This window comes from Ochotona curzoniae, unplaced genomic scaffold, assembly GCF_017591425.1.
Source record: "Ochotona curzoniae isolate NIBS_2020 unplaced genomic scaffold, NIBS_Ocur_1.0 scaffold_3208, whole genome shotgun sequence".
NCBI classification, from domain to species: Eukaryota; Metazoa; Chordata; class Mammalia; order Lagomorpha; family Ochotonidae; genus Ochotona; species Ochotona curzoniae.
Genome location: NW_024467106.1, coordinates 39,476,574 through 39,548,662, shown reverse-complemented (window position 1 = coordinate 39,548,662; position 72,089 = coordinate 39,476,574). Strand labels below are relative to the sequence as shown.

Below are 72,089 nucleotides of genomic sequence, written 5' to 3'. Positions count from 1 at the left end.
AAAGAGAATGACTTCTGAGCCTGGTGACATTCCTCCAGGTAGAAACCCCAAGATCCAATGGCTCCAGTAATTTTAACACAGGGTACCAAAGGTGGCCCAAGGTGATATTTGTCTCCACGTTTAGTCAAAATGGAGAAGAGCATAGAAAACCATACATTGGAAACTTTGAGGGACATGACTGGAAGAGGTACATATCACTTTTCATGTTTTATTAGCTAGTACTCATGACCTAAGTGAACTGTGAGAAATATTGGGGAATTCAGTCTATCTTTATGTCCAGTGAAAAAGTAAATGGGATTGGTAATCACCCATGTTCTCTGCCTTCTCATTCAGTTGTATTAATCTTCATAACAAGATCTTCCTCACTGGACTTCAAAACATTTATTTGTATAACGTATTGTGGAAGTCACACGAGAGAGTCTTTGGTCTATCATGGGAGCCTGGTATTGTGTGGAACACAGAAGGTATCACTAATTATTTTTCGAAATGCTAAACACATTTTCATAGAGTTCAAGTTGTTCCTGAAACCCAATAGACAATAACAATTCCTCTGACCAGCAAAGCTGGGTTGCCCTCTCACCTACTATATCTCAGTCATGTCAGTAATGCTATCTTACCATTTTAACTGTCACTTTCTAGACTGCCACAATGACCTTCTTTATAAGGAGGAAAAGAGGCCCTAACTTAATTTCCATTCAGACTAATAACCCACGGCTTATGGCATATTCTAAGTAGAGAATAGTTGCTTAAACCAACAGATATTCTGTGAGATTTGGACTAGAGGTGTCTAGAAATCCATCAGGAGAAAACGAAAGTAAACAGGGGGAGATAAGAAAATACTCCATGATATTAAAGGCATGAAATGAGAAATAGGGAGAGGGGAGACAGAGAGAGGGAGAGAGAGAGAGAGAGAGAAACTGTTTTGCTTCCTCGCAGCTGTCATGTTTCAATTGCAATGAATTGCAGCATGTCCTTAGAACAAACCTCTGTTATGAGGGCTCTAAATGAGCCACTGTTCCTCCTTTTGCTATGAGCTGATTAACTCAAGCTAGTACCTGTTAGCAAGATAAGCAACAGGTCAGAAAGGGGGCTTCATGAGGGTATGCTCATCCATATGCTGCTTAAATAACTCAACAAAATAAACAAGCTTAACCATGGACAGCAGCTGGGATTCTACACCCCAACAAAAACATTAATGAGGGCTTGTTACCTCACCCGAAGGATACCAAAGTACCAGCTTCGCCCATTTTCATCTCTCCTGTGCCATGCTACCACACACTTCTTTCAAACATCGTAACTCATACCCCTGCCCTATTCCAAAGCCTCCAATGATGTGCTTAGACTAGGAAAGTAACATTTACTTTATATCCATGCAAAAGGAATTCTTCTAAGAGCTGCATGTATATTGTCTCAATCTTCTGAACAATCCAACAATAAACTATCATCTTCATTTTGCAGCTGTAGTGACTGAGTCATGAAAGGACTGAGTAAATTATCCACAGACAGGGAGCTAGAAACCAGCAGAGCCAAAGTATAAACCCAAGTGTGTCTGTTCCTAAGGATTCTGCTTACATTGTACATGCATTCATTTATTCATTCTAACAGGGTTTTTTTTTAATTTTATTTTAGAAACTAATATCAACATCTTTTATTTTTGCTTTAGAGACTGTAAAAAGTTGCTTAATGTCACTCAATAGTTGCTCCTACCCACTTATAGCCTGAGCAGCATTAATTGCAAATTAGTCTTCACTGGCAGGTGGAGAACTCCAATCTTCTATTATTACTGTTGTTGTTGTTGTTGTTATTGTTGTTGTTATTGTTGCTGCTGTTGAAAATCATATTTATGGAAAGATAGGAAGATACACAGAGAGAGAGAGAGAGATCTTCCATCCATTGGTTCCCTATCCCAAATAGCTGCAATAATCAGAGCTGGCCTCAGCAAAAGCCAGGAGCCAGAAACTTCATCCAGGTATGCCACATAGAATTTGGTCCATTTTCAACTGTTTTTTTTTTTCAGGTTGTTAGCAAAGAACTGGATGATAAATGGATCAGCCAGAACAAAAACAAGTACCTATGTGGATTGTCAGCATTATAGGTGGCAGCTTTACATTCTATACCACAACACTGGCCCCAGCACTCCAGTCCTTAGTAGGGAATAGTTGAATAGGAACAGAGGATACTTGTAGGCCTGCAAACCAGCGTACAAGCTCAGTATACTGCGGAACTGAGGCAATTCATTCTTTCCTGAAATTCCTTCTTGGTCACAGCCTTTTTAGCAATGGGCTGCTGCAGAATTGCCCGTGGACGTTAATGGGAGATAGTACCACACATATGCAGGAACTATCTTTGCCAGCATCCACCACATCAGACCCAGTAAGTGAACTCCCTTATTGCATGGGATGGAAATGTCAATACAGCGCAGACTGGAGCCCATTACACAGGAGCAATGATAGGCTAATTCACATAACAGGCTTAAGTGAGAGGCTGGTGGTCATCCTTGGATTCAGTAACTACCAGAAAATTTGAAAATAGCCAACATTAGGAGTGGCTCCAGTGGCAGCAGCAAAGTTCATCACAGCCATCTGGCTGGTGTTCCTGGAGGCTATCACACTGACATCAGCAGAGTTTTCAAGGTCATGAGCCAGCAACAGAAGCTTCTCCCAAGTCTCTTCAGAGAGATGGTATAGATGTCCTATACATGGCATTTATAGATGTCCTGCTCCATCTGGAAGTCAAGGTTGATGCCACTGTAGTGGGTTCCTGCTGTGAGAAATTTGAGGGCATCATTCCCCATCATTTTCAGGACATCAAGAGTTCACTGTAATAGTTTCACCTTCAGTTATGTTGGGAATCAAAAACATTGATGTGGGAACCTTGGCTGCATAGTGTGGAAAAGCCAGAGTTGTCAAGGGTCAACTATGTGACAAGAGTTGGGCAGGGTTCCAGGATCACAACAAATATTTTACTGATAAACTGTCTAAAGTACTCTTAAGAGTACTGTGATATAACGAAGCTGGTCAGTGTTAGGGGACACAAACACTACAGAAGCAGACTGCAACATATCTTTCAAACATTTCCTCATTGATGAAGGAAATCTTTTTTTTTTTTTACATAAAACACCTATCTATTTGAAATGCAGCATGATAAAAATAGAGATAAAAATAGAAATATTCTATCTGCTGCCCCCAAATGACCCAAACAACAGGTCAGAACCGTGAGTTAAGAACACTGCATCTGCCACACAGGTGGCAAGGGACGCCAGAACCTGGTTCATCTTCCACTGACTTCCTAAGCACAGGAGCAGGAAAGTGGATTAAAAGCAGCGTATCCCCAGCACTCTGATGTGGAATGCTGGCATCACAAGCAGTGGCTTAAAACGTTGTGTCATAGCTCAGGCCCAAGGAAGTCATTCTTACAACACTTTCATTTGAAATGATCTAAAGGTTGAATAGCAGTGAAAAACATGCTATTCTACAAGGAACTTTTACCCTGGTGGCAAAGAGACTGTGTAACATCTCTTATTCTGATAGGACAAGATAAGGAAATGAATGAAAGGATAAACTCTCAAATATCTATCAATTGTCAAATGATATTACGAAAATATTCCTTATATTCCAATGATTCTTATCATTGCACAGCTTATAAGAGACTCTGTGCAATTTGAAAGTAAAATCTATCTGCCTACCAAGCAGCATCTCTCCTTCACACAGAGATCCAATTTCATTGCTGGTCTGTTGGCAGTGCTAATTATGTTCTCCATAACACATTCTTGATTGCATAGAATTAAATAAGGCAGGTGTGGAGATGATGGAACCAAACAAAATATGTGACTTACATGACAGACTGATTGGTTTGGTGGGGAATAAGATAAAAACAGAAAATGTTACTAGGAAGATTAAAGCAAAAGGCATAGTATATAAAGGCACTTTGATGCAGATAAAACAAATCAAACAAAATATTTTTTCTGCTCGTTCTTCTATTATTAACATAGTCTGAACATATTATCCTGCTGTTTTTCAGCCCTTCACAGGGCTTCTATTTAAGATGTCACTAAATTAATAGGAAATTGTTTTGATAGAATCTTCAATTTTGCATTTACAGTTTGAAGGTTGGTTCATTCATAATCATCACTTCAACAATGTAAAAGTAGAAAATAAACATTTTTCTCCTTTATGGATATTTCCAAATGGGAAACACGAATGGAAATCAAATTCTGGATAAGATGCAGAAACAGAAAATTTGATAAAATAAGGCAGACTATGAACTTACCTTGGATTAAGTAAATCTTTAAGTGGTAGAAACTGTGGAAACAGAACATCCCCAAAGCAGGAAGCCTGACTGGTACTTTTGTGGCACTTCCTTTGAATGTGAAGCCACAACGTAGTCATGTTCATGCACCCTACAGATGGGTGTTCACAAAATCACATTCCCTCTTCTTCCAGGCTCAGCACACCGCCAGGCTCTGAGAGGAAATGTGACCCGGAGACTGAGTTCTGGGAAGTCCTAGGGGGGTCTGAGCCAAGAATGACGCCATAAGGCACAGTCATCCTCTGCCTTCGTAGACATCTACCCTGACCTACACTCGACCGCAGCGGAAAGGAGCAAAGGCTTGAAAATTGAGATCCAGGTGTTTTCTGCAGCAACTGATCAACTCCAACTAATAGAAAGACAGGAATAGCTCAGAGCCTCCGGAGTACACTGCAAGATGTTGGGCCCTCTCTGAGTTAACTCCAGATGTCTTAAATGAGACCCCTAGACATTGACCATGGAGAAATTCCATATTCAGATATTTTAAGAGATTTGAGTAACTTTTCGGAGGCAAAGACAATTAGATCAAAGCAAATTATAAAGCAAGAATGTGAGCAGAAGGAATAATGAGTAAGGAGATTGATAGCGAGGATGACCATGGTAAGTTTAGGCACTCCCACAACATGTGCTCATGTGCTTCCTTCAAAAAATGCCTCATTCACATAATCAGAACCTGGAGAATAAAGGGCTAAGCTTCTGCATTGGGCACTTCATATTTCCACTAATCTGCCTACCTCTCTACCTTTCACCACTGTCTTCTGCTTGATCCACTGTTTGTTATATGTGCCAGAGCAATGCTCCCTTTGCAAGGTATACACTTGTCAAATTTTCTCTTCCCTGCCTCCATGATTTAAACTCTCCAGCTAGACTACAACTAAACATTTCTTTCATCTATAGCTTTTCTTCATATCTGCTTTTCCTTAAAACCATAAGTTATAAGCTGAACTTCCACACCTTTCAAACTTATATGTCACAGCACTTTTTTATTATTTTCTTTCTCTTGATATTTAATTTTCGAAATAACATGTCCTGTAATTACATTATCGCTAATCACATAATACTCTACTAAATGCAGAGTTCAAAAAGTGATGAATGAGGGGTCTAATGTGGTAGCCTAGTGGCTAAATCCTTCACCGGCATGCTCCGGGATCCCATGTGGGTGCCAGTTCACGTTCTGTCTGCTCCACTTTCCTTCCAGCTTCCTGTCTGTGACCTGGGAAAGCAGTAGAGAACAATACAAGGCCTTGGGACACTGAACCTTTGTGGGAGACCCACAAGAACCTCCTGGCTCCTGATTTCAGATTGGCTCAGCTTTGGTTGTTTGGGCCACTTAGGGGTTGAACCAGCAGATAGAAGATCTTTCTGTCTCTCCTTCTCTCTGTAGATCTGACTTTTCAATGAAAATAAATGAATCTAAAAAAAAAGTGACAAATGAAAATATCATAGTTTTGGACTGGAACCATGGCTCAAGAAGATAATCCTCTAACTTCAAGCACCGGCATCCCATATGGACTCCAGTTTGTATCCCAACTGCTGCAATCCTGACCCAGCTCCCTACTTATGGCCTGGGAAGGCAACGGAAAATGGCACAGGCCCTTGAGCCCCTGAACCTATGAGGAAGACCTGGAGCAGCGACCTGGCTCCTAGCTTTGTATTGGTTTGGCTCCAGCTGTAGTGGCCATTTCGTCAATAAACTGGCGGATAAAAGATCTTTCCATCTCTATTTTTCTATAAATTTGCCTTTGAAATAAAAATAATTTTTTTAAAAGATCTAGTTCAACAGAAATATAGCCAATGACTGTCAATAGTAACCAAATGAAAAAGATGTTAATTTAACTTCTTTAAATTTTAAAATAATCACATATCATTAAGATTAGTAATATCTAGCCATATATACTAATTTTATATACAATTTGTATATTTTCCTTAACAATTTGTTTGACAAAACTACATTTGAAGTCATACTGATTTAGATGTGGATTTTTTTCTCTTATTGATTTTTTCTATTTTTAGCTCCAACATAAAAGTGAGAACACGTGGTATTGGTCTCTTTGTGCTTGGTTTATTTCACTCACCATTATGTCCTAAACTTGCAATCATTTTGATGAAAATAATAGCATTTCATTTTTTTTTTGTAGTCAAATAATATTCTGAGGCTGGTATCACTGTGATGCCAAAACCAAACATATATGATAATTAAAGAAAACTACAGACACATAAACTTGATGAACATAGATACAGAAATTTTCAACATGGTATTAACAAATCAAATCCACATCACTGTCCGGTGGCATTCATTGCAGAGATACAATGGTCATCTAACATCCAACATACACAAATCAGTAAATGTCATGAATCAAATCAACAGAGTGAAGAACGAAAGTATAAGATAATCTCAATAGTTTCAGAGTAAGTATCTAATGAGATTCAGAATGCCTTCATGATAGAAACACTCCACCAATTGGGCATAGAAGGAATATATCTCAATATAACATAGGCTATATATGCCACATCAACAGCTGACATCATATTGAATGAAGAGAAGCTGAATGCATTTCCCCTCAGATGTGGAACAGGACAAGAATGCCCACTCTCACCACTCTTACACAATATAGTACTGGAAGTATTAGAAGCAGCTATTAGGAAAGAGAAATAACAAAGGGTATTAAAAACAGAGGAAAATTGGGTCTGGCATGGTGGCCTAGCAGCTAAACTCCTCGCTTTGAGCATGTCAGGATACCATATAGGTTCCAGGTCTAATCCCAGCACCCCTTCTTCCCATCCAGCTCCCTGTTTGTGGCCTGGGAAAGCAGTTGAGGACAGCCCAAAGCCTTGGGACACTGAACCCATGTGAGAGACCCAGAAGAGTCTCTTGGTTCCTGGCTTCAGATTGGCTCAGCTCCTGCTGTTATGGTCAAGCTTCTCTGTCATGGTCACTAGGGGCGTGAATTGTTGGACGGAAGGTCTTCCTCTCTGTCTCTCCTTCTTTCTGTATATCTGACTTTGCAAAAAAGGTGGGGGGGGGAGGGGGAATTAAATTATCTATATTTGTGTATGACAAGAGGTTCAGGACATGGAAAAACCTAAACACTCCACCAAAAACTGTTAGAACTGATAAACAAATTCAGCAAAGTTACAGGTTACAAAATAAACATACAAAAGTAATAGTTTTCTATATGCTAATTATGAAGCCTGAAAGTAAAATCAAGGAAGATATCCTATTCACAAAAACCACAAAATTGAAATGCTTGAAAATAAATTTAACCAAAAAATTGAAAGATCTCTACAACGAAAGTTATAAAGCACTGATGAGAGAAATCATCAAAGCCATACAAAAAAATCAAAAGACTTCTTGTTCATGGCTTGGGGAAGAGTGAAAATTATTAAAATTTTTATGCTATCAGACAAAATCTTCATATTCAATAAAATCTCTACCAAAATACTGATGGCATTATTTACAACACTACAAAAAATCTTAAAATTCACATGGAATCACAAAAAGAAAAATGTGATGTTGAGCAAAAATACTCAAGAAGCCTCCATTGCCTGACTTCAAAGCATGCTATAGACCTGCAGTAATTAAAACAGTACTGCCCCTCCAAAAAACCACACAAACCAATGAAATTGCATAAAACCCAGTAGTTAGTTAATCCATGTATATATAGTCAGCTGATTTCTGACAAAACCACACACTGAAGAACAAAATATCTCTTCGATAAGTGATATTGACAAAACTGAGTTTATATATGTAGAAGAGTGAAGTTACATCTCTACTTCTCACTATACACAAAAGTCAATTCAAGAGGTATCAGAAGAATCAAGATTGCAGACTAGGGTAAGGACATGTTTAAACAGATGGAGAATCATTAGCCGAGGTGAAGCACAGAAGGCACACGAGAAAATAGGAGAGGACAGGCCAATGGCAGAGGGGCACCTGGAGACTGATGGACATGGGAAAGCAGTGAAGACAACAGATCAGATAACCCAGTGGCAGTCAATGAACAGCAAGTGGCAAATTGAACTCCACCAGTGGCCAGAGCTCTCCACCAGCAGCCAGATGGGAAGGGGAGTTCAGCAGGTTAACTCAGGCAAAGAACTGCCCATCATGCTGATTTGTTTAATTCAACCAGCAGAGAAAGAGCAGTAGATCCCAAAATGGTGGTGAGGAAACTGGGTGGATCTCACAGCCCAGACCCTCACCAGAGCTGCATCCGGCACCATTTTGTGTGGAAAGGGAAAGGATGTGGCACAGGACTGTGTATGCACTCAGCTTGGAGCAAACTCATATCAGGCTCAGTGAGTTGCAACAATGTGGTAAACTACATCTTCCACCAAAACTAGGTCCAGGTAGCCTCCAGACCTAATGACCAGCCAATCCAGATCTGTATCAGTGGCACATCATGTGCCATTTTGTACAATGTGAAAAAGGCTATGTGCATGTGCTGAGCTACAAGTGAACCCACTTCCAGGTCAGTGCATTGCACTGGTCCCTCAGGGAAAATAATACTGACTTCAGCATCCAATGGGTGAAATAGTTCTGGGCTACTCTCACACCTACTGGTCAGCAGGTTCCAGCAAGATGGGCACTGCCAACAACCTACTTATTTAGGACACCTAGTGTCTCCCTAATCCTGACAACTGCTCAAATGGGAAGTGAGAGAAAGGTCATAAAGACAATGAGGCAACCACAGCACAGGATCACAGGAGGTAAAAAGTGGTGAGCCAGGAGCCGGGCTACACAAACCATGGTGGAAGTCTCAATAACAGCCCGTATCTGAAACTCGTTGGAGGAAGTGGCACAAGTTACTTCAAACAAAGAGCCTTGTACCAACTGCAATAAGTAAAATCAAACTGTAGACCTGTGGGTGTCTTAACTTGGAAACTTGTCCTAAGAGGAAGAGCCTTCAAACCAGAAGTACAATGAACAAGAGCAAAAGAAGAGACAGAGGCACTATGAATATCACTGAAGACTCACATGCAAAAAAGCAAAAGCCTTTACCAAACTTAGACTTGAGAAAGACATTGAGAAAATGGGAGATACAGGACTCAAAAAACTTGTTATAAAGCTTGTTATCAATAACGAGAAACATGTAACAGGAGTTCAATGAATTTAAGGAATATATCACAACAGGAAATAGCAAAATGAAGCAAAATTAAGCAGAATATTGGAAATGAACACACTGTCAAATTAAAACTTCTGTGTAATGTCCTAGTAATAGATGAATGAGACAGAAGAAAGAATCTCAGAATTTGAAGATATTTCTTGGCACAATGGTGAAACAATCAAAAACTGGAAGAGAAACTGAGTCAAGCTAAGAAAAGTATTCAAGAATTAAGAGATATTATTAAAAGGCTAAATATGAGAATTATGGAAGTTCCAGAAGGCACAGAAAGAGAAAGATGTGTTTTAAAATGTGCTCAATAAAATAATAAAGGGAAACTTCCTTAATCTGGAAAAAGATTTGGGAAACAACATTCAGCAGGGGCACAGAACTCCCAACAGGGTTGGCAAAAGTGATCTTCACCAAGACACATGATAATCAAGCTCTCTTCAGACGAACATAAGGAAAAGATCTTTAGATGTGCACGTGAAACAATCATTTGACATATAGAGAAATGGCAATCATAATTACAGAACACCTCTCACAGGAAACTCTACAGGCCAGAAGAGAATGGAGCAACACATTTCCAGGTTCTAAAAGAAAGAATTGCCATCCCATTGGTCCAAAACAACACAGCCAGCAAAGCTTCCCTTTGTCTATAAATGATATGTAAAGATGTTCTCTTGACAGAGAAAGGAGTAGCAGCCACCAAAGGCCAAGGCAAATGCAAAGAACATCCCAGTAAAATAACAACAGAAGACTAAATTAGTGACCAACCCATTGCTAAATGATAGGCACAAATTACCACCTATTTATATTAATCCTGAATGTAACTGGCTTAAACTCATCAGTCAAATCTCTTAGAGTAGTAGACTGGATTAAAAACACAAAATGCATCTACTTGTTGTCTACAGGAGACACATTTCACCAACAAAGATCAGCAGAAATGATCTCTCTTGGGTTTTGACATTTTTATCTTTAGTTTCATTTCTACAAAATAGTTTTTTCATATTAAATTCTTCACTGAGTCATATTTCATACAATTGTATCATTTTCTTCAAGATTTTTTGTTTTCTTTCTTCGGAGACACATTAGTAATGCATGTTATTTAACATCATGGTAGTGTCAATTTCTATTTTTCTTCCTGCTGTTGATTTTGTTTTGTGTCTTTTTATTTAAGGGGGTGTATAGTAACTGTGTAATGGAGACTATCATATCCAGATGTCAGAATACAATGCAGTATGCATCTCTACCTCCAGAGCAAAGATGGACTCCCAATGAAGCTGTTAACTATATGTTCACAATAGGATGCTGGACTCTCTGCCATTGTGCATGCCTGCAATGATGGACATATGACTGTTTATGAAAAATTATCGGTAAGATGATTTGATACTTGATATCTGATAAAAGATTAATGTCCAAGGTATACCAGAAACTCAAAAAAAAAAAAAACTCAACAATAAAAATATTCAGTTAAGAAATGAGCCTGAATTGACACTTTTCAAGAGAAGAATTATTCAGGGAACCAGTGCAATAGCATAGCAGTTAAAGTCCTCACTTTGAGCATGTTGGGATCCCATATGGGCACCGATTCTAATCCCAGCAGCCCCGCTTCCCATCCCGCTCCCTCTTGTGGCCTGGGAAAGCAGTCAAGGATGGCCCAAAGCCTTGGGAACCTGCACCCCCACGGAAGACCTGGAAGAAGTTCCTGCCTCCTGGCTTCAGATTGGCTCAGTTCCAGCTTTTATGGTCACTTGGGAAGTGACCCGTCAGACAAAGATCTTCTACTCTGTCTCTCCTCCTCTCTGTACATCTGACTTTCTAACAAAAATAAATAAATCTTTAAAGGAGAGAATTATAAATGGTCCAAAATATCAAAAATATGCTCAATGTCACTGGATATTAGGGAAATGTAAATCAAAATCACTGAGATAGCACCTCACTCCTCTCAGAATGGCTATGAACCAAAAGTCAGGGAGTAATAAATGCTGACAGGAATATAGAGAAAGGGAAATTATTATGTATTGTTAATAGGAATGCAAAAAGTACAGCCTGTGGAAACAGTATGGAGATTTCTTTATAAAACTAGAAATGAACTGGTCATATGCTCTAGGATTCCAATGTTGGGAACATACACAAATGATGTGAAAGCATTGCATCAGTGAGATTCTTAGACCACAGTATCTATTGCAGCCCTGTTCACAATAGCCAAAATGCAGACCCAATCAAGGTGTCCATAAAGATGAATAGATAAAGAAATTTGACGTACATATACACACTCAAAAATGGGATATTGTCACAGCGTTGCTGCTCTTCCTTCTTGTCCTTGGCTCTACTCTTAGGTCCTCAGAGACACAAACCATGTGCAACGGCCCTCTTGAGTGCCCCCGGGACAGTCGAGGCAGTATCAAACAGTAGGTATGATAGCAAGTTGAAAAGAAGGCACTTCAGAACACAGTACCAATGTAGCTGCAGACATGGAAACAGTTAAAGCACTATAAATATTTTCCAGAAAACCCCAAAAATATGCCATCAAAAGAAGCCTAGGGCAGCTCTTCAATAAGATACACTTTCCAGACTGCCAGTCAGTCAGTCTTAAGGCTGAATTACACTTCTCTGTAAATACAGATGTCAAAGAATGCAGGCTTGAGGAATAGAAGCCTTAGAGAATGTATACAAATAAAAAGTGAAAATGACAATCTGAAAGGGAACTTCTTGACCTTCAAAATGCCATTCTTTCCTGACTTTACATCTTTTTTAAAAATCTTTTACCTCTTAAGCAAAACAAACCTTTACTCCACTGTAAAATGTAAATATCAGAAATACCCCCACATGTCCAACAAAGAGGGATGGTTTAATACATCATATAATAAAAAGGAAAAACATACAGTGAAAAGGGAAAATGTTCACTTAAAGTGCTGGGAATAAATATCTAAAGTATGATCTCAACGATACTTGTTTTCAAAACACATTTTCATAAAACAATGGAGGAAAATTAAACAAAATGCTATAATTAGAACCTGGGCATTTAGCCTAGCGGGTACGCAACAAGGTAAAATGCCCACCTGCCACATCAAAGTACTTATGACTCCAGCTTCCTATCAGTAATTGGATTTCTCCAATCCATGTGGGACATGAATTGTGTCTCTGGATCCCAGCTTCACCCCCAAACCACACCCAACTATTTTAAGTATTTAACAATAAATCAGTAGAAGGATTCCCATCTCTCTTTCCTTCTCTCTCTCTCTCTCTCTCCTTCCCCCTCTCTTTCCTTCCCCCCTCATTGTGTGTGTTTCTTTCATAAATAAGTGATTACATAATGACCTAAAAATTCTAACTTTCTCAGAGTGGTATAATCAATTGTTTTTTTATGTATGCTTTTAAGTATCTTTTGAATTTTCTACAATGAACAGAGAATACTTTTGTAATTAGAAAATAAATCCAGAAATCTCCCAAGTCTGATTAGCTGGGTTTAAAACACATTCCCAGTGCTTTGATGATCACGTGACCTTCACACGAGCCGTTCAGTTCCCTGTTAATGATACGTTCTCATCTATAAATGGAGATGATGGTTTCTTTGTATAGTTTTTATAAGAGAATCGTGGTATAACTTATATGAAACACTTAGAACTGTAACAATATGGCTGCCATATGGTGACCCTTGATAAATGTTATCTAAGACTATCACGCATATGCTCTGGAACTTGAGTATGGAGTGCGATAGACATAGGACAGGTGTAAGTAGCTAACTTTATCCCCTACGTAGTTTACTAAGGACTGCTCAATGTTTAAAACTGGTGAGCTGTTGTTTACCTGACACACAAGGCTCAGTGTCTCCCTTTGCTCAACACAGCTGCCTGGAGAGGAAGGGGAAAGGGAGCGATTTCCAACCTCATTCGCCATTGCCTCTGTCTGCTTTCTCACAAGTCCCTCTCTTTCGTTTGTATTTTGTTTTAACTGCCAATTTGAGGCTTAATTGGTAGGACACAAAGAAGCTGAAGTAAAACAAAGCTCAGCAGACTATAAAGACAAAAGGCACAAAAATTGAAGGCATGAATGGCAGTCACACGCTAGCTGTAATCAGAGCAGCAGGTTTGTGGTGGCAGTGTAACATACATGACCTCCTCCCTCAATGGACTAACGTTTCATTTACTGCTCCAATTTTCTCACGGCAGGGATCATTTACTTGTGTGGTGATTACATTCTGCCTCCAGGGTCTCAGGGATCTCGAGCTTATGGAGGGTTTTGAATTCAGGAAATCTGTTTGCATTCAGAAACATACTGAAGATAACTTGGGATACAAAGCAATCTCATTGTCCCTCCAACATGGTTGCAGATTTGGATTCAATCTATTAAAGTCAACTGCTAAGTTTGCACAAGTAGTCTAATTAGAGATATTGAGATAGCAGGCACAGGTTCGCTTTGCCTTCTGGGTTTAAAAAAAAATCAATGTCTACACACAGGAAGAAAACTGAACACTTATTTTGAAGCCCCAAATTACAGCAGTGCCATACACAGAAACCCAGTAGAGGAGCTGTAAGTCAATGCAAAATACCACCTCATGGGGAAGAAGGATGAGAAGGGATGGGCAGGATTTTCACCTCCAGGTCACAAGCTCAAATGCAACCCATCCCTGCCTGTATGATGTTTATAACCCACCAACAGACTCTGTGTATGGGCTGCCAGGAAATGACACTTCTACCAGAAATTGCTGTTCTTCCAGGTGAAAGACAGAAAAACAGTAGGATCCCCCAAATGAACTCACCTACCCAGCACCTAGGGTATACTCCAGCTGGCACAGCTCTTTGACCCAAGCACCATGGCTGCAGGCCTGGGAAGTTGAAGCTTCTGAGAGGAAACTCGGTCAGCAGTGCTGGCAGCACTTCTTGATTTCCAGCCATAGAGTCAGAAAGAGGGAAGAGAAATCATAAAAGTGTTTTCAAAAGCCCCAGTCCCCTTCCTCCAGGCTGGTGGCCTCATGTTGTTCAGAGGCCCCAAATCAAACAAATGACTGAGAAAGAAGATCCAAAGATGAATAATTCTCTAATAATCTGTGTCAAAACAGTAAAGTAATATGAAACTATAAGCAGGTGGCAGACAATTTTATTAAGAGATTTCCTAGACTTCTTCCATTCCCAAAACCTTCAAGGCAGAAATAAAGCCAAAAACTAAAATAAAAAGCTGGATATAAGAATGAGGGAATACATTCTTTGAGGGAAGGGAGTCTGCAAAAGTCTTTTATCCTTCAGACTGCAAGGTGATTTTCACATCTGTCCCATTCCCAGAAGTATTTGAGGCAACTGAGTTTGTTGTTGTCAACATCATTAACCCTATTTTATAGAGAACCAAGGCTGAAAAAAACTGAAATTCTAGAATCGCACAGCTAGAGTCATAGAACCATATGTTATCATTGACTACCAAATCAGTGACTTTTTGTAGTAAGCTCTAACACCTCTTGCTACAGTTCAAAAAATCTTTCTCTGCAGCCTAGATTTACCCCACAGGCAGGTTAGATCAAAATGCAGAGAACAGAAAACTTAATAATCTTTGCAACACCTTAGGAAATAGATGGTATGTTTCTTGCAACCTGACAATCTGAATAACCCATATAAGTCAGGTCTTTCTCTTGGGGTTCTAAGTTGTTGTGTTTTTGCTTTTGTTTTGTTTTGCCCTAATAAGACTTGGTTTTCTTATTGGACTAAATAAACATGATTAGTCACCTTCTACAAAGCAAAGCAGAATCAGAAGGCTATAGTTCTTGACACACAAGACCAAGAAGACATCGCTTTTCTTTTTTAGTGCAAGTTCCAGAAAAGGGACCCCATGAAAGAACAGAGAGGGCACAGCCTCTGCATGAAGGGGACCTGAGTTCCAATCACCCACACCTGTGTGTCTGCATGACACGGACATATTAACATCAGTGACCACATCTGTAGAAAGCTAAACATCCTACTTGGCAGAATTGCTGACAAATACTTAGAGATCTCTAAGAAGTGTCCTACGATGTGGTGGGAATTTAACAACTGAGTTTTTTGTTAGTGGTGCTCCCAAGCCTCTGGGAATTGATAGGCAGCAAAAGAGAGGTTTCACAGCATATTCCGTGGAATTCCTATTTTAACTGCCTGGGAGCAATCTGCCCTTCTCCTCTTGAGACATACACACAGCCTCTTACAACTGGGCAGTCACTCACTATACATTTCCAGGCCATCTATGAAAGATTTTTTTAAAAAAATCCTCAGAAGTGACAGAGAGCTGTTCTTTACAGAGTGCGATTCTCTGACCCAAATCAGTCTTTGCCTTTGAATCAGTTTACGTTACTAGTTACTTAGCAGATTGATTGCTGCTATGGCAACTGCACATCCCTCTGCGCAGATGCAAGCATAAGTCCTTGATACAATCCTGCCTTCGTCTCTCAGGCTGCATTCACTACCTGCCAAAAATTAGATAATACTGGGAAAATTAATTGCTTTCTGCACTACAGGCACTGAGGCTGCTTTGTGGTGCAAAGAACAAATGAAGCCTGATGTGCAAAGTGAGGCCTGTGCTTATCACTCAGCAGCCAGGGAGGCGAGCACTGAAGAGTTCCCAGCTGTGTTCTGACCACACTTCACACCTTTGCTTTGCACCGCCTCTGCCAAATATCAATGAAGGATGTATCCGAGACTACAAACACCATTTGGCAGTGATTGGAGGTCCTTAAGGAAAATGTTCCATGAGGATGGAAAAGCACAAGTTTTCCTGGCATCAGAAAAAGCTGGCTTAGCTTCTCGACCTGCCACTTACTAGCTACATGACCCAGAACAAATCTCTTCAACTCTGCACCTTCTCTTCAACTCAGTACAACATGGAATTAAGAATGTTATTCATGGGCCAGCAGTGTGGTACATCATGTCGAGCCAACATACACAGCACCAGCAATATGTATGTCACAGCTAGTTCGAGTCCCAGCTGTCCCATCTCAGATCCAGCTCCCTGATTGTGTGCCTAAGAAGACAATGGAAGATATCTCAAGTGCTTGGACCCCTTCCACCAATTTTAGGGACCCAGATGGGGTGCTTAACTCCTGGGTTTAACGTGGACCAGCCAGCTCTTGCAGCCTTTGGGGGAGTGAACCAGCAGATGGATTTGCTGCTTCCCACCCTATCGCCCTCTCTTCCCCTCTCTCTATTGGTTTTTTCAAATGACTGAATGGGATAAATTAAATAGATATTTCAAAAATAATAGCACCCATGTTTACTGGCTGCTGTGAGGGTGGTGTGAATCCACGGCCTCAGGCATGGAGACAGAGTCTTATAACTATCATCCATTCTTCTTCATCTCTCTTTAATTTTGTTGTCATTGTTGTTCTTTTCCTCTGACAGGTAATAAGGGATTATTCAGCTCATGAATTATGAGCTAGTTATATGTTATCCTCAAATAGTTCAGATTTAGGGGCCTGAATGTAACTGAAATTTGCTAAACATGTCAAATTTGCTATACACGTGTGAGACAGGACACTGGCTGTTTCCAACCCAGCACAGGCTAGATAAGTTTTGCACAATCCTTTCCATCACCACAGGCTTCTCTTTTTATCCTCTAGTTCAATCTTCCTTATAATAATCATTTACTGTGAGTGAGAAGGGGAACTAATATGTGAGTATCAAAGTGCCACCCATCCCCTTGCTTCACTCTTCAGAGAACAGCTGAGTGCTGTGACCTCTGCTTACTGAGGAAGAAGCCATGGTATTAGCAGCTACACTATTTCTGTATCCAGAGGTGCCTGGAGTACTTACAGAAATTCTTCTAAACCATATGTTGTTTTTATGTTGTAACCACTCTGTATGCATATATAATTTGCATAAATACAAAAATAATAGCTGTCTTCTATTTCTCTGAAGATCATAAATTCCAAACAAAGAGGTAGAAATCTTCCCATACATCATCTTTAGTGATATACTGTACAGTATGCAATGAAGTATCAGCAATATTGCAAACCTAAATTGACTTTTCTGGACTTAATAATTCATCATGCACATAGCATCGTTTTATATACTTTCCACCATTTAAGAGCAGGAAGGAATAGTACATTTGGACAAAAGGCCAGAAGCATTACCTTAGCCTAAACCAGTAACAGTTTCATTAGGTTATTCTGGAATTCAAAGGTCATGGCCAGTTGCCTGTGATTAAACAATCCCTGGCCACAAGTACCAAGAGCGACAATGGGTGATGGATAACCTGTTGCTCAGAAATACAAACTCTAGTTACAGTCCTGCTCACTTATATCTGCATGAACATGAACAAGGACTTTATGTCTCTAATGTCTGGTTCTTCATTGAAGAAACAGAATTAATAATGACCCTACATCATAGGCTGTTGTAATAAAGAATTGAGATTATCCATGTAAACTGCTTAGCATAGGACTTGACACATGCATGACCCCATAGTAATCTAGAGTAGCAGTAAATGATAAGGATATAAAGAGCCTGATCTTAGAAGGTATATTTAATAGAAATGTTCAGTGCAAAGGAAATTTCACACCCCTGAAAAGTTTCTCAGAATCAAAAAGCTGGATAGGCACAGACTGTTATAGGAAAGGGCCTTTTTTATAACCTGTCCTACTGAAATCATCTCAGTGCTAACAGAGCTGTGAGGAGCAGGTCGGGTCTGGCATGCACTTGGTGTCACTGGTTCTGAACTGCTGCTGCTGCTGCTGCTGCCGCCGCCGCTGCTTCTAAAACACCTGCACCACAGGGCAACTGTGTTCTCCAGCCTGGGGAGCAGGTGACTGTTAGCTACTGCTGAGGAAAGAGAGGAAGAACCACAAGGAAATACAAAAGCAAAGCTTTAAATGAATTGGCTTAATCTGAGTAGTGCTGGAAAAACAAAACCAACTGACAGATTGGCCAACCAGTCTGAGAGCAAGAAGTCAGTTTTCTTTAAGCTCAGAGGCCATCTCTGAATTTAATCAGGGAGCTCCACAAGAGTTTAAGCCACAAACAAAACAATGATTTTTATAGATGCCTAGCCTAGATCAGATTGCTGGTCATGCTTTTTTCTGTTTTGCTTTTTCAGAGATATACCTACACACCTTTGGCAGTGTTATCCTCAAAAGACAAGATGTTACTTCTAAACTGCAAGACCTCAGGCACTCTCTGTCCTCACCCACACCCAACCGTCTGCCATCTCCAACACCAAACATATCCCGGAGGACAAAAACGGCCCTTCAGTTCCCAAGTCGTTTCAACTGAAAAGGCAGCTAAAAGTGCCATTCCCAAAATAAAACAGAAACATGGCCACTAGCATGAAATATTTACAGCTGTGAGACAAAAATAAATAAATAAAGCCTTATTTGACCCAGCAGGCAGAAGAATGATGTTGTTACACAGGCCAAAAGAGAAACACTGCCCTAAACCCGTTCTCTTCTGGTACCCCTGTGTGAGGCATCTTTGAATACTTACTTCTTTCAGCACTATAATCAATTGCTAACATAACTCCAACTGTCCCATGTCTAGCAGACTTCCCTAGAGGGGCTCTCCTCCCTGCTAAACCATGTCAACGATTCAGGCTCTCACATCTCTACTGACCATTGCAATAGCACGGCTGTGTTTTCCTTCCATCTTTCTCATCTATCCTCACACCACAACCGAGTGATTTTGAAGGCTTTTATGTACATTTCCTGTGTTGCCCATTATCTAGCCCTGTAGATCCCTCTCAGCCCATCAGCTTCATCCTTTTTGAAACATGTGTGTCCCTTCATGCTGCGCTACTTGCTACCTCAACCCTGAGGAATCCTTCCACCTACCCTACAACGCTGGGCTCAGATGCTTCCTAACCAATGCATTCCTTAGTTCCCAAGGTAGGTTCAAAGGATTGACAAACTATTCTATCTTTACCCTTTTACATACTTTCCATAGAGCACATTTTATATGGTCTCACCGCCATCTGTTTGTCTTTGTGTGTGCATACATCTCTTCTGTGTTTTTTTTTTAATATGGTGATAAAGAAGTGTGATCACAAGAAGAAATACAAGAGGAATTCTGGACAGAAAATTGACTGCCCTCACACGTAGAAATAAGGAGGCATGCCATGCATGTCACTGGAACACATGTGGTTTCTGTGAGGAGGTATGGTATCATCCAAGAAGTCCAGGCCAGAGCTTTTATTGAAATCTTCTTGGGCAAGTTGAGTTAGGACAGGATGATGATTTGAACCCTGGGAACTCTGTGTAATTCCAGTTGGCTTTTAGCTATAGGAGACTTTCATTGTTTGGCAGTTGGCTCTGGGACAATGATGGCAGAGGAATAGAGCTTCCCAGGTTGTATGGATCAAAAATAAGTGGTAGCTCTGTGCTGATCTGTTCTGCTAATCAAAGACATACTCCTTCTTGACTGAGCCCTGTGTACTTCATACGCATTTGATGACCCATAAAAGGGGCAGCTTCTGCAACCAGCAGTTTCATGTTTTTTAGTTTTGTTTTATTTATCTATATTTATTCAAAACTCAGAGTGACAGAGCGAGACAGATAAAGAGAATTCCCATTTGCTGTTCATTCACAATTGCCTAGAACAACCAGAAGTATGTGAGGGTCTGGAATCAGAAACTCAGTCATGATTTCCTATATGAGTGGCAGAGACGCAAGAACTTGATCCACAACCTGCCGCCTTCCACATTAAACAGGAATCTGGATAGAAAGCAGAGGTAATACTTGGTCACAAGCATCCTAGTATGGAATGCAGGCATCCCAAGCAGCAGTTCAGCCTGCTGTGGTGCAAAGCCTTGCCCCAGAAGAATTTTTATGCTATCAGAACATCATAATTTACAGAAAACAGAAACTATAAACAACACAACATCCATCTCTCTTTTATGTGCTAGACCTGGTAAGGGCAGGGCTCATATTCCAGTTATAAGCCAATGTACAATAGCTTATTTGTTTTCAACACCTGGTCCTTCCTGTTTCCCTACTCATAGCACTGATTTTGAAAGACTGGCATTGTGACATAGCATGTTGTGCCAAGACCCCTGACACTGATGTTCCAGGTGGCACCAGTTCGATTCTCCTCTACTCTGCTACTAATCAAGCTCCCTGCTACTCTACCTGGGAAAGTAATGGAAGACAACCCAAATATTTGAGCTCTTTTTCCCATATGAAAGACCCAGATGAAGCTCATAGCTCCTGGCTACAATTTGGTCCAACACTGGCTGTTGCAGCAATTTAGGGAGTGAATCGCCAAATAGAACATTCATTCATTCTCTCTAACTCGCTCTGAAACACTGACTTCAAAATAAATAAATCATTCTTAAATAAATATTTTAAATACTATCTAAGTTATATTTTCTATATTTTAATGCCACTTTTGTTCATATATATATGAACAAATATATATATATATATTTGAAACCTGTGTGATTCCTTACATTTAAGAAATTCAGAAACTAAGTGCAGAGAAGTGATACAATTTACCCAAATATAGTTGATAAAGAACAGAGCCAGGACGGAAAACCACATTTGCAAATGACAGGGCCTGTGCTCTTTCTTCTCCATTACAGTGTCTTTTTCTAGATTCAGGCATCATAAATGTGTGTTTAAGGAAATAAGCATAAATAGTAATGATAATGTATATTTTAAATGTTCCCCATAGCTGATAATATCTATGGAACAAAAAGGCAAAGAGCCATAACCTTATTTTTAACAAAAAAAAAATCATTTGATAACAGAAATTGCTTACTCCGGGGGGGAGTATTTGGCACAAGAGTTGAGTCACTGCTTGAGACACAGGCATTCTGAATCACAATGTGTCTGGTTGGATTGCCAGCTCTCCCACTTCTGATTCACCTTCTCACTAGTAAGGACCTGGGAGGCAGCAGATGACAGCTCAAGTAGCTGGGCATATGCCACCCATGAGGGAGACCCAGATGGAACTCCTGGCTCCTGAGTGTCTCTTGGCTCAACCTCGGTTTTTGCAGGTATTCAGGGGGTGACTCAACAGACAGAAGATCCTTGTCTATTTTTCCTTTTGTGTCCTTATGCCTTTCAGATAAAATGTAAATGAATTAATGTTAACATGTTTTATAAAATGGCAATTGCTTACTTCATCAGAATGGAATAGTCTCATTATAATAACTAACATTTACTGAATGATACTCAGGAAATAACAAAAGCATTATTTTATTTTATTCCCTCACCACCCCTGCAAATGAAAAACTATATCTTTTTTTTTTTAACCCACCTCAGAAATCAGAGGCTCAGAAAGGGTATGTAAGGCTAATCTTTCAAAAACTTATGCATAACAGTATGGGGATCAATGCCAGGACACAAGCTCCAAAATGCTTGTCCTTTCCCTATGCCACACAGCCATTGTCTCTCTATGTCCACGTATCATCTGCAGGAATGAGTACATAGTACAGGAAATGGGAATGCCTACTTCCTGTAGGACTCGGACAAAAATGGGCTTCATCACCACTAAGCAGCCTTGTCGGTAATGGATTGTTGTGGCTGCCATCTTCCGGGCCCAATGGGAGGTTTGGTCATAGGCTCAGGACCCATCTCCTGCTGGAATCTTATTAGTGCTTGCTCTGCACAAATAAGAACTGGTATATTGTGTTAAATTGACTGACACAAACAACCATGCTTTGTCCAGAAATAGAAAATGCAATTTTCTTTAGCAAAATAGAGCATAGGAAGTGGTGGGGTTGAAATGTCATGCACAGAACAAAGGTTTGGCAGAGGAGAAAGGTTAAAATCAATCACCCTACAGGGGGAAAAGGTCCACAGTATTCTATAGTAATTATTCACCCAATGTCACACTATAGAACTGGAGCCATTGTTACTGGAAAACTCTTTCAAAGAAGACTTCCCAAACCCACAAGGTTGGTATTTGATGAATCATTTGAAATGATCATAGATATGCTACTGAAAATAAAAAAACAGAATACTACTTAAACATTTCCACCTCTATGATCAGAAATAATCTTTTTCTTAGAAGAATAACATAGGGGAAACCCAAAACTTCTCTCTTAACGCAAACTACCACAGCACATTACTACTCTGACCTGCACACTAGAGAAAATTACAATTCAAATCATAAACGAAGAGTTCTCTACCATTCAAATCTTGTGGTTAATAACCTTCTCTTTAAAAGGAAGGTCTAGTCACATTGCTAGTGTTTCACCAACATCTCATCCTGAGCTGGCCTTCTGGGGATATTTGTCTGCGTTGCTAGCTGCTTCTTTTACTCTTTCAGTTCTGTTGCCCTTATTCCCACAGTGTTTGCTCCTACACTCTCCTGTTTCACAATCAAGAGGAGGCTGTTAAGAATAACAATAAAATAATTGTAAAATAAATCAATAAAATATAACTATTTTTAAAAGTTTGAGTTGTTTGGGATTAAATGAAATAAAAGAGAAATGTTAAATTGATCAAGAAACTGAGGAAAGTGTAAACAAGCCAATTTTTTTTGTTTGTTTTGGGTTGGGTTTTGTTTGTTTGTTTTGTCTCGGAAAAGGAAACTTGCTCTCTGGCCTTTTGGTCAAGTCTAGTGAAAAAGTAAGCGGTTCCGGCAGCTATGTTATGTGGTCTTTTGCCTGTTCAGTTGCAAACAACACAGAATAATGGACTTTCATCACAAAAAAAAAAAAAAGGAAAACAAAAAGAGAGAGAAATATTAATTACAATCCTTTGGAATCTAATACATGTTTATTTCCTTTGGTAATGCAAGATGGAAAATAGAAATATGAGATCAGAAAGGTAAAATTACTAAAAAGCAAATGGTGTGGTTTAGCTTACTAGACCTTGAAGTAGGAAGACTGGGGTAAGTAAATTACCTGGCTCAGGGTTCCACTGAGTCACATGTGCCCAGTGTAACGGTGAGTCTTCACAGCTCCCTCTCTGTTGTTAAATATAGTTTTGCATTCGTGTCACCTGCAGATCTTGTTCTCAATTCTGTTTATCCTAAGCAAGTTGTACAATACCTCCTGAGTATTAACTGCACCCTAGAGTCTGTCATTTACTTAACAAAAATGATGTGAAATGAGATAAAGATGAGCTCTGAATTCCAGGAAAAACTTTAAGGGGCTTAGTAGAAAGTAGAAAACTACCAGGTAAACAACATAAATCTTAAAGAATTTATTTGGTTGGCAGGAAAAATGCTACAAAAATGAAAGGACACTACGTAGAAGAGAGCATAGCTGAATGGCCTGGAGTAAGTCACTATTTGTGAAGTCTTTAGCGACTTCACTTTGCTCACCTGTAAAATGGAGATGTTCAACTACACATCCCCTCTCCTAGCTATAAAGTTACGATTTAAATCAAAATTTAGAGCTCAGGGTTCAATATTTTCATTGTCCCCTTGGGAAAGCCATTTTCTTTTGGGACTGATCTATGTGTCAGAGGTAAATTCCATATTTGGGTAAGAAAACATTTTTCTTCCTTGCTTCCCCAATCCCAAACCCCAATCTGACCATAAGGAAAAACTGTCAAAATCGGGAGGGTCCAAGACAGACTCTCAGCTGAGCTTCTCATTCATTGGATCCACTATTAGTCTAGTTTCTGAACAGATGATTCGCTCCTCATCCCCAAGACCTTTTTCTTTTTCTTCTTCTTCTCCTTCTTCTTTTTGGTCAACTATTGAAACAGATGAAGCAGAAATCTGCCCCAGTGAGAAACTCCTGTAATTGGCACAAATGAAAAGCCAAATTCTTCTCTCTCAGGTTAAATCTCACTGACATTACACAGCTCAGCTAAACTGGGAAAAGGCGGACACAAGCAGTGCAACTAGAGACGGATCTATTTTCAGTTCTTTTCACAAAAAAATTGTAACGTATTTGCACTTTGTTATTAGAACTTGCTTGAACTCTCTGGCTTTTCTTTGTTAGTATTATCATGATTATTTAAGTTTTTTTTTTCACAAGCTATTCCCTGATCAGCTGGAATACTCTACTTTTTTTAGAAAACCTACTGTCACACAACACAGTTCCACCTGAGCCACAGTTGTCTGCTGAGTGGCAGACAACTTGCTCAGAAGAGCACACACTCTTTCCTTAGAAACGGCTTTCCTCCTAGTAGGCTTGTTGAGAATGTGAATATAAACTCCTATTTCGCCAACTGAAACATTCACGTTCATGTAACAGGCTTATTCAGTATCAAGGGACATACTGATACCCAGAGGGTTATCATCAAAAAAAAAAAAAAGGAAATAAAGAAACTTCTACACCTACACATCAGAGTTTCAGTGAAAAAGAGAGGCAAGGCTGCTGACCAAAGTGTGGGAGAAGGATCGAAGGGTAGAGTTGGGAGACTACATTCTCAAAGTAGGACATGTTTTCAAGGGGAAAGAATAATAATACAAGACCTAAAATATTTTGAGAAGTAAGGAGAGTGACAAGTCTCCTTCCTAATTCAGCAAATAAGGGATTTAGGGAAAGACTAACATTTCCAGTAGAACAATGTGGGGAGAGAATACTCCAAGGAAATAAATGAAAGTTTAGGTGCATGCGGAATAGCATTTTGATTAAAAGGTTTGGCTTTGTTTCTGAATACACAGTGGAAAGAGCTCAGGGGAGAGTTAATATTTGCTGGAAAGTGAAGTAGAAAATCACAGAGTAATCAGAGAATTTATAATTTGGAGAGGTTGGACAATTTGGCAGGAATAGAAGAGCCCAGCTAGCTGAGAGTGACTAGCCTTAACTGGCCTAAATTTGGCCAAGTAGCTGAACTTGTCAGGAGCAGGCTGGGGTGTCATGGGATGTAAGCAGGTGCAGAGGATATGCGCCATGCTGTTGGCGCATGGATACTAAGGACTTGACTGGCAAATAAGTCAGTGATTTGTGATCTCAGGTTTAGAGACAACAAAACCCTCATTGGTCTTGGGGGGAGATGACCAATTACAGAAACATATAATTACAGAAACATATAAATATTCACAATTCCTGTTTTTGCTTAGCACTTTTATGCCAAAGAACAGCAACCTGCTAAAATGCAGGTTGACACATGATTAGGAACCAGGATTATGAGCTCTATCAGGAGATTATGAAGGTTGTTAAACCTACATATTAATACTGCTCTTCCTAAAAAACAAATATTGTGCAATACTAAACTTTTGATATTGATGGAATTATACAGTCACAAAACTCTCATCATGCTCTAGTAGGTTGATAAATAAGCCAGGAGTCAGGAGATGTGAATTCTGACACTAGTGTTCTACTCCCCTTTAAAGAAGATGACCTGCATCCAATATTTGCTGTTCCTATTGCTTCTGAACAGACCCAATAGAGGAACACCGATGACTCTGCCACAGCTATCACCCAACTCATCTTTCAGTCCTACAGCAGATTCCTTTTTCCTCCCTTGTTTTTTTCATAAACCAAGGAACCCTGTTTTTCCTTTACTGAAACATTCCCTGTTACTAAATGCTGGCAATCCAGCAAGAACCATCAAATCACTTTTGTATCTCAAATAATAATATCACCATGGACACTAAACTTTTGAGACTTACATTATCATATTGGAAGTTAGGACTTCAAATTCTAACATACATGATCGTATGTGATTTTATGGATATAAGAATCAAATGTCCTCTGCTCAGGGAAATGACTTGCTCTACAGAAAAGTCTATAATCAATCGCATAAAAGAGATGTTAGGATAAACTCTCCTCTCACTTTTCAAGGTCCCAGAAGCAAGCGCAGGCATTATTAGGTTACTGAAACCAAGTTCTGGATAGGTAACATTGCCCGCTTAAAATATAGATAAGTCATAATGCACAGACATATAAGATCTAGCTATATTAAGTATCATAGTATAATATGGTTGTTATCTTATTCTCTTTAGAATATGCTTTAACTTATACTATTGCATGGTGTAATAATGTCCCAATGTTAATTTGAGTAAATAGAATTTTCTTTTTAGCAGCATGTGCCTATAATGCTTATACAGACCTATTTATGAAATGGTTCTGTTGCTTCTATGTCAGTTCATTTCTCGTGGGTTGGTACATAATTCCTAATTTTTCTTCTTTTTAGAGTGTAAAACAATGCTACCTAATTACAATAAAATTAGAATAAAGTAAGAAAAGCAGAAAGATATAAAAGTTCTTTAGGTACATCCACTCACGGATATATGCCAATGATGACAGTAGACTGGTGAGTTGAGATAGTACCTGACTCCAGAGAGAGATCAGTTAAGAAATGCTGGAATGCATGTGATTTAAAAGATATACTCAACCACAAATGTCATGGTCTTGTTTTGCTGGAAAGGAACCTAATATTAAATTAAAAGTAATATGTATATAACTCATCTAAGCTAAGTAAAATATGAAAATCTTTGACTTACCATAGGCCAATAGTTTTTTAATTTGAGGAAAGTCTGAGGTGTAGGTCTTGAAAAGAAAAGTTTGGCCTACTTCCTCACACCATGGGTCTCTGCTTGAAACTGCCAGCAGTTAGGAGCTCTTTGCTCTGGGAAGTAGACATTTAACTTTTGAATTTATTTATTTCTCAGAAAATCTTTCCCTAATTTGAAAAGAATTTCACCTCTTAGTTTTTTACATCTGCTATTTCTACTATTCTTTTATAGAATAAACAGAAATAGCTTACTGCTCTTTGTATATGACAGTTCTTTAGTAAATCATCAAAGTCAAGACACTCATCTCTTTGTCAAAAAAAAAAAATTGCAGACCTTAAACCCCACCTTAGTTGGCATATATTCCATACCGCCCTCTTCCTTCAACCTTACTGCCTCTTTTGAGAACTCCATCTCAGTGAGTATCTCTTATTTAAGCTCTTGCAATGGTACAACACTTGAATGGGCTCTGGTCATCCTAGAGCAGAAGTCTATAGCCACTCCTGGTGTCAATACTGGATGCTAAATTCATTGCTAAAATTTTACCTTTCTACTTTGTGTCCAAAATTCTAACATCAGAATAATTATTTGAGATCCTCACTGTCAAACACAAACACACAAGTTCTGCTGCAACACAGTTTCCAGATTAGCCATTCATAATTTCATATCATTCATTCGGAGAAATAAGTTCAACAAGAAAGGCATAATATGCTATGAAAAGTAGTTATAAATCTATTAGTAGATGTTTGGTTCAATCTGTTGTCCAACTGTTTATTAACTTTTTTCAAGACACAGCTTTCCATATTGTGCTACTTCGTGCAGTTTTTGGAATTTTTCTTTCTATATCTCTACATGGTAATTTAGAACCATCATAAATCATTTGCTTGGGGCAGACAATGTATGTTAAGCCTCCATGTGCGACACATGAATCTCATGTTAGAGTACCAGCTAGAGTCATGACTACATCATTTCTGATCCACCTCCCTGCAAATGCACCCTGGGAGGCTGGTAAAAATGGCTCAGGTGTTTGTCACCCCGGCACCTACCCCTGGAGAACCCAAGTTGTTCTGGAATCTTGACTTCAGCCTCACCAGCCCTGGCTCCTGAAAGCATTTGACAAATGAGACAGCAAGTCATGTGTCTGCCATTTGCTCTATCACATTCTAAATAGTATACTACAATTGCCCAGCAAAACATTACAAATCAGGTTGAAAAATGAGGGGAGGACATTAACAGTTCTGCACTGCAACTAAACAATTCTGTTTTGCTAGTTGACTTATATTTGGTATTATTTTTAATCCTCCTGATCCCCTTCTGAGACTTCAAAAAGCTAAACACACACACACACACACTTTAAGAGATTACAAATCTGCCTGAATGGATGAAACTCCCACCAGCGTAGCAGCTACTGGGGTACCTGAGTCAGTTCAAACTTAATCCCTTGGGGCCCTAGCCCCAGCCACCACCACCACCAAGCAGTGATTGCATCCTTGGTTTGCAGGTGGCTAGTTCTTGGGGGTTAGGGGTGTGGAGTTATTGCTTAGGGACATCCATGGATAAGACCACAGCACATGTAGGTGAGGAATGAATCTTGAGGGACTTCCAACGATAGGACCACTGAACATATAGGTAACCAAGGGGACTGAGACCTGGTAGATTGGAGGGGAGAGACAGGATGATCTGTATGGGTCAGACTAATACACCAGCCAACATGGGATGCTGAGTAGGGCTAGTTAGCATTGAGCTTTGCTGACCACCACACACCAGTCAACATGAAAGCTAGTGCTGGGGGCCTATCTAGCAGGGCTAGATCCCAGTACCTGACTGAGAGTCAGAGCCGGGGTTGGATCACATTAGGCAGCGCCATGATATTAAACAGCACACTAGAGAACCAGTTCTGGGGATAGAATTTGTGGGGTGTATGTGGGCTGAGCCCTATGGAAATACAAGTCCTGCTGGTTAGCTCAAGAGTTGGGGTGCTGATGTGCTTAGCTAGGTGTGACCATGGAGCCTGACATCACTCATGGGTACAGATCCAGGCTGCAGCACCCACATGTGTATCCTAAAATAGGGTGTGGGGCAGGCCGGACCACAACATCCACCAGCTTAGACAAGGCCAAGATGGAGGGGCAAGAACTAGCACTCACTGGCAATGTGTGAGATCTGGGTCTGGAGTAGGCTGAGTGGTAGAACCTGGGAAATTCCCCCAGTGGGTCATAGCTCCTACTGGGGAGTATGTGGGCCAGGCCTGGGAGTTGGGCAATATGGGCAAGGTAACTCCAACTGCTGGCAAATGTGTGTTGGTTTTAGAAGGGGGTGGACCAGGCAGGGCTGAGCAAACCTTAACTCACTGGCAAGAGCAGAAACCAGGCTAGAGTATTGGTCATTCCAGGCTAGGTTATCACATCTACTAGAGTGCATGACCCAGGAGTGGGAGCAGACTGAGCAGGGCCAGGTCCTAGTACCTGCCAGCAAGAGTTGAGACTGGGGACAGGCCAGGTCAGGCCAGGTCAGGCCAGGCTGCAACATCCAAAGACAGGAAGGGACTGTGCCAAGCTGGGTCAGAGCAACCACTGGCATGCATAAGATCTTTGTCTGGCAACAGGCCTGGTTGGGGATTTTAGGGGATTCCCTGGCTGGGTTGTGATTCCCTCTGGTGAGTGTCAAGGCCAGAGTGGAGACTACTATCTGGTCTGGGCATGACTGTAGTGTCCCTTGGCACAAGTTTGGACAAGGTCTGTGGTGCGCTAGACTGGGCTAAATTCCAGCACCCACAGGTGTTCATGAGAACTGGGGTAAGTGTAGGCTGGGCTAGACCAGGTCTCTGTCCATGCTGAACCATTTGTGAGCTGTGTATGGGTGTAGATCAGGTTTGACTGGGCTGTTGCAGCCAACAGTAAAAAGCCAGAATGGGTGTAGGCTGGTCAGGAAAGGGCATTGTTCCTGCTAGGACAGGAGGTGGACTAGGTAGGGTTGGCCCATGGACCCGCTGGTGGGTACAATATCTTGCATTGGAAGAGGTTCTGATGGAGGAGCTTGGAGGACTCCTCTGCTGGGACACAGTCCCTACAGGTGAATGCAAGAACTATGGTAGGGAGCAGCCCAGACCAGACCAGGCCAGGGAATGGTACCCACAGGTGTACATTTGGCACAAGCCGGGGGCAAACCAGTTCACATTACCCACTGGCGAATCTGAGCACCAGAATGGAGTGTGGGTCAGTCCAAGTTCGATTGCAACATATGCCACTTCACATGAGGGCCAGGACTGGGAAACGCTGGACTGAACTAGATTGTAGTCCCTACTGCTTGAGTTAAAATTGGGGGAGTAAGCCCGGCCAGGCTACAGTAACCACTGGTAAATGCCGAGGTAAGGTGGGCCATGCCAGACTGAGCCATAGCACCCAACCAGCACACATGAGACCCATGAGGGAAAGGGCGAAGCTGGTGGGGGAGGGGTCTGCATGGGGCTTCCCTGCTGGACCACCTCTCCCACTGGTGAGCATGAGAGTTGGGATGGGGGCAGAACAGGCTGGACAGGGCTACAACACCTGTTGGCCTCATGTGAGCTGGATCAGGAAAAAGCCAAGATGGCTTGACTATTCCTAGTGGGGTATTCACAAGCCAGAGTGTAATTGGATTGGTTGGGCTTTGCTGCAGCATCAGCTGGGAGATGCTGGCGGGGGGGGAGGGTGCAAATTCTGTCAAGTTAAACTGCAGAACCACCTGACGAGTGCAAGATCTGGGAATGGGAGTGAGTCCAGTAGTAAAACAGAGGGCACCTCCCTCTTGGGTTGCCAGTCTGACTGGTGGGCATGAGACCCAGGTCTGGGGCAGACATGGTTAGCAGAGTGGCACCCACTGGCTTGTGTGTGGGTTAGATGGTGTGGCTGGTTGAGTTGAACTGGGCTTCAAGGCCCATTGACATGTATGAGAGCTGAATCGGATGTAGGACAGACTTGACCAGTCTGTTATACATACTGGCAAGCACAGGAACCAGGGCAAGGGGACAGGCCTGGTAGGGGTTATTGTGGGTCTCTCTGACTAGGCTGCAGCTCCCACTAGTGTCCGTGAAGGCAGGATTGGGCTGGACTGCTGCAACACCCATTGGTTTGTGTAGAATACAGGACTGAAGCCAGAACTAGCCCAGCAATTGCAGCCACCAGCATGTGCATAGCCTGATTGGGGCAACAGACAGTGATGGGCCCTGTATTGTCAAGCACATGCAAAAATCAAGTCTGGGACCACCCCAGATGAAGTTTCTTTGGGGGTCCTCCCAGCTGAATTGCTAGACTCAGAACCCCGACCATGGAGATAATTGCAGGTTTCATGGTCTGATCATGGAGTACATGTGTCAGAACTGGGCCTCCTCAGTGGCTCAGATGGAGCAGTGGATGGCATGTGCGGGTGCACATGGCAGATATGGCAGTACATTGCAGCCTCAGAGGACACCTGGTACCACAACAGAGGATAAAGCATAGAACAAACTGATCAATTGCTCCAGCCAAGTGTTAGCAGTGAATATCTGGACAAGCAGAAACTCTAACGTGAACTATGTCAACCAGTGGATTCTGGAAAGATTTGATGGTGCTTGGAGTGGTGAGATCGGCAATAATTCAGAACTGTTTAGCTATCAAAACCTCTTGAGCGGGACCCTCAGAGCATGCCCCACATCAGGGACCCTGGGATTGTTAGGAGGCTGGGTGGGGCTGCTCCTCTTCTCCCCTTCCTTTCCCCAGGAAAGGAAAAAAAGAGAATGAAAAGAAAAAAAAAAGAGAATGTGGAAATGATGATCTCACTCAGCTTCCTGTAGCCCTTGGCCCTTATCACCCTAATCAATTGTGTAAAAGTCATCAAAATTAAAAATAATTTTAAAAGTTTTCAAAAAGATTACAAATCAAAATCCTTTGTGCATTTTAAATTTCTATCCATCGTAAATTTTCCTGACTTAGTATTTTATTTCAGCAGTACAAAATGGATTAGGGCATCTTCTCTTAGAACAAATTTCCTTCTGATGAATCAAATATATTTTATACAAGCTTGAATGAAAGGCTATATTAGTACAAGATATTTTAAGATGCACATCAAGTAGAAATATCTTGTGTCAAAGTCACATCAAACTGAAAGCTGGTAATCAAGAAAATGAGCCTTGAAAAATTTGTTTTTCTTATTCTGAATCATCACGTTCAGCACCTTCATTGTTGTATTTACCCTTCGCAGGCTACAGCATGTCTAATAGGTAAGGCTTTCATTCTTCATTGTTACTAAACTGTAGGCTAAAGATTCAAATAATAGTCCACTACTAACTGTAACATTTTTCATTTTCTCTTCAACCAACCTGCATATACCAACTATCAAGGAATAGTCATCTCAAAAGAAAACAAACAAAAACATATATTTATCACATACAAAACTGATAAAACATTTGTTAACCAATGCTGTAGGAAAATCAATGATTATAGTCTGTATTTGCATATCAAAAAGTACAGAATACTCTGTGTGAGTCTGTTCCTGTCAAACCCATAGTTAGAAGAAAAACTTACCTGTCACAGCAATTGGAGATTTTTTTTGTGGTATCCTACTGCATATTACAGAATATTACAGAAAACACGGGACAAGGAATTATTTATGCACAAAATTTGGTTATAAATTTCAAGTTTTTCTGCAATAGAATTCGTACCATTTGTTATGCTCCTTTGATATCAGTTATTTATGACAGACACTTTTCAAATCACTGATGTTTGCAAACTAACAAGATTTTCTACCCCCATTTTACAAGCAGCAGGACTGAACCTCAAAGGTTTAGAAGCAAAACAAGTCTGTCCTGTGTCCCTTTTGTGATATCTTGCTAAACTAAACCTGTAACCCCCATATCCCCACAAAATCTTTCAGTATAAAGTTGGACACGTTTTCCTAAGAGGGAAAGGAGAGGAAAGGAAAAGGCAATGCCAAGGGAAAACAACAAGAAAAGGAATGGGGGTGGCAAGCAGGGCCTGACAGAGCAGAACCAGTGAGATCAAAAGAAAATAATTACTGAAGGCCAGAGCATTTGGAGAAACAAGAGCTAGAAATCTGTCTGCCACTCACTACAGGACAAAGGTCATATTGACACTGTCTCCACTCAAAATGTTTCCAAATGTCTTGGTCATTCAGTCAACATATTTATTGAGCACTTTTCTATTTCACAGGGTTGTGATAGGTGTTTTGGGGAAAATACATAAGCAATAAAAAATACGTTACCACCCTTATGGTACTCACAGGCTAGCTGGGTCAAGAGTATAAATGTATAAAATAGCAAAGGCTTTCACATTAATTCCTTAAGGACAGATCTCAGATGTGGAACTAGAAAGTAGAAGTGAATGGGCTGAACAAGCTCCTCCACAAATCAGAGGCTTGGATGAGCAATCTGGAGTTTCCAAGAGAGTGAAAAGAGAGAACATAATTCTGGAAGCAACAGAGTTAGAAATTTCTTTCATGTCTACTCACAGAAAACGATAGACTCCACTGTAAGACTATTATGAGAAATAAGCAGTGCTTTTTCTGACCTCTTAGCAAGGTAGTTGATCCTGATCCTAAATAATATACCTTAACACAATAGACACCTAAAACCTGATATCTCTGGTGGTAATAAAACATTCTAATCTTACATCCTTTTTGACTTTGATAGGTTCAGCATATGTTTATTACTGATTGTATGACTGGATGCTATTCCCTTAAAGAAGGTGTCAGATAACTGAAGACATAATAGAACCTTCGTGTTCACATCTTTCATAAAATTCCATTTCAAAAACTCAATCATCTTATTTATCTAGGCATCTGTAAGTCTAGGTGGTTCCATAAAGGTCAAGGAAAAATTTCTGTTACCTCATTCTATGAGCTAAATCCCTGTTAACCCCATCTGTTACCTGAATAACCTGTAGCATATTCCTCATAAAAGGCTGAGCTTGCTGGCTTTTTAATACTTTGATTTTCGTTCAACAAATATTTGCTGAGTAGTAACTACACTGCAGATCTTGTACTCCAAATAGAGATAGAGACAACTGAATAAGACTTAGCCCCTAACTCTACATTCAGCTCATTTAAAATCTAAAGGCACTGTCATTCAAATAGCTACAACGCAGAGTGAAGACAGTGAAGTTTATGGTGGTGTGGAACACATATCGGAGGGATAGGCGTGTGTGCGTCAGGTGACTTGAGCTAAGTACCAACCACGTCAAGAACAAGGAAATCATGGAGTTATAGGTCCTCGAGTCAATGTGATCAACTGTTTTTACTCCTAAAAAGTGATTATTGAATAAAGAAAATTCTTTCTTATATTTCGAAGTCATAAAACTAATGGTTTATATGAATCCTTTATCAGACCTTTGACATTGCTTCTGGATGACCTTTATAGCCTCTCTAAACTTCAACTTCCTTATCTGTGAAACAGAAGTAACCACCAGCTCACACATATGAGTTTTCTTTAAAATACCCTCTCAAAGAGAAACGATGAGAAATATCATTTTAAAGAAAAACAATGATAAAGATAGAATCCCCAAATGCTCGGTAGTCAGAAACTGAATCCACATCTCCCACCCAGGTGGCAAGAGCCCAAGTACTTGACCCATCTCGTGCTCATTCCCTGCACATGAATTAGCAGAAAGCTGCTATTAGCAGCCAGTGGAGCCTGTACACAAAGCCAGGCACTCCAACGTGGGGTACAAGCATCTCAACTGAGGTGTTAACCACTGAATTAAATGCATTGCCCTTACAGATTTGGTTTGAAGTTCAATGCAAAACAATATACAGAAAGTATTTACCGTAGCACCTGGCTACATAAGGTGCTTATTAAACAACCAAAGTATTTAAAGGCTATTCATGAATGCTTTTCTTTACTCCTGCTACATGACAGCTGCCTGTTCAGTTACATAACCTTCCATAAAGCTATCTTGATTTCATTGTTTTCCCATGTTCCTTAAGCTTCCTGGAAAAAAAAAAAATCAGCCTTTATCTGGAATCAAATTCCTACTTTACCCAATAAGGAATAACATAAAATCATCTTTGAGTATGTGTTTCTGGTTCATTTATTCCACAAGAAACATGGATGGAGTTATCTTTCTTAATACTTCGACTCTATTGCTGGTGGTATTACTCTGAAGCACTGATTCCAGGCTAGATACAGATGTGGAAAGCCAATGACCTATATCAGCCGACAATAACTGGCAGAGTGAGAGAACAGACACTTCCCCTTGGCTGCCAAGGACAGACCAATGAAGCAGGCAGTGAAGCAGACTAAATGTGTTCTGATAACTTAGGTCTGTGCAATCAGCTACAATAAAGCTAAGTGGTTGAAGCAGTAATCATCCTTCAAGGTAACCAGAAGAACTAGCCAAGAATCTACTAAAAAAAAAAAGGACTGTGCTTTTTCAAAAGGTCTAGGTGTCAGTTTGGTAATAGGTTCTACAAACTCGCTTAGGTGGATAATGTGAGTTTGGCATGGCAATCAACTTCTAAGACCTGCAGTCTATACTTCTGATTTAGCGATAGTAAGCACAGGTGTTGCATATAAGATTAATTCAATGTGTCACTGTATTAAGAATGGGAAAATATTTTTTCTAAAATAAAATGAATTTTGTCCTTTGTCCTTAAAGACTGGCTGTGCTGCGGAAAGAAGGGAAGAGTTAATTCTCAACTGTGCCCACATGTGCAGTGGCAGCAGAAATGGCAGAAAGAACCCTGAACTAGCCTTGAGTACTATTCTTGTCTCCACGCTCTCTAACTGCAGGCTCCCTGCCAATAGCTGCTTTTGTGAAGCTACTAGGAGCTGCTGACTGGTTGCATTTTCTGATTCATCTACAAGCTATTTTTAGAGTGATAACCCCTGGTGATTTGAGGAACCTGGAGACAGGTCAAAGGATGTGACCTCACTTTGAGCGACAGTGACTCAAAAGGAAGCCACTTTTGACCCAGGCCAAAAGAGAAAACACCTTGTTGGAGAAAAGGGGTGAAAGGAAAGGAGGAAATGAAAAGGAGGAGGTTCTCAGAGTCCCAATACTACAGCAGCACAGGGCTAAGTGAGCTCAACACAGGACCTTGTGGAATTAGGCAAATTACAATGACATCCTACTTTCCATGTTCCTAAAAGAAGGAGAATTTGGAGAAATAGAGTGAAGCAAGATTGAAATGTAGGCCTCCAAACTCTAAGCCTCCCATTATAATGGCTCACTACCCCTGCAGAGAGCCCCTTCTGATAGGCTGTGGCAGGGGTGTGCATCCACGTGCATCCTGTCTAGAGCTGTCAAGACAAGCTGTCACATCTTCCAGATAAATGTACCAGGTGTCTGTCAAGTTCTGAAAGAGACACTGAAAGAGTTGGAGATTTCTGGGCCTTCTTCAGTGGTTCAAAACACTTCAGTGTGATTCACATAAGTTGAAGGGAAAACAAAATTGCTGCCTTTAGATATGACCCTTTCAGGAGAACGGATATCTATTAAGACAAATGTCACTTTAATGCCTTTATTTCTCATGTTTTTTCCCTTTCCAGAACAGAATTGGTGACCCCATCTTACAGTAGTAATACAGGATGGTAGAAAGTATTTGTGGAAAAGACTTTTAACTCTTTAATGGGAGAAAAATATAGAAAACTGCCATTTCCAATGTTCTTCCACAAATAACTCACCAACTCTCAGAAAATTAGAGATTCAAATTTCATTACCCCCATTTTACAGATATTCAAAAAGTTCAGTGACCTGGTCAAGATGAAAGAATTACTAGGATCCTGGATTTTAAAAAGTGTTCTAAGCTCAAAAAGTACATCTTTCTTGCTAAAATATCTTCTCTATAATCACTCAATAACAAACCTTTATCATTAGTTAAAACACACTAAAACACTATCTGACCCCTTGCTATTGGTTGAGTGCTTGGGTCACTCGCAAAATATGTACTGAAGTATAATCGCATCAATGCAATGCCATCAAGAGTAGGGATCTTTAAGCAGCATTAAGCTACTTTGATTCTGCCTTCCTGAATGGATTAGTGTCTTATAAAGCAATGTCCAAAGATAATTTTGTATCTTTCATTGCTCATTTCATGTGGGAACACGGCAATTACTTTTCTAGAGGACATACTATGAAAGCATCCTCTGGGAAGAGGCAGTCTTCTTGGGACATCTGATCCTGGGCTTCACAAACCACAAAACAGTGAGAAATAAATTTTTATTATTTATGAATCACTCAAATTGTAGGATTTTGCTAAACCTGTTTCATTTAAGATATTCAGTGGTATGGGGCAAAATGCTGCGTATATTTAATAGAAATTACTTTACCTCAGTGGAAGGGAAATAGTGTGGCAGGTAGAAAAAGATGTTATGGCCTGGCATGATAGCCTAGTAGCTACAGTCCTCACCTTTCATATGACACGATTCCATTATGGGCACCTCTCCACATCCTGACTGCTTCACTTTCCATCCAGTTCCCTAATTGTGGCTTGAAAAGCAGAAGAGGATGATCAAAGCCATGAGAACCTGCATGCACGTCAGAGACCTGGAAGAAGTTCCTGGCTTCTGGCTTCAGATTAGCTCAGCTCCAGTCATTGCAGCCACTTGGTCAGTGAAACAGTGGACGAGAAGATCTTTCTCTATGTCTCTCCCATCTGTAAATCTGACTTTCCAACAAAAATAAATGAATCTTTTTAAAAAAGAAAGTAAAAAAGAGACCATCTTTAAGTATCATTTGTAGAGCAGGTCAGAAAGAGGTGCATTCTCTTTTTTTTTTTTAAAGATTTTTTTTTTTCTATTAGAAAAGTGGGATATACGTGGGATATACAAAGAGGAGAGACAGAGAGGAAGATCTTCCGTCCGATGATTCACTCCTCAAGTGAGCACAACGGCCGACACTAAGCCGATCTGAAGCCAGGAGCCTCTTCCGGGTCTCCCACGCGGGTGCAGGTTCCCAAAGCTTTGGGCTGTCCTCGACTGCTTTCCCAGGCCACAGGCAGGGAGCTGGAAGGGAAGCGGGGCTGCTGGGATAGAACTGGCGCCCATATGGGATCCCGGGCATGCAAAGGGGAGGACCTTAACCACTTGCGCCACCGCGCCGGGTCCAAGAGGTGCATTCTTTAAGCTTTTCTTTACTATGAAGTAATTTTATTTCATTTTCAGAGACAAAGGAAAGTTTTGCTGGGTACATTATTCTGGGCCAATGATTTTTTTTTTTTTAGAACCTGGAAATCTGTTGCTCCATTCTCTTCTGGCCTTTATGACTTCCTGTGAGAAATCAGCTGTGAATCTGATTGCCATTCTTCTATATGTCGATTGATTTTTTTCACGAGCACATTTAAGGATCTTTTCCTTATGTTCAACTGAAGAGAGCTTGATTACCATGCGTCTTGGTGAAGATCGCTTTTGCCAACCCTGTTGGGAGTTCTGTGCCCCTCCTGAATGTCGTTTCCTAATTCTTTCTCCAGGTTAGGGAAATTTTCCTTTATTATTTCATTGAGCACATTTTAAAACACATCTTCTCTTTCTGTGCCTTCTGGAACTCCCATAATTCTCATATTTAGCCTTTTAATCATGTCTCTTAAGTCTTGAGTCCTTTTCTTAGTTTGATCCATTTCTACTTCCAGCTTTTTGATTGTTTCACCATTGTGACAAGAAACATCTTCCAATTCTGACATTCTTTCTTCTGATTCATTCCTTTTATTATTGAGACATGCCACTGAATTTTTAAGTTGCTCCATAATGTCCTTCATTTTTAATAATCCAGCTTAATTTTGTTTCAGCGTTGCTATTTCCTATGTGATTAATATATTCCTTGAACTCCTGCATGGGTTTTGTGTTGTTGATAAGATATTATAATGAGTTTTCTGAATTTTGTATATTCAAGGTTCTTGATGCATCCATCAGTTAACTCTGAGGTTCAAGTTAGTATACATGGAAGTAATGTACAAATAGCTGCAAATGCTAAAAGAAACTTGTGTGGCACTTCATGTGAACTCATTAGAGTTAGTCTTAACATAGCTATTATAAATTTCAGTTTCCATGCAATAAGAGCCTGGTAAGATTTTTCAATTCTAGTAGGATTTTACTGAATCATTAGTCCAATGGACTTAAGAGTAATTTCTACCTGGATCCTCGTTTGGATGCCTAATCATCTTTGCCACAATAATGGTCTTTCTATTGTTCATATCCCATCATAATATACACTAAGATATGACACACCTGGCTTGGTTTCTGAGATTAGATTTTGAATTATGAAACAAGTTTTCTGTGTCTGTAAGTGATCAAAATTTGGATTTTAACTCAGCATATGGTAATTATATCACTAAGGAGACTTTGCCTTTCATCCACATTACTATTAAAATGCTTCTCTGATTCTTCCCCAGCCTTTGCCATGTTGTCCTGTGATGTTTCAGGGCCATACAGGTTATTGGGCAGTAGATCTCCCCTTGCTTATTTGTGGAAAGTAGAACTTGCTAATTGTATCATAATGTAGTATATAAGGTAGCTTGTATCTACTTTTTAATGCTGTAAACCACTACCCTTCTACCAGCAGCTTCCAGGATCTTTCCTATTTGGTTAATTCACATGAAGTGCCACACAAGTTTCTTTTGGTATTTTCAGCGATTTGAACATTACTTCCATGTATGCTAACTTGACAAAGATAACTACCAAAACATGGGAAACCAATCACTGCCCATGCCTATGCACTCCCATCCTCCTCTAATAATTTACTTAAATTGTTATAGATACATGTATTTTTAAATTATGCTTCCTGGAAACATGGCAAAACTTAGAATGCCAAACAAACAAAAACAACTCTTCAGTAGAGTAAGAAAGGAACATTTGGGGAAGAGTCACCGGTTGCTTGTTTGCAGTTATTACTATTTTTCTTTGTTTCATTTTATTAAGTTTGAGTGGGAGAATCATATTTCAAATCCTAAAACCTGCTGCAAATTGACCACACACCCAGCCAAAGCAAGAGCTTGACATCTGACTGGTCCTGGAGAAGCAGAAGGGAGAGAGCAGAACAAGTCAATGGAATATTGCTTTTGGCACAGGCAGCTGCAGAAAGCAAGCAAGAGTTGCATATATGGACATCTGACCTTGCATCCAAAGAGAATCTCACTAAGTATTGAAAATAGGTCACTTTGGTCTACCCGGGAAGTCTTAGACATTACATTGTATAGGTAGCTGCTGACCAAAAAATTACATAGCTTCTGAGAAAAAAGAACAAAAACAATCATGTCTCCAAGTAACTTGGCCACAGAACTTGGAAATGGGATTACAGATGTCAGTAGAGGACTGCAATGAATCTGAACTTGAGCACAGGACTCATGTGGTCCCGTGAATGTTGTGTTTCAAAGACGTCCTCTCCAAAATCCACCTGTGGCCATGTATTGGTACTAAGAGGTGGGACCTTAAGGAGGATATTATGTCACAAATATCCTTTCCTCCTGCTTTTACTTCATCTTTAAAGATATTTTTATTTATTTATTTGGAAACCAGAGTTAGATGAAGAGACAGAAATGGAGAGAGATGTATCTGTTAATCCACTCTCCAGATGGTCCCAACATCCAAGGCTGGACAAGAGCTAGGAGCTAGGAGTTTAACCTGGGATTCCCATATCAGTGTTAGGGGCCAAAATACTTGGGCCGCCTTCTGATTTTCCCAGGCAATTAGAAGGGAGCCATAGCAGAAGTGGAGAGGTCAGGCTGTGAACCATTACCCACAGAGCATGCCAGAATCACAGGCAATAACTGCATACTATGCCACAACATCAACCCCAAAATAATGCTTTTGCAGTCAGAAACAAGGTAGATTATAGAATAATATAAATTTGAAATTTTATTCTGACTCCGTCATTTATTAGCAACCTTAAGAAAATCAATTTCTGGCAATCTCAATACTCTATTGAATAAAATGAGACTATTAGCCTACTTTTTAGGAGCATTCACTAAGCTTGAATTCATTAATTTATTTATAACCTGTTGTAAAGTCATGGTTCATAATCCAAAATAAAACTCTAAACATGTATTTCCAGCCTCCTTTTCTTAAGTAATCATGGGTATTCATTATATTTAAGTGTATTGCTATGATTTTCAAATACTTCACTAACAATATTTTGAATACACTTACATATACTAAGTGCTTGGATTGAGGAGGGTAATGTATTACAATACAAAGGGAGTCAATTCTAGAGAGCTTGTCTTTGAATGCCTGTAAAAGAGGCAAGACTAATAAGGACATGCCACTGAAGAGGAAAATGCAAAGCCACAAAAAACTGGTCAAGAGGAAAATAAGGAACAAAGGAACAAGTATTTGGCACATTTTTGGAGAAAATTAAGAATTCAAACCCATCTGCTCAATTTCCAACAAAGTTTAAAAAAAAAAATCAACAGAAGGCTAGGTCTGTTCTAATAGCTGGATAAGAATGAAATACAAACTGGAAATACCATTTGGCATCCTACAGCAAGTTGGGGTGGCACCAAGAAAATCAACATGTGCCCAAAGAATGCCTGTAACCTGGGAAAAATCCCAGAGAAATGCTGGAAAAGGGTGCGCAATCTGAGCTATGAGAATGGGATTTGCCATTTCCTTTTGAATACTGAGTCCTGCTTTTGTCAAATGCTGAATGAGAACTGGACTCCACTACACGCTGCCCTTTGATTTCCATATGCCTACTCACATCTGTTGCCATAATTGCCAAGAACGTATACTATCAACTGCCAGGGGAAAAAGTCAAAGAAGGGTCTTTTCCCCTTTTGTATCTTCCAGCTTAGAGTAGGCAGAAAAGATATTGCTACAACTCACTTCTATTTTTCCTACAATAAAAAAAAAAATGCTTCTTTTCTCAATTTCTCTAAATCCTTCCTAATTAACAAAGTAAGGTATATTCGTTTTTACTAATAAGTTACTAAACAAAATAAGGTTCTCCAAATCTAGACTCTGTTCCTCTCTTAGCCTTGATGTTTTACATAGTATATTTTCTTAATTAGTAGGCAATTTTAGAATAGGTGTATGTGCTAGGAAACATTGACTAGAAAGTACAGATGCTATGCACAAACTCCTCCCCTCAGCACATTTTTCCTATTATTAACCTCTTATCGTAGGTTTAACACATCTGTTCTATTTGAACTGATACATCATTATTAACTAAAGTCCATAGCTATATACCTTACATTAAATTTCATTTTTGGTTTTGTATAATTCTATGGGCTTTGACAAATATTTAATGACATATATACTACATTATCATAAAGAGTAAGTTTACCATTCTAAAAACAAAACTGACTTAAACTGTTTACCCCTCTTTCTTCTAACCCCTGGAACACACTATTGTTTTATTAGATCTATAGTTTTTCTTTTTCCAGAGTGTCATATAGTTGGACTTAAACAGCATGTGAGCTTTCCAGACTGGCTTCCTTTACTCGGTTCTCATAATTAAGGTTTGTGGTGTTTTCACATGAGGGTTGCTTCCTAAAACTCTGCAAATAGAGTTGAGTAGGTCATATGTATCTTAGTATTTAAGTGTCATAAAAGTTACCACCAACATTTAGGCTATAGAGTTTCAAATTTTACAATTTTTATTTCACATGGTTACAATTTTCCACCAGGACAGCTTCCTTTACATCTGCTTTATTGCTGGAATCATTTTTATTTCAATGAAGATATATGAAATAGAAATTTTCCCATTTATCAGGCTAGTCTTTGTACTAGCAGGCACTAAGGAGTTATAGAATACAATCCATGAAATGATATGTGATATGTTAAATAATAAATAAATAAATAAATAAATAAGGCCCATTCCTCATCATTAAAAATCTAGATGTCCAAAGATATTCTACCTAATATTTTCTGCATTCTAATTTAAACAGATTTGCTTTGTCACCCACTTCTAAGGTAACCGTAACTATTCCTAGCTGCCAATGTGTCAAGCTACAAATTTTCATGTGAAATACTCAAGGATCAGCCATAGTAAGTTACCCAATCATCTTCCATTACTTGCAAGTATGCTTACTGTCTTCAGAAGTTCACGTGACAAGGACCTCTTTCATAAAAGGAGAATTACTAAACCAAGATAATGTTATGTGACAACCCATCTGCTAAGACATACATACTCCCATCTGATACTGATAGAATCATCTTCTCAATTCTAACTTTGAACTTTCTCAAACTCCAAGGCCTTTGGCCATACCTACACCATTGTGGGTTACAGAAACAGTCCCCTGCTCCACACTCTGCATTTTTAACAGGAGGAAAATTTCAAGATACCTCCATCAGCCTTGGCATCTCCTGCTATCCTAACTTACCAAGCTAAAATCTACGTTGTCTTCTTCTCAAGATCTCCTGCCTCCTGGGTCTGACTTCCTAGAAAGCAGAACACCCAGAAAACAGAATCCAAGGAAATTGAACACTAATCTGTGCTTCAAGTTTCAAAAGTTATTTTTGAAAAGTAAAATATGAACATTGCCTGTTCTATCTTTCTGTGTATTGGCCATAACAAACCTTTCATGAGGAAACAGATATCTTCATGTTGCTGGAAAGGGGAACAAGCGACATATAACAGAAGGTAGGAGGGAAATAGTTGTAACATTTTTAAATATAATTTCCACTATACAATAGAAAATTCTAGGTTTGCCTCTGTTTTAGCTAATTAAGCAGTGACCTTGCCAAATCAGCTTCGGCTTCAATACCTCTCACCACTTTTCAGAGATATTAAATGATTTCTCCTAGAACTAAAGATCTGCATCACTTAGTTGAGAAGTGGGTGGATATATTTAGAAACATTTAATAATTAAAATCACTTTCTACCTACCTTCTGCAAACACATCTTAATGATAGAGTTTCCTTCAATCCCATTAAAGTACAGTTTTAATGAAATCTGTTATCTCAGCTTCTATTAAGGTGATAGGTTCTTGGTAGTTCTATTTTAAGTGGGCTATCTTTTCTTTCTAGTGTTTACTGAGAACACTGCGCGCGCGCACACACACACACACACACACACACACACACACACACACACTTGCTCTTATCCTTCGAAAAAGAAATGAAGAAGTGGAAGATAGAGAGATGAGAGAGAGGTGGGCAGCAAAGGGAGTTCCCAAATGAAGCAGCTAGCTCTAAGTGATTAGTAAAACAATCTAAACAAACATACTTTTTAAAAAAAAAAAAGTGACATGATTTTCAAATGACCCTAAATATTCATAATGCACTCTATACAGAACAGCTTCCCGGAGCTATTAGTGTCTTCTTCGCTGCCGAGACAGAGATCATATATTGACATTTTTCTAGACAAAATTTCAGCTCAATAAAAGATTGATTTATGTAAATCTGCTTCCTTACCTATTGAAAACCACACAGACAGGAAACAGAAGTGGAATGTCAAAATAAAAGCAAGGTGAATCATTTGTAATTCTTCACGTACAAAACAACACACTGCGTGTTAGTTTGGGGTTGCTGTCTGAAAGACTTGCCAGGACATGTTCAGCCCCCGGAGGTAACAGTCAACTCAAAGAGGATGTAGGGAACTGAGTGACAGCATCTAAAGGGCAGCTTGATGGCGGACACGGCAATATTGTGTCCTGTCAGCGGTACAATCAGTTCATTCGATTTTTCCTGTTTTCCTCTTCTCATTGGACGTTGAGATCTGCTAAGAGTTTATGCAAGAAAGAAAAAAAAATAATAATCCCTGATAGCATGGCTTAGGAATTCCCAGAAGTTGTTACTTGGTAGCACTGGTGGTGACGACAGAGGAGCTAACAGCAGTGAAAAAAAGATAGTAGCAACGAATACCCACGCATAAATCAAGCACATAAAAATTATTCTTCATATCTGAAATATATAGGTACTTAAAAAGTTCGAAAAAGGAAGAGGCTAACAGTCCAAAAGAGAGTAAGTAACTTTCCTGAAATCACAAAAATCAGGATTCAGATCTGATTACTTTTTCATCTTTAAGTGAAGCTATGCTAGAACATTGTGTGATTAGAGAGCTTTATATCGGTCTCTTCTTGAATACATACTTTATTAAAAACTTAAAATTCAGAGTTTGTTGCTTCATTAATATTCTACTAATACCAATAGTACTCGATAAATGCCACATGCTGGCTAGCACTCTCTTCATGGCATTAGAGAACTCACACAGAAGTTATTATAATTCTCAAAAGAACTTCACCAGAGGTACATCTTTCCTTTTCAGCTGGGTTCAGATTAATTTAACATCTATTTATTGAATGCTACCTCTAGGAGAAGCACCACATGCTAGTCACCATTCTTGCTTCTGGGGTTTCAGAAATGGAAAAAAAAAAAAAACTGAGCAAGACTGCTTTAACAAGTTTTTATGGGGCCCAGCGTGGTGGCGCAGTGGTTAAGGTCCTCGCCTTGCATGCCTGGGATCCCATATGGGCCCGGTTCTAGTCCCAGCAGCCCCAATTCCCATCCAGCTCCCTGCCTGTGGCCTGGGAAAGCAGTCAAGGACGGCCCAAAGCTTTGGGACCCTGCACCCGTGTGGGAGACCCGGAAGAGGCTCCTGGTTTCGAATTGGCTCAGCTCCAGCCGTTGCAGCCACCTGGGGAGTGAACCATCTGACGGAAGATCTTCCTCTCTGTCTCTCCTCTCTGTATATCCGCCTTTCCAATAAAAAGAAAATAAATCTTTAGAAAAAAAACAAGTTTTAATGTCACAGGAAATCATGATGATATCAGCTGATGTAAGTACTGTAAAGAAAAATTAAATATAGTAAAAGAGAAATGGCAAGGTGATGGTGAAGGAAGACCATTTCACAGGAGGCCCCTGCTAATAGCTCAGCAGAAACAGGCAGCAAAAGAGAGGGTGTCAGGGAAAAGAATATTCCTGCTGAGACACATTTTCCTAAAACAAACTTGATGCCAGTACTGTGCAAGGTGTCTTAGATATCAAGACTAACAAAGTACGGACTGGACCACCAGAATTTTTCAGTCTAATTTAGGAAACACACATAAACAAATGATTAGAGTGTGACAGATACATGTTCAGGGCATTATGAACAAGGTCTGGACCAAAATGAGGTAAGCAGAAAGTTACATTTTAAATGAAAACAAGACCACAATAGCAGATTTTTTTTTTCCTTTGCCCTCAAGATCCAGAATGGTTCTGTGTGGCACTGATTATGAGCATGAAAGAAAAACTTCTTTTTGTCTGCCTAGGGACAGATGCACCTGGAACCAATTACGTCTGAGCTGTGTCTTAACTGATAGTAGGAATAGCCAAATTCAGTGCTTCACCAGGCAGACAGCCAGCATATGTAGAATAAGGATTCAAATACCATTTCTATATTAAAGACTATAGTTGTACCTACCTGCTCAACATGCGCTGGAATATGTTTTACTGACCAAAAAAAAAAAAAAATAGTGGTGATCAAGTAACCAAGGATATTCAGCTATATTTCTACTTCTCAAATAAAATAAATCTTTTTAAAACGTTCTTTTGTACATTTCGGATCTTTGTAAATCACCCAGTCTTAGGTATTTTGTTACAGCAGCATTAGCAGGAAACAAGCATTATGGTACTGGTTTTATGCCAGGCAGATATGGAAGTCAAATGGAAATTTTCTGTAATTCTCAACCCATTGTGGTTTCAATTAACGAACACTGTACATTTCTATATGCTCAAGTACATAACTTTATTAAATGTGAACTTTTTGTTTTAAATGATGATTTTGTCCTCTGTATTATTTATAAGATAATTTTTCACTTAGTATGAGGAGAGTGCTTTCCTAATGGTATTAAGTATTTTCTATACCAAGCTGTAAGGGATTGTTATGCATCAAAAGAAAGAAGCACAATTAATTTAATAATGCTGTCTTGTCAGACTTTACGTTTTCCTGTTAGGTGCTATGCTGTATCAATCAATCTTGTACACTCTTTATTTTTAGTCATCTTTGATTAAGTAGGCTCTAAATTCTCATTGACACACATCTTTGTGTTGAATTGTTGGTCAAAGAGTATGTACATGTTTAAGGCCTTTTTATTGTTATGATAAGAAGAAATCAAGGTGACTTTGACATTAGAACTAATATGTTTGTTTCTATTACAAAGTTAACCCATATCATTTTAGAGTGTTTGGAAAACAAAATGAAAGTAGCACATAATTGTAAAGACCAAAAAATGTTATTTTGTTGTAAGAAATGTAGAAAGCTATGCAGTTTTTTCATAACGTATATGTCTACAAATTTTTAGGGCTCCCTGTATGTTTTTCTCTGTGCAGCACATATTACACAATGTGTCTATGTGTATGACCTTACACACATAGAATCATATGAAGTATTTATTACCTCCTTCTTGCATCTAAGTTGAAAATCTTAAAGATCCTAATTAGCCCAGAGTCCCACAGCTTATAAATGCAGACACAAAAACTCTTATTTGAAAATCTGTGGTTTTTTTTTTCTTTGGGTTTGTTTTGACTTTTTTAGCCATTAAGTTATAAAACTATCCTGAAATCTATGCAATATTGAAGGAAAGCAAAAATCTGTCTAACGGTAGCTCTTGTGGACTCATTTGAGTAATAAGATCAGAATTGTGTTAATTCCCAATGATTAGGAAAACAAACTTCAACACCAAAATGAGATATAAATATACTTAAGTCTGAAAAGTTTAATTTGGTTTGGTTTAGGTGTTTGTTTTCTGAGTTCAGTGTGTACCCAATTAAATTGCAGGGGTTTGGTAATTATGAAAAATATACAATTTCTAATGTTTCCTTCACAGACAACACCACTTCACTCATATATTTTGTTGATGTTCACTCGGCAAGAGAGCGTGTGCAACAATTCACTGCACATTCTATGCTCGACGAGGCCAGGATTCAGGGTTCCATCAGCTTGGCCCTTAACCACATGGCTGGGTCAGGGTCAGGCTTTCCACAGCAATGCAGCAACCTCAGGAACACAACCACAAACACTTGACCCAGTCAAATTTCTTCCTGGCTCACAGGGGTTGACCTATTAACTTGAACTCCATGAGCAAAATGCAGAAAAATACAAGATGAATATGGAAGGGAGACCCAGGTGGCTGATTCTATGTGTTATTTTTAGTCAGACTGCCAAAATCTTTTCACTCTCATAAATAGAACCTATCTGGACTCAGCCTTATTCCTTTGGAGAAGCTGATTAAATAAGAAAGGAATTTTGCCACTAATAGGCAGTGCCCAACGAAAATGAGGCTCTTGTGGCTCATCTCAAAAGGAAAAGCTACAAGAAAGCACTGAATTTGCAAAGAAGTGAACCTCATAAATTGTGCACAAAAAGGTTTTGAAGATTCAGATAAAAAGCTCAGTTCCAGCATGACCATCTGTTATTTTCCCCTAAAAGAAGATAGCTAGTTCTTTATAAAAGCAATAAAACAGTTTCTGAGCTCAAAAGCAATAGTGAGGACTTCCACTTACAAGCTAGGGAACATACAGGCTGAAGTCTAGCTAAGCATGCTTTCGCATTACCCCTCATGCCTCCTCTCCAAACAGAAACAAAAACCCTCCTAGTTATTGGTGCTGGCTAGCTCTCTTTCTTACTCTCTCTCTCTCTCTCCAATGCACAACTAACGGGTATCCAACCTGCTGCTTCCTGTCAATGCTCACATGTTAAAATTTTAAATCTGGCCATCTTTTCCATACACACATTATCTTTGTCGTTATTATTCTGTCACAACCCCTTCCAGTCTTTTTCTACTTGTCTTAAAAGGTCCATCCCTCCTATGTTTGATCATGCAGTAAAGCCAAGATTAGAATTCAGTCCTAAATAGGAGAGTTAATGATACACCAGAGTCAAAAAGAAGAGAGCTTATTCACAAGCCAGAAAAATCAACTCCTAACATTTAAGTGAAGTCTCCCACACTTCCTCCCCGAGAGCCTCTTTCCAGCTCCATAATGGAGCACTGTAGTCAAGTGCTTGGGAAAAGGCTCATGCTCCCTGGATCACAATCTTGGCTCTACACTTAGCAGATGTCTTACCATGAGTTATTTGACCTTTATATTTCTCACTTTCCTCATTGGTAAATTGTGTGTAATGTGCCTTCCTCTTGGGGTTGTTAGGATTAAATGATATAATCCACATAAAATGTATAACACAATGTCTGACACATTTTTAAGTCCCCAATTAATGTTATTCATCATTAGCAACAGCAGCCGTGTCTACATCTTTCTCTAATTAAACTGTTCTCTGTTGACCTTGCCATCCTTTTGTAGTAATTACTAACATTGTAACTATATCGTTTTTCCTATTCTTTTATTACAAATATACACTGAAATTGCTTTTAAAAAAATAATGGAAGCTGAATTTTGGCCATGATAATATTAGAGGAGACGAAGTGAGAGGAATACTCACCCTACCTTTTGAGTTAGTTCAGGACCTACACATCAATCACAAAGACTCTGTCTGAGATCCAATTTGTTAGTTGACCAAATACAAGTCCATCATTCAGGGACATGTTTGAATTAGTCCGACTCAGGAAACATCTATAGAAATGCAGCATCTACCTGAATTTACAACATAAATAGAATTGTGACCAGTCTGAAAATCTTTCTGACAACAAAGCAGAGACATCTCCCAGAGGAAAGCCTACATACAAAATCAAATTCTAACCTGAAGTTGTTAGGTGATTATGCAAATAAAATAAGATTTAGGGGGATGTGAACTGTATTACTAAAGAATTGTATTCATCTGTCTTCCAAAGGTTAAAGCTCCTTGTATCACACATAGTATCATCTTCAACACCAGCAGTGGTGTCCAAGGAGACCAGCGCATGGCTCTTCCAGGGATAGCAAAGAATTTTCTTCTGACTGTTTCTCCTGGAGAGGGAATGGGTCTTAGAGTGAGGGAGAGTACAAAGAGGAGTTTCTATCTCCTGGTTTACTCCACAAACACCTGCAAAGGCCAGAGCCTGGTCAGGCCACAAGCAAAAACCAGAAATTTAACTCAGGATATCACAAGTGTGTCAAGAACCAGCTACTTGAGCCATTTCCTGCTGTTTTGTAGAATGCGTATTACCAAGAAGCGTGAATTGGGAACAGATCCTAGACCTAAACCTGTTAGCTATAAACTGGGATGTGGGCATCCTAATCAAGTATTTTAACCCAGGAATCCAAGCACCATCCCTAGAAAATTTAAAGTTTAAATGAAATCTTACATATAAAAATATATAGCTGGTCCAAAGACAGCTATGTTAGGGATATTGAGATCTCTAGTAGCCTCATCCCAAGCCTGTAAACCTCTGAAGAGACCACTTTAAAAATCACTGGTTTACAAAGGCAAGGGGAACTCCTTAACCCAGCATAGAAGTACACTCATCACTTATTCTCAGCTTGTTTGCTGAGGAGGCCACCCCACTATTAATGTTGTCCATGAAACCCCCTTTGCTCCTATATCTTCCTCTCTTTTTCTACTCGTAAATCTTCAGGCTCAGTCTCCAAGGCCTCCAAAAACTTCCTGATTAAAGAGTAGTTAGCATAAAATGAAAATAGAAAATGAAAATGAATAGTACCCTATAGCCATTTTAAGGTGGATAGCAGCCGAGTGTGTATAAACTAAAATTGAAATGTCAATGAAGTAGTCACAGGATGTGGTTAAGAACTTCCATTTTCTAGCATATTGGTCACTCAATACCATGTCAATTAACTCCATAATGTTGTAAATTGTTGTAGATGTTACGTTGTGGCTTTCAATTGGTCAGGATGATATTCTGTCAGCTCTGCTTTCAAACCAGAGATGGTCTCCCCAAGAAACTGTTGAATTTATCTGGACAATAAGATGCTGGACTCTATGCATGGTACATGTTTGCAATGAAATAATCTTGACTGGATTTGAACTGTATTACTGCAACAAGGTGGAGGAATCCACCATGGGTGGGGGGGAAGGTATGGGAAGAGGTTTGGGGAATCCCAGAGCCTATGAAATTGTGTCATAAAATGAAATGCAATTAATTTAAAAAAAAAGAGTAGTTAGTGTTTTCCTATGCCAGGCACTCTCAATCTGAGAGCAATAACATGGATAGACATTAGAAGATGTTTCTGTAAGTTCTCAAAACTGTATGCATAATTTTGTGTGTATTGATACTTGGAAGGTAGATACTCCTGACAGTCCTATAGCTACTAATTTTTGTACAACCTCAAAAAACTTAGGAATGTCAGTGTTCAAATGGGAGTACTTTCAGCACTTCACAATCCCCCTTTCAAGCTCAGTTTTCAAGCCTACTTTTTGTTTAAATTTCATTAGACAAATAGTGTATGGCAATACACTTAGTCATTTCTGTCGTCTGTTTCCCAAAGTAGAACCATTTAAGCATTCTTCCTCATTCCCATATTACCTCGAATGCCTTGCACTCCAACCAATGCTCTGTAAGGAGGGAAAGGAAAGGAAAGGAAAGGAAAGGAAAGGAAAGGAAAGGAAAGGAAAGGAAAGGAAAGGAAAGGAAAGGAAAGGAAAGGAAAGGAAAGGAAAGGAAAGGAAAGGAAAGGAAAGGAAGGGCAGAGAGGGAGTGGGGAGAGAGGGAGGGAGAGAGAAAGAGAGGTAGGAAGAAAAAAGAGAAGAAAAGAAAAGAAAAAGAAAAAGAGGAGAAAAGACAAGAAAAGAAAAGAAGGAAGGAAGGAAGGATGGATGGAAAGAAGGAAAGGATAAAAGGAAGGAGGGGAGGGGCGTGGCAGTATGCATCCTTGAACTAGGGAGATAGTTCTACTGTTACTAATTTAAACTGTTTACTTTGGGAGAAATTATTGGTAACATCTACAAACCTTTTGCACATGTGAGATATGGTGGTAACTGGGTTACATATAATATCCTAATTTATCGCTGCATCCCTTGAGAAGTTTTATCCCATCTTTTACAGATGAGAGAGCAGTCCTAGGCATGCAGCTATTAAATGGTACACTGGGATTGGAGCCCAGGTATTTAGTTATCAGGTGCTGAGATCACTGCATTCTTGTAGTGATCTTGTTCTAATTGAATAATCACTGCACATTATCATTCTTGAAGTTACAATTGTGATTATCTAAATTTACAGTTTCAAAAGAAAAATGCAAATATTTTGCCTAGATATAGGAATAATTTCCTTTGAATGTAAAGGTCAGCATTCTATGATGACTGTACTTTGCATCCAATCACATCATGAACCCACAGACAACTCTGCCACTGTTGGCCATTGTGAAAGTTCCTTAGACCACCGATGCAGAGTGTCCTGATCTGTGTAATAGGGATCATAACAGACTTTGTAGTATTGGCATAACATTTAATTCCAGAATAACTCGACTGGGGCTGAGGACTGTCCAGATAGTTGGTAACACATTATTAAATCGTTGTGCTGGTGAAGGTGTTCCCACCAGCAACTAGCATTGAAATACCTGGCTGAGTAAATCTGACTGCTGTCATCCCTGTTGGGTAAATATCATCCAACGCACTGAGGATCCAAACACAACAGAAAGACAAGAGGAAAGGTAAAAATCCTGTCTCATGAAGGAGACATCCATCTTCTGCCATTGGATACTGGAGCTACTGATTCTTGGGGCTTTGAACTTGACTGAATGAGATCATGGGCTTTCCAGCCTGCAGATATCAGGTCATAGAATTTTCAACCTCACATCCTCATGTGAACCAAGCACTATTGTAAATGTCTAAATAAAATCTGTTGATTCTGTTTCACTAGAGAACCCGAATACAACATAAAAATCATTCAGCATGACTGTAAAATCTTAGTAATGATTAAATGAATATTAGTAATATTTGTTATTGTTGCTGGAAACAATTATGAAAGCAGAAGACAGCTCACATTTACTACATTGGTCTCCTTAAGTGAGTCCACGTAGCCCACTTCCATTTAAGCTCCCTGTTAATGTGCCTTGGAAAACAGAAAATGGCCTGCCTAATTCAACACTGCAACCCACTTGGGGGAACTAAATGGAGGAAGAGAAAGTAGCTGAACTAAAAGTAGTTACATCACCTATCCTCTGCTTTTGTATAAGAAACTAAAAAGGAGATAAGACCCCTGCTTCACATGTGAGAGTTTAATGGGAGAGCAGCCAAGGAGAAGCCTGTTTGGGGAATTGGTGGGATGTAGACAGAATGGATCATAAAAGTTATGTGTCCCGAGGCAGATTGGGGCTACATCAGCTGGTTTTATATCCACTCCATTAGGATTATATCCAGTATGCATCTCAGCTCATCCCAGGATGGGAAACAGGGCATCCCAAGAAATTAAAGATTGATCCAAGAGGAAACACTGACATTGCCCCGGCATAATCACACCCATTCCAGAAAATATTAACCAATATGAGTTTTCCATCTTGAAGCCTAGAATTGGAAAGTAATAAATTTCCTTCTTTTGGTTTGGGGCCATGTCTTAGTACGGCTGCTACAACAAAATGACACAGACTGGGTAGCTTAAATAATACTCGTTTACTTCTCAAAGCTCTGAAGGCTGAATGTCGTAAATTAAGGTCAACATGGTCATGTCCTCAGTAAGAGTTCCTTTACTGGCTTAGAAATGGCCATTTTTAGATTACGCATTCACATGACAAAGAAGCGAAGGATGAGTGAAAGCGCCCGAGATTGAGTGTTGTACATCAGTGGTCTGTTCCGCGTCTATTTTTTGTTTGAACAGTCATCCCATCCATGAGATCTTATCTCATGACCTAAATATCTCATGACCTGCCTCCAAATGCTATCATTGGGTAATGAATAGCCAGTATATGCTTTTACATTCTGATTTTAAATGTGACGATAACACAAATAACCCACACAGGATAAAAGGAATTGAGGTATGTGACTATAACTGGTAAAAGTAGCCTACAATAATCTTTGAGTAAAACAAAGGTAACCTAAACTTCCAATGAAGAGATTCCTGTATTTCTATATATACTTGCCAACTCAAAACTATGCCCCATTTCCCATGCTTCCACATATGTGCCTCACGCTGTCTGGTTACTATTCAAAAATTATTTCTGGCTCCTACATTTATTCCATACTGCTATGTTCCATTTCTTACCTGGAACGCTTATTTTTCCTTAGCTTTGCATATTCAAACTTATACAACCTACACATTTCATTCTAAGTTTCATCTGGCTTAGAGGCCAATATTAGACCATTTCTTTCATCTTCAGTCACCTTGCTCACATGTGTGTGTGTAATCCACTAATAAGGAATGTCTTTGTGCAAAAAAGCATGCTAGCTACTATAGATACAGCAATGAACAGAACAGACAAATGGTAAAGAAAGGAAAGCCAGAGAGAGAAAGAGACAGAAAGAGAGAAAGGAAAAGAGACAGAAACATATTTCAATAGAAAAGGGTAACATGGCAAGATTACTACCTCGTATGAACTCTCAGGATGAAAACTTATCTCACCAGGTGTCCATTGATTGCGAGCAATAAAAGATCAAGTCAGATCTCACTTGAAGCAATCCTTGAAAAGAATCCTAGTTTTAAACTAGTAGTTACCAATTCCTGGTGGAAGAACAGATGGAAATAAATACATACACACACACTCTCTTTATGTATTTCTTCCCCTCTCCCTCCCACAGATACACACACATTTTGCTCTATCTGTGACTTTTCAAAGCCTATCTTGTCCTCTTAAGATTTAGCTCGCTACACTTTTAATGATATATTTTGTCTTTTCCTGTAAAATGCGTAGATCTTTTCAAGTTCTGGTAGCTATGAGTCTTAGATATATCTTATCAGTGCTGGCTGTCTTCAAGCAGTATCAGGCAAATTTTGAAGTGTTTCATTCTGATAATGTACCTTGCAAAATATCTATTTAAGTATGTCTCCAGCAATTTTCAGTTTGAAGTCCATCATTTGTAGACAAAAGCGAGGACAGCACAGGTGGAAAGAGGTCGAAAGCTGTAATTTTAAACAGCCAGTTACAAGTGCTGGTATGGGAGGGCTTTTTCATTTTTCTTTTCATACATACACTAGCTTGTAACTGCAGCATTCAAGTCCCTAATCTGATTAGCTAGAGGGGTGTCCAGAAATCCCCTAGCTACAATAGCCACTTGCAAAATCCAAATACATCAAAACAATGATTAATAAAATATATCTATCAGTGTGTTTACAGTCACAGGGGGTTAAGAGGAAAATGAAACAGCAGCCACCACAGGCTCCTTTCCCCCAGAATTCATAATTTATTTACCTTGTCTGTCCTGTTCCCGGTATGGCTACAATCAATTGCATTTAATGTCAGCGTCTAGTACAACAGTTCACTATGCCTGAATTTCTTGCTCTATACACTACATTTTCTATAAAAACTTGAAAGTATCAGCATGTATACTTATTCAAGTGAAATATACTTGTTTGTATAAAGCAATTTGGCGGGTGGGTGGTCTCTCATCCTTTTGACAGGGTAGGGTGTCTGCTGAAAGAACTATAAAACCTCAGTAACTTAACATAGTAAGAATCTGGTCTCATTTAAGCATGTTCAATGGGGACATTCCTGGTCAGGTAGCTTTCATGGGTGGTTCTCATTTGAGCACACATTCAAGACCCAGATTCCTTCCAATAATTATATTGGCTGTATCTGCAACATAATACTTCCCTGTATTTGTGGAAGAATAAAAGAATGTGAGCATTGGTTAACAAAAATCTAACCACCTCTTCCAAAGTAATACATATCATTTAACATTATCTTCTAGTAGCCAGAAATCCTCTCAAGGCCTCCCACAAAGACAAGAGAGAAGGAAGATAGAATTTCAGCTGAATGGTACTTTAGGAGCCTGTATCACAGGAGGCAAGCATCAAGTTGGCAAGCAGCTAGCCATTTTGGACAGGGGCACCTAAATATTTCTTATGTATTTTGAAAATCATGCACTTAAAAACAATTTAACAAATCTCAACTCCTACCAATCTTACAGCAGCTATCAATTCACAGCTTCTCAGTATACACAAAAGACAGCAGGAAGCACAAATTTAAAGACACTAGTTCAAATCAAATCTACATTCAAAAGTTAGCCCATTCATTTAGTAGAACAGTGAAGATACTGCTTGAGACTCCCATGTCAGATTGCATGCTTCGCGTCTTGTATTTTGAGTCTTACCTCTGCTTTTAATTGAGCTTCCTGCTGGAGAATCCTGAGAGCCAGTAGATGAAAATTCAAGCACTCGAATATCACCCACATGGGAGATCTGTATGGGGTTCCAGGCTCCTGGTGTCTGCCCAACTCAGCATTGGCATTTAGCAGTCAGAAGATATATTCTCTCTCTGTCCCTCTCACTCTGACTCTATCTCCCCTCTTGTTTGAATGAAATGAAAATACACTAAAATATTTTTTAAGAAGTCTTGTCTCATTACTCGTAGTTATGACCTTGTACAGAAAACGTAATGATTCCATGAGGCAACCAAACAATGAGATAAGTACTATTTTACTTATGGGGGGTCATTCCTGGGGGAGTAAAATGATTAAGTATATAAAAAGATCCCTCAAATGCATGCCAACTATTTATTTGCAATTTGCTCTAATAATAAATCACTTCACTTGGATTTGGAAGACTCAAGGCAGTCACAGAGAGAGAAAATTTGTAATGAAAAAAGAGAAAGCTTCAGGTACCCATCTGTTGGCAGTTGTAGGCATGGGAAGTTGTAGCAGACCAGCAGAAAACTGTAATTGAGTTGAGAAACATATTTGACTTTTCCTTGCATGGTCCTGAGTTATAAGTAAAGGTTTAAAAAAAAAACACAACAGAACACGCAGGCTGTCATTGAGTAACTCTACTCAACGAGCTGACGCTGCAGAGGCCAGGGTCTGGAGTCCCACGTTGGTGCCGCACAGGTTGTGGGTGTTCTGTTGTCATAAATGGTCATTGTTCCTTTGTCAGCTCAGTATCTAATGAGCTATCATTATCTGGAATTAGGTTATTCCAGAATAGTGAATCTACTCGTTTTCTCACTTGTAGAGAAAAATCTATCTGCCAAGGTCTATACTCGACTGAATACACTTTCATCAGATTTTTTTATATTCTTAATCTCAGAAATTGAATGATAAGGAGCAGAAAAAATATAAGATGACTTTTAAATTCTGTGCTCTCCTGTAAACCCAGGTGTACAACCATCCTACACTGCACAGAGAAAAAAATAACGAAACCATTGTTAACCAGTAAAAATGTGCTGTACGGTCCTGTGCATGAATGGGTTCTCAACAATGGCTACGCTGCCTGCCTTTTTCCCCAGTGAGGAAGAAAGGCTCTGTCCTAAGTTTGGTTCAACAAACCAGCAGAACCTAAAGTTTGAAATACCTTCCTAAAGGGAAGATTTCATTTATTTAATACGTAAATTCTTCCTGAAGATGCATGAACAGCACAATATAAAATAACTCTGGCCCAGCAAAAAAAAAAAAGGTAAGTTTGTTGAAACTTGCAGGATCTTCACCATGGATGAGTAAGTTTTCTAGTGGTTTCCTGTCCCTCTGACTCCACACCATCAGAAACACTTGGATACCAAGTAATCTACAGGAACATAGATATTTCTCATCTTCTTTTGTGCAAAAAGCCATATTGCTTCTGCTATGATTCTGTGATTAAATAAACCTAAGGTTTACAAAAGCTGTGTGTGTGTGTGTGTGTGTGTGTGTGTGCTGTGATGATCTGTGCATGTACATCTATGTATGCACCTGTCTCTCAGGATCAATTCTAAGACATATATCACCTGAAATTATGCAAATACCCTGCATTTGACCTACAGTAGTGACCAGTCTTAGCCACAGTCCTTAAACAGACATGCAGCCTATTCAAATGAACAAAAAGGACCCAAGAGACATTTAAATAGATGGCACAGAAGAATGAGTAGTTGAAGAATAAAAGAAGGAAGAAATTGCGGATGTGAAAGCTGGGAAAACTGAGCTCATACCAACAGCACTCTGCAAAAACTGGAGCGTTCTCCCTCTGGACTTGGAGGAAGCAAAGCAGCTGTTCTTCTACCACTGGTAAATACAATGAATACTATTTTTGAAATGTTAACTGACTCCTTCTGCCTGCCTCCAAGGATTCTTTTCACTCTTAGTCCTTTCTTTTGGGTAAGCAGCCATGTTTTTTTAATTTGCATATTGATTCATAAATGAGCAGAAAGCAAAGAAAAATGGAGTCATGAGATGAGCAGGTAGACTGTTGATAACGATGCCCGTTAAGATGGCCACATCCTGCAAAAGTGTCTGGTTTCAATACTGTTTGGCTCCTGCTAGTACAGATAATGACAGGTAGCCTTGTTGTCTCAAGCAATCAGCTTTCTGCTGCCTTTGGGAGAGACCTGGATTGAGTTCCCAGTTTCCAGTTCTGACGTGGCCCAGCTCAAGCCATTGCAAGCATTTGGAGAATGAAGAATGAATCAGCAGACATAAGCACTCTTGCTTCTGTTTCTGTGCACCTCTTTGACCCTCAAATGCTGCTTTTAAAGGCGACTTTTCTTGCATCTGCATTCCAAATGCCTAAATTCTTCATGGAATGAGAAGAGGTTAAAAAAAAAATCAACCACTACCCCAGAAAATATATTCCACTCTGAGGCAGAAATTGGAGAGAGCACAGATGTTTTTAAATTCAGTTTACTGAGGCCCGGAATGGCAGCAAAGACACTGCAGGCAAGAACTGATTCCAGGTGGCAGACAATACAAGTTTTCCTGGAACAAGGTCCGCACGTTGCCCATGTCTCAAAAAGCTGCCTGCTGTCTGCACCACCGACCCCAACAGCTGCTGGTACTTCAGCAGTGCAAATTAAGCATGCTGATGCCTGGCCTTTAGGAATCTCATGTGCTAGAGACATGGAAAAACTCCCTTCCACAATAGCTTACCACTTCTCAGGTGCTTTAAAGTTTATAGACTATAAGACAGATGTGAAACTACACACATACATAGCAAGGTGATGCTGATGACCAAGGGCCTAAGTGTTATATTTCGGTGAGGACAAGACAAGACAACTCAATAGGACTGCTAGGACTAACCTAGCATCCCTCTAAGCTTGCAAAATGGAAAGTACTTTCTGATTACACACAGACTAAATGACCACTTGGCATGGCATTGCTAAGAGGCAATCAAATTAGGGGTGATGTAACTCAATGTTCATCAAAACAGAAGCAATAGATGTGTGTCTGTAAAGAGATGTCTTTGAAATTTCTTCATTATAGTGAACAAATTCATGTATTTCATACATAATGATACTTCCTACCATTCTATCCGATGCTCTCACCTTCTAGCCTCCTTCATCCTCCTTCATTGGAGGATTTTCTGCCTTTCAATCATTTTGAATAGTTTGACAACTACTTCTTCTTTAAAAAATTGGTAGAATACAGCAATGAAGTCATCCTATTCTTGGATTCTCTTTTTTGGAAGGGTCTATTTAAGTTTTCTGTCTTGATAACTTCATTTTTGTAGATTACATATGTCCTGAAATCTATCCTTTTTCTCTGTATTTGTGAATTTGTTGGTCGATAATTGTAATATTTCCTGATGTTTCTATTTAATAATGCTTATTGTAACATCTCCTTCTACATCTCTGACTTTGTTAATTTTGGATAGTCTCCTTTTTTTGTTTTTGGTTATTAGATCAATCTTGTATCACTTTTGTTTATTTCAACACAACCAGCTCTTCATTTCACTGATTTCTTGCATCATATTTTGGTCTCATTTTTTTTTTTTTTACTTCTTAATTCTTTCTTTAATCATACTAATTTGAAGTTTGTTTTGTTCTTTTGTTAGGTCTGGGAGAGTCATTGTTAGATCATGTATTTGATGCCTTTCCAGCTTCTTGATGTAGGCATTAATTATTATAAACTACCCTCTTAACATTTTCCTTGCTTTATCCCAAAAGGGTTTGATACACTGTTCTCTAATCTGTATTCCTTCCAGAAGCTTTAGTTCCCTTTTGACTTCTCCTATGACTCACTGTTGATAGTAGCATGCTGTTCAGTTTTTCTGTCTTGTCATGTTTTGTAGTTTCTTAGGCTGCTCATTGCCAGCTTCATTCCATTGTGGTCATAAAAGATACATGATAACTTAGTTTGACTTGCTTTATGGCCTAGAATTTGGTTTGCCCCAGAAAAAGTTTCATACGTGAAAAAAATAATATGTAAGCTGCATGAACTTTTTGTGGATATGAATTAGGTCCACTTGGGCCATAGCATAGATTAGCTTTGTTGTTACTTTGTTGATTTTCTGTCTAGTTGATCTGTACATTGTTGAAAGTTGTGTGTCTAAATCGGTCATTATTGTTGTATCAAAGTCTGCCACTTTTTAGATCCATTAATATAAATTAAGCAACCAGGAGCCCTGGCATTAGGTACAGATACATTTATTGGAGTCTCCACTTTTTGCTGAGTTGATCCTTTAAACATTATAAAAAGCCCATCTTTTTTTTTCAACATTTAACATTTGTGTGTGCTAATATCTATATTGTTTGACACCAGGATGGCCATTTTTTTTTCCTTTCTGTTAGTACGGAATAACTTTTTCCATTCTTTTACTTTCAGTCTGTGTGTATTCTGTTTGTGAATTGTGTTTCCTGCAGGCAGAAAATAGATGGGTCTTGTTATTAAGTCCATTCAGCACATCTGTATATTTTTGAACTATTATTTTTCATAGCAAACCTGGAAGACAGGCTACTTCCAGGGCTGGCATTTTTTTTTAATTTCACCTTTCTTAAGATTTACTTATTTATTTTATTGTTGGAAAGTCAAGAAAGCGGGAAAGACAAGCAGAGAAAGAGGGGGAAATCCTGAATCTGCTGGCTTACTGCTCAAGTGGTTGCAACGGCTGGAGCTGATCCAAAGCCAGGAGCTCCTTTGAGCCGCTCCAGGTGGGTGCAGAGTCCCAAGGCTTTGAGTCACCCTCAACTGCCTTCCCAGGCCACAAGCAGGGAGCTGGAAGGGAATTGGAGCTATTGGACACAAACTGGTGCCCACATGGGACCCCAACATGTACATAGTGAGAACTCCAGGCACCAGGCCACCAAATGGGGCCCACATCTGTAGCTTTTCAAAGGAGAATTTAGACTACTTAAATGCAAGGTCATTGCTGATAAGTAACAGCTTGGTTCTGTCATTTTTTTCATAAATATTAATATTATTAGGCTTGAATTTCCTTTGTTCATTTATCAGATTTTCTGCCATTGTAGTTTTTCATGAGAACTATCTATTTTTCTGTAAGTAGCACATGCTTAATCATCATTTGTAAACCTGGATGAGGGGTGACTAAGTTTCCAATTTCTATTTTTGGAAGATATTGTTTTAACTTCACTCATAAAATGAGAGTTTAGCAGTTTACAATATTCTGGGTTCAGTTTTTTTTTTTAAGATTTCTTTATTTTTATTGGAAATTTTGATATACAGAGAGGAGGAGAGACAGAGAGGAAGATCTTCCATCTATTGATTTACTCCCCAAGCAGTTGAAACAGCTGGAGGTGAGCCAATCCGAAGCCAGGAGCCAGGAGCTTCCTCCGGATCTCCCACTAGGGTGCAGGGTGCCAAGGCTTTGGGCCATCCTCAACTGCTTTCCGAGGCCACAGGCAGGGAGCTGGATGAAAGTGGGGCTGCTGGGATTAGAACCGGCACCCATATTGGATCCCAGTGCATTCATGGTGAGGACTTTAGCCATTATGCTATCACACTGGACTCTGGGTTCAGGTTTTAAGACTTGGACCATATCTCCGCATCCTCTCCTAGCCTGTAGGATTTCTGAGGAGAAAGCAGCTGTCATTCTGGACACTATCTGATGGTAAACTGGTACTTCTCTTATGCATATCTTGCAATAATTTCTTTATTTTCTAATGCTGAAAATGTGCTCTTTTCTAGTCATGTCTATTAGGAGTCCCATGTGCTTCCTGAACTTAAATGACCCTTTCTCTCTCCAACTTAGACATATTTTCAGTTTTCATTTCACTAAGTAAGCCTTCTAATCCATTCTCTTTCCACAGCTTCAGCAACTCCTAAGACATGTTATGTTAGATTGTTTGATAGTATCCAACAAACAACGAGCATTATTTTCATTTTTTTTTCCTGCTTCTGTTTTTTGTCTGACTGAGGTATTTCCAAAGATTTCACTTTTAGGTCAAAGATGAGTCCTCTGCCTCATGTAGTCTGCTGTTGGGACTTCTGACCATATTAGTACTTGACACATTGAATTCTTCATTTCTAATACTTCTGTTTGATTCTCATTATCCCTGTCTCAAGGAAAAAGTTCATCCATACCATGTATGAATTTTGTTAACTCATAAATTCGCTTCTCGTTTTTTCATAACTTTATGATCATTCTTTTGGATGCCTTTTCAGGAATTTCACCAAGTCCTTCGTCATCACATTCTAATAGTGAAGTATTCTTGTGTTTCTTTAGGGATTCATACTCCCCCTTTCATATTTCTTATGTTTCTGTACTTATTTTTTCGGCACTTGTAAAAGTTTTTTGGTTTTCTCATCTGTCAACTTTTGCCCTTGAAATATGCCTTTGTGGCCAAGTGTAGCATCTGTTCCTTCAGGGGGAAATTCAGACTGTACTGGCTGACATCAGTGCTTGACTGTGGGGTGAAGGTCGACAGAGACATCCAAATAAGGTGTGGTAGAAATCTTGATGATGTAATAAGGAATTGGCCTGTGTAATTACGCAGGTTGCAAAACTTGAAGATGTATAGAGGCAAATTGCAACAAGCAGACCAGGAGATGAGGCTTCCATCCAGTGTGAGTCCAAAGCCTTGGGAATCAGAAGAATGGTATACTTCCAGTTCAAAAGCAAGCAGGTTACAGTGTAAGAAAGAGCTAATGTTTTAATCTGAATCTGAAGCAGAAATGTCAAGACATCTGTTTCTAAGGCAGTAAAAAAACAAAGATTCTCGAGGCTGGTTTTATGGCATAGAGGGTAAAAAATGTTGCCTGCGAATGCTAGCATCCCATATGTGTGCTGGTTCAAGTCCTGGGTTCCTGAGAAAAGCCCATGGCCTGAGAAAGCAGCAGATGGTCCAGTTGCTTGGGCTTCTGTGCCCACATTAGAGACCCAGGCGAAGTCCCAGGTTCCTGGCTTCCATTTAACAGAGCCCTGGCTATTTCTCTTTCTCTATTCCCCCAATACTCCATCACTATAACTATTGTAAATAAATAAATATATATATATATATATATATATTTTACAGAGGGAGGCAGGGAGAAGTAGAGGGAGGAAGAGAGAGTCTTTCTTCCTTACTCTCTCCACATTCAGATATGCATCTCATCCAGAAACAGCCACAATAAGTCACCTAGTAGCCTAGTCAAGTTGATATATAAAAGTAATCTCCACACCTTGATAGGATGATATTGAGGCTATTTCCAAAGCATTAACCTAGAGAATATTTTTATCTGAAGAGCAGTTGGCAGCCTACTAAGGCTTGTGTTTTCCCATTCTTGCTTTCAGTTGATGGTTATTTCCAGGAACATCTCAGTGTAGCCACTCTGTACTTATCCTCAAGGGAGCATGCAGGTACAGCTTAAATATTTAGCACATTTTCTGTATCTAAAGTTTTTGCCATTTAATCCAACATAAAACAAGCTTTTTAGAGATATGAATGGCAAAATATTTCAAAAACTATAAAAGTTATACTTCATTACTGATTTCTGGTAAGCTACTAAATTTTGGTCATAGTACAATGTTGCAATGAAAATTACATGTTCTAGAACACATGGGTACAGATTCAAATCTAGACTTTGATATAAACAATAAAATTCTGCAACGGTCCAGTGTGATGGCTCAACATCCAAATCCTTGCCTTCCATGTGCCGGGTCGCATATGGGCACCAGTTCATGTCCAACTGCTCTAATTGCCATCCAGCTTCCTACTTGCGGCCTGGGAAAGCAGCAGAGGATAACCAAAAGCACTGGGACCTTTCACTCATTTGGTATACTCAGAAGTTCCTGGCTCCTGGCTTTAGATTGGCTCAGCTCCAGCTGTCATGGCAATTTGGGAAGTGGACCAGAGGATGGATAGATCTTTCTGTCTATATCTCCTTCTCTCTGTAAATCTGTCGTCCCCCCAAAAACAAAATAAATTTTTAAAAATTCTTCAAAATACTTACATTCTTTGAAACATTAGTTGAAATTCTGCATCTACAAACATAAGAATACTACTTATCCTAATTAAATCAAACATTAGCAGTAAGCAATTTAGTACCCAATGCATACCATGTAGTAAAGTGATAATTGTATGGTGGATATACTTTGTTAAAACATGTACCCATGATTGACACTATGATGTAATGGGTTAAGCCACCACTGGCACTGCTGGCATCCCACATGAGCACCAGTTGAGTGCTCCTTGTTCAGTTCAGCTCCTTGTCCCTGGCTTTAGCGCAGACCAGCCCAGGCCATTGCTGTTATAGAGGGAGTGAACCAATGGGTGGAAGATCTCTCTTTGGCTCTCTCTCTCTCTCCTTCTCTCTCTTCCTCTCCTTTCTCTCTTGTAACTTTGCCTTTGAAATAATTCCTTTAAAAAATCCGCAGCCAGCACTTTCTTGAAATCTATTAAAAGCCCTTCTTAAACTTATCCATTTCTAGCCTTAACCATACAACTTAACCATACAACAGAGCCACCACTGGTTTTAAGGGCAGTAGACAATTTTCTTGGGTAAATTTCTAAATGATCATTTCCTCAGAAACTCAGGAATTCTTTGTAAGGTCTGTAGGCCCCAGTCTCCCAAGGATTAACTCCACAGCACAGCTTGTTTCTCGAGGGTGTAACAGGAAAGGCAATCATGGCCTGATACATTTAGCCTGTGGCTTGACTGCAATCTCCTTCCTTCCTGCTTCCCCTTGTTGCATGTCCTTGGGGGAGCTTAGGTGTGGCTTAGCAATCTCCCTCCAGATGTTGATGTTGCAGGTGTTAGGGACATGACCCATCAGATAGGAGCCTCTCTTGTCTGTGTGACTCTCTGTCTCTTTCTCTCAATTAGCAAGAAGGTGGAGGGACTGGAATTCTCATGTAATTCTGATAGCAATGTAAAATGGCACAATAACTTGTCAGTTGACTAAAAAGTTAAACAGGTACCCATTTTATGATAAGAATATTCTATTCCTAGGAATGTAGCAAAAAAAAACTAATTCAGAGGCTTAAAGAAAGACATCTGTACAAATGCTCACAGCAACTCTTTCAAAAACAACTTTTCTTTTTTAAAATAGCCAAAGCTAGAAATCAAATGAATGAACAAATTTTAGCACGCTCATGAAATAAAATGCCACTGAGACGTGAAAGGGAAAAATTATTGATGCATGCAACATGGAAACATTTCAAAATCATTGCACATGTGAAGGCTGTTGCATTAAAAAGAATGCTAGGACTGGTGCTGTTGCATGGCAGATAAAGTCATTGTCTGCACTCCTGGCATCTCATATGAGTACCAGTTGAATTCCTGGCTACTCCACTTCCTATCCAGCTTCCTGCTAATGTGCCTTGGAGAACATCAGAGGAAGGCCCAACTTTTTGGGCCCCTTATTGATGATAGACACTTGGAAGAAACTCCAAGCTGCTGGGTTGGACTGATCCAACTCCAGCCATTGCGGTCATTTGCGGAGTCAACAAATGGATAAAAGATCTCCATCTCTCTATCTCTCTCTCTGTCTCTCTCTCTCTCTCTCTCCTTCTGCCTTTAAAAAAATAATCAATCTTTGAAAAAGAAAATTGATGTCTTAATCTATGCAAAATTGTAGAAAATGCAAACAACTGATCTACAGTAACAGAGAGCAGACCACACATGTCTGGAAAGAGGCAGAGAGAAAAACCAATTATAAATGAACAATAAGGAACCTTACTAGGTGATGAATATGTTTGCTCTCTAGATGTAGTGATGTTTCCACACATGTCTTCATATGTCAAATCTGAATTGTTCACTTCAAATATATGGAGTTTCTTGTACTTACTTATACATGACAGATAAGGATGAAACATGAGATTATGGGCATACACCATCACTGTGCTCAGCACAGACTAGATTCTGATCAAGTAAATGCAAATGAACTTTGGAGCGGTGTTCTCTAAGTGCTAGAATACAAATGTATTTGAATTCAATTGTATCTCTCATGTTTTACACTTACCTATGTTGCATTGTTCCTCCCTAATTTCTTTTTTTTTTCAATGTGTTCATTTACTTTAATAGCAATATGTAGATAATATATAGATCAGACTGTCACCATAGAATTTAAATTCAGGTTAGACAAGAGTATTTCACAAGTGTAATAATATATTCTGTATACAAGGTCTGACCAACCAGCTTGCTCACAGATTATTAATCACTTCCACTAAAGATAATTTAATATTTATAAGTCTTGCACAGAACACACTATACACATTTAAAAATGTTAATTTGCCCTCATCTTAAGCAGTTAAAATACAAGCTTCAATTTCAAGATGTCATTTAGAAATTATTCTATTATAGCAGCAGCAAAAATATAACTCTGCAGTTATAAAAGAGCTAAGCTGGAATTCATAATTAAATTAGTCTGTTTATAGATGTGATTCTGAAATATACCACCACACAGCTATCTTAAAAGCTTTGTTTTACACATGCACACATGCCGTTGAGGGAGGGTTTACAAGCTATATTTCATGAACTATTTAAAAAGTTCTTCAAGAGAAAACCAGCCCCCCCCCAATGAAATACTCAATTAATCTAGGAGTTAGATGGAAAAAAAGAGAATTAACTGGGGGTACTTAGACTTTTAAAATGCAAAAAATGTGATAATCTGAAACAAACTGGGAGTACCTTCAAAGATGGCCTGTTGTGTTCTTTAGGACTAAGTTTTGTCTTTAGGACAAAAATTTAAGAAGCAGGAAACTAAAATGTAACATTTCATTCACTTGGCTCTCCTGAATGACCCATCAGTGAACTAGTCACAAATAATTTGATCACTACACTAATTACATCTACAGGTAAAGAGGTCAAGATTCAAGATACCATGCATTATTATCCAAACCCACTCATATTATTGTCAACACAAATGTAACCTCAATATGAAATGTCTAGGAAAAAAAAGCATCTCCAACAGAGTCAAGCTAGCATCTCTTCTTCTTCTAAGGCTTACGTTTCACCCTAAATTCCCAATATGTGGAATAGGCCATACCAACACCCATTGCTCCTACAACAAAGCCTTGCGCCACCATGTGCATGTGCAGGTGAAGGGACATTTTTGTATTTCCTCTACTTTTTGATCTGTAGCGCCCATATACAACAATTGCTGCAAAACCAGCTATTAAAATGCGGACAAATGGTGCCTCTTTAGCTTTTTGGATAAGCTTGGATCCATGATCTTCATCATATGAAGGCCGAGAAACATCTCCATCGGTTGATACATGGATTGCTTAAAGAATCTTCAGACAGTGACAACTACCACATACAGGCCAACCAGCTTCTGGCTGGGGTGGAGCGGGTGCCTTGTTTTTGCTTCCTATTGCTAACAGCTTTTCATTTCCCCCTAAGGAATAAATTTTGCTGACTCCCATTCAGCCAGCCTCTATGCTGTAGGAGGTGGGGAAAGCATGTGATTCAGACAGGCCTGAAAAGGATGTTTAGGCAGAATGATGGTTAAGAGACAAAGTGAAGCTGGCCTGGGTCGGTGAGATTAGACCCAGGAGCCTTGGACTACAGCTGTCATTCAAACTCTGGAGAATAACTGACTTAGCATAACGAGAACGTAAGCATGGAATTCAGACAGATCCTTGGCTTTGCAAAATGAAGCCCTGCCTAAAACACGAGGGAGATGATGTGACATCAGGTGAGCCCATAAGCTCAGAAGAATTGGAAGAATTATTTTTGTGGAAAAAAAAAAAATCTGCCTTTTCTCAAGTACACTCCATTGGGATTTTTCTGTCATTTACCATCATCTGTTTCTTCTCCTCAAAATGGCCTGGTGACATCCATGGGAAAGCAGTATTGGGTAGTGTGTCCATTGGTGAAAGATCGCTGGAAAGTTGAAATGCTGGTTGTCTGAAACTCACTAGCTGACTTCTACATTACAAATGCTGATGTGTGAACAGACAGTTTGACAAGCCAGAGGATGCTTCTTGGTATTACTCCCTTTGTTAAACTATCTGGAGATAATCTTAGACAAAATGAGCACAAAAAAAAAAAACAAACTAACTCATTGGCTGTATGATTTTGAGTAAGTTGCTTAACTGCAGTCTTGGTTTCCTCATTCTATTCACTTTTTTTATTTTTTAAATGCTTGTCCTCAGTTGTTGACTGCCAATTTTTTAAAGATTTATTTTTATTGGAAAAGAAAATTTATTGAAAAGGAAAAAGGCCACAATAACCAGAGCTGAACTAATCTGAAGGCAGGGGCCAGGAGCTGTCTCCAAGTCTCCCATATGAATGCAAGGTCCCAAGGCTTTGGGCCATCCCTCATTGCTTTCCCAGGCCATAGCAGGGAGCTGGATGGGAAGTGGAGCAGCTGGGACAAAAACCAAAATCAATATGGGAGGTTGGCACTTAAAGGCAGAGGACTAGCCAGTTGAGCCATTGCATCAGCCCTGGTTTCCTTATTTTAAAAGGAGATGAATAGTAATATCTACTTCTTGGGTTCTTAGGATGATTACATTAAACTATACAGACAGAAGTCCTGGAGAAAAATCTATAGTGTCATTGGTACTAATGACATCTTGTCTGTCTTCATCTTTACGACAAAACATCGTGGTTCTCCTTTACCTTACTACAAATCCTGTGTATTTTCCAAGTCCACCTTGCTCCTCTGGGAAAATCTAGGTTGGTTATTTCAACACAATGTAGCAATTTTCAAACCATATACTATGAACATGTGTCTAATACCTCTAACATTTTTGCTGTAAATTGAATTTTCAGTACTTGGAAAGAGTCAGTTCATTTCAGTTTTAGAGTAAATTATTAAGTTTTCAGTAATCTTGAGAATTGAATGTTAAACATAGACATCAAAAACTGAATTGCAAACAACTATAATTAAATACGCTTAAAAGATGAGTAATAAATGAAGAAACTTAGCACTTCCAGTTTTCTATATTATTATGTGCTATTACCTCTATTCTTCAGGTTATTTATGTCTATTACATTTATATGGAGAAAATACTTAATCTAAACAGTGTTATTGCTGACCTCTTTCCAACTCTATGTCAAATAACATCATGTCGGTAACTTGCAATCAGTCATGGTAGGAGAACTGACATCACAGAACTCAGCAAGCTCTGCTAATTAGGATTCCCCTAATTAGAATCTCTCCTGCCCCCAGAGGGGCAGTCATTAAACATTTACTGGCATATCACTGAAGCTAACTTGTGCAGTCCCTAAACTATTCCAATACATTCATTAAAATGTTCTTTGTGCCTAGGGATGCTTCACATTTCTCTTTACCCTCTGTGTTCAAGATAGCATTTCAGAAGCAGTGGGTACTACACAGTTTTCATTTTTTTTTTGAGGGAAGATGAGCATAAATATTTGGGTCCCTCAATCCACTTAGGAGACTAAAAAGATTATGATTCCTGGTTTCCGCCTGCCCTAGCTCCAGCCTTTGCAGCCATTCGGAAAGTGAGCAAGCACCGTGCCTTTCAGACACATACACAGTTCTTTAAAAGGAAAAAGAAGGAGAAGAAGAAATAGGCAATGATTATACTAACATGACTATGCCTTGGCTACATCTGTATGATGCAGCCAAAATACCTTCCCACACACACAGAAACCATTCACATCTAACTTTTTGGAGCTATAAACAGAGAAAAATGTCAAACATGTAAATAGAGTAATGATATCATAAAGTTAACAGAGTATACTAACACAGCCTTACTCCATAACAAAGAGCTGAGATGAATCCCATGTTGGAAGAAATATTTTTCAAAAATCAGCAATTTTTCACTTAAACAAAGGAAACATTTCAGGTCCACAGAGGACAATAAAAATGTCTTCCAACAGTTGAAAGGTTATCATAAAAGCAAAGATAAGATATCTTGGGTATTGCATTAGACACTAACACCAGAATCAGTGTTTAGATTTTATAGACATACATTTTGATATAATGAACAATTGTTTTACAAGGATTATCGAAGTGCCAGCAATGTGGCACAGCAGGTTCAGGCACTGTGAGCAAGACCAGTGTTTGCAACACCCATCTTTGGTATCAGAGCACTGGTTGGAGTCCCAGCTGCTTGGCTTCTGCCTCAGTGCCCCACTGATATGCCCAGGGAAAGCAGCAGCAGATGTCCACATACTTAGATGCCTGCCCCCTCCATGGGTGGTCTGCCTGGGGCTCTGGGGAGCTGTCCTTGACCTGATGCAGTTCTAGTGGATGCAGCCATTTGAGAGAACAAACTAGCAGTTGGAAGATGCATCTCTCTCTCTCTGTCTCTCTCTGTCTCTCAAATTCTTTCAAATATATGTATTGAAAGAAAAGATTCCCCCAAGAAACTATGGGAAAGTAGTGAATTCCTCTTCGAGTGTTACTGAAATATTTAGAGTGATCACAGAGCTCAGCACATACGGGTGACTAAACATTTTTACATGAATAGGGGTGGGTGTTTGGCCAATGGTTAACATGCTTATATCCCATACAAAAATGGCCAGATTCAATTCCCACTTCCAGCTACCTCCAGGAATTTCGCTAATGAAGAATAGTGATGCCTTAGGTAACTGAGCTCTACCACACACATAGTAATCATGGACTGAGTTCATCTGGAGAGTGATTTCTCTGTTTTGCTCTCACTCCATCTTTCTGCCTATCAAAATTTTTTTAAGTTTTTTTCTCCCCTAGAAATAAGTGAGTGAATGGACCAGCAGTGAGTCTCAACCAGAGCTGCGACTGGTCCCTACAGGGTTTTGGTAAATGCACTGTAGCATTTTCTGAGGGCATGGGGGTGCTGTAAAACATCCATGCAAGTGGTGTTCCTACACAACAAACTCTACCATCACCCAAAGTTCCAAGAACAATCTATTAAGAAATAGTGAGCTACACAAATCATAGAGGCAATATTTTAGTCAAAGATCAATATTTTTTGCATGAACCAAATGTTGACTGAGTGGTCAAGTTTTAAGCACATGATCACACATCAGGGTTAGAAAGTAAAGATCACTTTCCCTAGATGGTCAAAACAAATAAGAGAGGAGAAATAAATATTGAATTCCATAGTGATAAATGACTAATCTAAAAATTCCAATAGGTCTTAAAAGAGCAGAGAGCATCTCTTCCTGTTGGGATGCAAGCCGTGCAAACAATAGTGAGGGTGGTGATGTTAGTGTTGTCTTCAAGTTGGTTGTTGCAAAATTCACAAAATGAAAGCAATTCCAGCAGAGAAAACACTATTTATAAAGGAACAAAGATTTATAGAAACATGGTGCTCGAGGTCTGGGAATGCAATCCCTGCAGAGAGCAAACAAGGTTTTGCAATAGTTACATTCATGCAATTGGTATATTTTGTCAAAACTCCTACACAGAAAATCTTATAAGCAGCACACAGTACTGGGATATTTTGAATATGGGAAGTATTGAGAAAAAAAATTGGGTAATGTCCTTCCCAATCCTGAAAATCTTGACTTTTCTAGAAACAATTGAGGCAAGTTATTACCAGGACAGAAAAGGCCGGGCAGAGACTAAGACCCTTGGGTTTGTCCTTTCACTGCTGGATCTTATAGCCAAACCTGTTTTACGTTGGAGTCTCTGCATGTGCTCTTCCCTCCATCTGCAACTGCCTTCCCAGACAGCCACACATTGCCTCCTTTCCATTTTTGAGACCTTATTTCGGCCTTTCCTGTGTACCCAACTTAAAATAAGATTACCTGACACGTGTCTAGCCCTCTCCTTGATGACTGTTGATGATCTCCACTAGGTTGTAAGTACCATGACAGCAGGACCTCCTCTGTCTTGTTATTTGTATATAGTAGTACTAGTACCCAGTAGACTGCTGATTCATGCCTGGGAATTCCATCTTACAGAATGTATCAGAAGTGGGCACCTGGAATGGTTGGGTGATTCCAAACCAGATACCCTCAATAAACTGATATGAGGTCCTTCAAATAACCTGGGATAATCTAACCAGGAAATCATATTTCGTGAGCTAAAATGACAAATCCAGTGAAAAGTTCTCTGAAATGTTACATACCATTTTCAAATGTTTGGAGGGCACTGTTATGGAGAAGGATTGAATTGTTCTGAATTGGATCCCAAGTAAAAACGACAGAAAGCAGGTGAACAAGAATGAAGGACGGTAACAGGCACTGCCATAGTTCACATTCAACAGACTAATGAAGATTCAAGATCCCCATCAACAGAATTATTTAAACAGAAGCTGGCTAGCACACCCAACAGGGATGAAAAACCTCATGCCTAAGGCAGGAGAGCAGTCTAACATTTTTGCACCACTTACGGCATGTCAGGCACACGCCTGGAGGTGCATGACAAGTATTAAATCAATTAATCCTTACAGCATCCTAAGGAGGCAGGTGCTATT

The 72,089-nt window shown here is 39.4% G+C and overlaps 2 pseudogenes; both read right to left on the bottom strand.

Annotated features, from left to right (window-relative positions):
* Positions 1-2,111: 2,111 nt before the first annotated feature.
* LOC121144963 lies at positions 2,112-13,313 on the bottom strand (annotated as a pseudogene).
* A 53,388-nt stretch (positions 13,314-66,701) lies between these two features.
* On the bottom strand, positions 66,702-67,130 carry LOC121144962 (annotated as a pseudogene).
* Between the last annotated feature and the right edge of the window lie 4,959 nt (positions 67,131-72,089).